The sequence below is a fragment of the Papaver somniferum genome, chromosome 9 (assembly GCF_003573695.1).
Source record: "Papaver somniferum cultivar HN1 chromosome 9, ASM357369v1, whole genome shotgun sequence".
Taxonomy (NCBI): domain Eukaryota; kingdom Viridiplantae; phylum Streptophyta; class Magnoliopsida; order Ranunculales; family Papaveraceae; genus Papaver; species Papaver somniferum.
Genome location: NC_039366.1, coordinates 138,799,339 through 138,871,427, shown reverse-complemented (window position 1 = coordinate 138,871,427; position 72,089 = coordinate 138,799,339). Strand labels below are relative to the sequence as shown.

Below are 72,089 nucleotides of genomic sequence, written 5' to 3'. Positions count from 1 at the left end.
CTTTACATTATACACATTTGATATTATACGAAATATGTGTTGGAAAGATTTTGCGTTAACTACGTTCATCATTATTCTTGACGAAAGTCAAAAGACGATCATATAAAAATCACCTGATAACATCTTACATGATTTGTGTGAGACAGTCATTTGACGTAGACTCGGAATATTTCGTATTGATCATTCGATCAATTGAAAATTTCTTATAATCTAATATTTTGTGTGAAAAAAACTATTGTCGTCTTCTAAGAATGTTTCAATGATTGAAATGGGAGTTTAGAACAATTAACCATTATCGGGATATAGCACAGTATGCATTCTCGTATGCAAACTGTTGTAAGAATGATTCAGGTCCAGGAACCAAGTATGCATACCCGTATGCGAACGGTTTTAACTGTCAAAGTCCGTGAACTAAGTTTGTGTACTTGTTTGCAAACTTATTCACATGATTTCGGTCTGGAACGACAATATGCATACCCGTTTGCGAACTGCCGGAAAGGATCAACTCTGTAACTTAAGTTTGCGTACCCGTTTGCAAACTTATGAGGTTAAGTTCTAAAATCGGCTAAGTATGTTTTCATATCATGAACAAATACATTTATATATTAAGGAATGCAATATTTGCAATCCGTGGATAAAATGTTCATGAACTGATTCTTTTGGATCAATCCGATTTTTGCTTCAATTGTGTCTTGTATACTTCTATGAGAATACATATAATTGAACAACTCTATGAGTAACACAATTAGATTTATTTGAGTATCATTTGATCTAGAAGTGTTAAGCTGAACATGGTTAACACAAAAGTGTTCATGTGGCAACTTCGGTTAACTATTATTGAGCCAACTCAATATACACGTTCAGGTACGGTTACCCATATCTAAATGAAAGTATATTTCATTTGTGTGTAACAAGCTAAGACCATCTAACAATGGAAAGATATTATCTTGAAACTTAAATCAGGTTTCATCCAACGGTGAATGTTGATTGCTTTGTTCCAAAGTTACCAAACCCTGATTTGAAGAATATATAAGGGAGAGCTCTAGCAACTGGGAAACCTAATCCCCACGCCTCATGTGTGATACTAGTTGCGACTAGAGTCAATTCTCCTTTAACCTAGGTTTTTCCTAAAACCATTAATGGTTAACAACTTAAAGACTTCATTGGTATTTTAGAGTCAAACCCAAGGAAAAAATCAAAGTCTGAGAATGTTTGTTTGCAATTTATGAAGAGAAACAAAAAGGTGATCTAACCATGTTGTTCCACCAAAAATAGAAGGTGATTTTGATGTACAGTGAAGCACAGGTGGCAACACTTCCATCTGAACATTGTTATAAAAGAGTACAAATCAGAATGCACGAAATTAATGAAACCCCAAAAAGAAAACCCAAGAAAAACTAAGAGACTTTACAAATTATTCGTTGACATGGATGGTATTCATATTTCCATACATTATCAAATTTTATTGTTATAGTTAAAAATGAGACCATTTGAAAAACTAACATAAATACATAATCAAAGTACAAATTATGAAGAATTAAGAATTAAGAGAAAAAACTACGAACCATCATTTTTATAAATCCTCATCAAGACATACTGACAAATGAGTTAAGCAAAAGCAATTAGTTGGACTAACACTTGCACTGTGCTAGCAATCCGCAATATGATGGGAATCTGAACACAATAAAAGGCACAAAATCAAATAGCTCTGTAAGAGATTAGTAAAACCATCTAAACTTAATGTCACCCTACAATTTGCGTCGTACTTATAATAAAAACAAACTGGCAAACTTCAAACTCAGAGTTCCACTCTTATCCAAATATGCATTTTGAAAATATTCAGACCAGTCAACTTTCATATTAAGCAACACGAATACTAATTAAAACAAATCTGAGGAGTGAAAAAAAAGAGAGAATATAACCTAATTATTTGTCGAACAACTGGATTCCATCTTGGAGCTTAACAATCTTGGATTTTTCTCGGATATGGTGTAGAATCTGTTGTCATAAATTAGAAGTTTGTTGTGGCAAAGAAAGAAAAAAGGCTCATAATATATACAACTTGCAGAGGGGGAAAGCAAAAAATAAAAATAAAAATTAAGTTCGAACAAATTTAATGTACCTCTTGTTTGCACTTTGTTTCCTGCCTTTGTTCCACGGAAACATCACCTTTATTTGCATTGGAGATTCTCAAATGAAGTGTTCATTCAACTGATGTGTTCACAATTAAGTGCTCGTTAAAGGGTTGTTGAGCTTTTCTCCAACTCTCTTTCTCATATTTGTATAAATATGATGTTTAAAAAACAAACGAGTCATTGTCACACACGTACGGTTCAAGTACTCTGGTCTTGTAACCTGTACGTGTATGAACCGTGTTCCAAAACGTGTTGTGACGGTCCATGTACCACCTTGAGATGTATAAAAGAGGAAGAACTCATTCCATTCGTTTCACCTCTTCTTCACTACAGTTCAAGTATGAAAAAGTTTCCAAGAGTTTGCTAACTCTCAAAGCCTTCTTTTTTCTTTGTTGAGAATAGGAAATCCTGTGACAAGAGTATCCTTAATTCTCTCATTCCGGAACTTCACATACTTGGTAAGTTCTTCTTCACTCCTTTTTTTTTTCAATGGCATCTAGGAAAAGATTGAATCGTGGTGAGAGTTCGAGTACCCATTCTAGTTCAAATAGGAGGTTGTTTGACAGTGATGATGAGTTTGTTGATGATGATGTTGGTATAGACGTTCAACAACCTTACTTTGATGCTAGTCGTCGAATTAGCTTTATCAACATCTCTGTCAGGGACAGATATAACAAACTCTCGTGTGGTCACTTTGTAATGGAAAACGTATATGATCGGTCGGTTCAAGAACCAGAATTTCACACGTTCATGGACCAGTTTGTGTAGGGTGATATTCATAAAGGATTGGGGGAATCACATCCTGAGTTGACCTATGAATTTCATGCTAATCTTCATTCACCCAACAACACTGACTTCTCTTTCAAGACTCTGGTCAAAGGAACACCGATTGAGTTTAACCGTGGTGTTATAGCTGAGTTGTTAGACTTACCTTTACATCATTATTTTGTTATTCCTCAACCAGGAGGTCAAAGACCAAATAAGAATCAGTTGTCTGAACCGCTCTTAAGAAAGAATGTTCACTGGTTTGAGAGCAAACTCCCCGTGGATAATATAAACTTTCATTCGAATATTTTTGGCAAACTGGCTGTGTCTAACTTAATACCAAGTACTCTCGACAAAAATCTTTGGAGCATAACTCTGGATGAGTTGGTGTACCATCTTGTTTCTGGTGAAGAGGTTGATTTATGTGGATTAATTGTTCGTTAAATGATTCACATGGTCTCACATAAGAAAAATCTTGGTTTCCCATGCCTCATTAGCCAAATATGCAATCAATTTAAGATTGTTCAGTCTAGAACTTGTGTTGGTACTCCATCTCTTTTGAGTCAGGCAGACATTAACAAAATGAAGAAACCTGCCAATCTTGAAGTCACTCATCTTCGTTAATGGAATGAGTGCTTAGAGACAGTTGACTCATGTTGTGACAGTTCACCCTGACCTAGCTGAATCAATATCTAAGATTGCTGAGGACTTTTATCGTAATCTGGATTAGTGTCTTTCTCTTCATTTTGTTCAAACTCTTTCTTATGATATTTTTGTTGAACTTCTTATGTTAATCTTATTTAAACTGTTATTTTTTAATAGTTGTAATCAATTTAATGGTATTTTAGCCTTGAACTATTTGATCTTTCAATTAAACTGCTAAATGTGTTAAATCCATGAGAAGTTCAGCTAAAATATTTGTTCAAAAGTTAACTATATTATATGTCGGTATGAAAGTATTGATAAAAGATAGAATGAACTTTTGACTACAAAAGTTAAGCCTTTTATGTCATTATGCAAATATTGATGGAAGAAAGGATGAACTTTTGTTTACAAAGATTAAGTCTATTATATGTCATTGTGAAAATAGTGATGAAAAATAGAATGAATCTTTGATTATTCCGCAGTATTGGTCTTTCCCTGATCCACATCTTTGTGTATGTACTGTGTTGCTCCGTAAGATCTCTTATGCTGAGTATGACCAATTGAATTGATCATTTTCCTTGTGGTTAATTCAATTGAGATTTTTGGATACCATGTTTCATGTGATTTGTTAATGTCCAAAGAAATCCTTCTTTTCTTGTAAAAGTAAGGTCGCTCTTGTTGTTCTTTCGGGAATGACATTTTATGGGGGAGACTTCTTGATTGAACTTGTGCTTAATTGACAAATCTTTGTGGGGAGTGCGACTGTGGAATATTGTAGGAGTTATCTTGTATCTTTATAAACTCCTTGATGAATACACTAAGTTTCGACTATGTGAAATCATCGAAACAAGTTGGTATGTTGTTCTCTTTTGGTCATGAAGTATCTCTATGAAAATTTCATGAGGATTCCACTAGTTTTCGTACCTTTGACAATTTATATTGACAAAAAGGGGGAGAATTAATGTGTAGTTCACACTACAAATACATATGGTTTATGGATCATTATGTAAGGGGGAATGATTTTCATTGTGAGATGAAGTATTGACTAAGGGGGAGTGATACATATCACCACAGTATTGTTGTCAAAGTTGTAATACAATTGAACTTTGATGCTCTGTAATAATACTATGACACTGTTGTTTATGGGTGAAAACTATTTCTGCAGGTTTTGGTAATTTGGGGTGTGTGGATGAGAAATGAATCTAAACCCTAAAAAAATGCACTGCACGGGAGTGCTTTTGATTCGAGAAATCAATATGTAAAACTCTGGCCTAAACCAAGAAATGGTCGTTCCAGACTTGCTTCGGTTACAAAGTGAAGGAGATGGGGTTGATCTTAGGGAGGGAAGCGAAGAAGGTGTTGAGATTGTGGAGGTGTTGGTTGTTTATGACTTGTATCAGAATACCGAACTGGCTTGCAATAATGTAAGAAATCATCTCTGAGTGTTTGAATACGTAGTATTAACACTTGGCTTCTGTCTTATGTCGTTCTGTGTTGGAAATAGGCAGGAGAACCTATTTATACAAGTCATTGTGCCCAACCCACGTTTCTCATGGGAAGTGGAGAAAGTGGAGTAATGGAGTAGTGGAGTCGTGGTAATTGTCACACGATCAGGTAAAGCCCACTTCTCCATCATCACTAACCGTCTATGTCTTCCTGACACGTTTTTGTGATGGCACGTTGCACGCTACACGCTGTAAACCTCCAGACCAATACCCCAGTATGTATCCCCCAGTTTGTGACATGATCGATGTTTCGATCGTGTGGATCGTGGGACCCACATGAAGTAGCATGTAATGCTAAGTTATTTGGGAAGTCGATACTTATAAAATATTGTGTGTATTCTATGCATGTAATGCATAGAATATATTCATCACGTATGAAACATCGCTATTTTAAGGCTTAATGGAGTAAGTCGCGGATTAAGCGTCTTAAAATAACATCACGTCAAGCCATCTTCGAGTGATCGTTTGGAGGCTGTACAGGTAAGCCCTGACTTGGCCGATCACTCTGTGTGGAAGAGTGGTGGACGGTGATCGTGGTGATGCCTCACTGGTCGCCTAACTCCTGTCTTCAACTGTCCGTCCAAGCTGGCGAAGTTGGACGGACGAGATGACTTGCGACCCACATCTGCGACCGTAGGATTAGGGTTTAGGAGGTGCTCAAACACCAACCTTTAGCTTGGTCGAATCCAAGCATGAGACACGTTTTTGGCAGGACCGATCGGTCATGCGTGTAGACGGCATGCCGGTGTAGGCTTCCGTACCTCACTCTCCCATGGAGATGCGACCTAAGCCACTCAATTTTTCCGGCAAAGATGAGTGGTCGAGATTAGTTTGCAACAGAAAACCGCGCGACCATGCCTAATTTGGGCGCAGAATCGAGGCACCAAACCGTGAACGGTCTTGGCCGATTGGTCACACATGTAGACGGGACCATGGTGATTGTATTGACATGTTTGGGACCCTTTGAATCTACATATACGCCCTCCATCTATGCCTGCGAAGATGGACGGTTGTGACTGATTTGCGACACATGTGATGTGCCGCAAACCCTAATTAGGGTTTCATGTCCACGCTACTTCAGCTGGATGAATTGGTAAGCCAAACTCCTCTTTAGGGAGGCCGACCATGTGGGGCCCATATTGGGCCGGTGGTGATCATGCCAATACCTGCCTGAGGGTTATGGGTCTGATCTAAGCCATCCAATCATGCCGGTGAAGTTGGATGGTCGTGATAAATTTGAGACCTTTAGTGGAATTTCCTGCGACTCTTTAAACCTCACGCCGACCGAACTTCAGGCAACCGTACGTGATTATGTGGCTAGGTCAGGGGAGGATCGGTTATGCAGGCGTGAATGGGGCCCGTCGGTATGCAGGACTACACTTGTCCAACCGGCCATGGGACGATCCACGCCGGTAAAGTTGGACGGACGTGATGAATTTGAGACTGCCATAGGCGGACTTTGTTCGTACGACTCCTCCAAGCCGCTCCATACCAGTATGGACATCCAACTTCAGGCTGGTGTTCGGTGGTAGTTTGGGAGGCATGATAGGTATTCGACCGACCAGGGCATAAGCGGGCCCGCTGATGGTCATTAAGGTGGTAGCCTGCTCCTGTTGAGGATCGTCTAGGCTGGTTAAATCATGCGTCCAACTTGCGTGGTCGTGATTATTTCTAAGACTGACGTAGACAGTCCAGATGCTCGATCGGACTAGTATAACACACCGAGAGTTGTAGCCTGTACGGGTATTTCGTGCATGCCTCACTATTAATACTTGGAGATTCGTGTTACTCTGATGAGAGTAACACTCAGTCGTCATGTCGTACTAATAATGAGAGTTCAGCGGAATAGGAAATACAAGGCTAGTCATGTATTAATTGATAATGCTATAAATTCACAGGGTATAAGGGATTGTTGCTACATGCTCCAACCTGGATGAATTAGTAAAGTGGAGAAGTATTCATCACTTATTAATGGCTTTATCCTTTGCAGGATGTCAGCATATAAACTTGGTTTTACAATTTTAGCCCTGAACCAAAATCCACCATCTACATTAAGTCCCCTGCCTAGCACATAATGGTTGCATCATTGTGGGGTAGGCATGAGATGTTGTCAGTTTAAAGATAAAACTTATGAGACAAAGTTAGATGTTACCAGGAGAGACGGGTCGTCCTGTCCTTGGAGCATGTCACGTTCAAGAGGCGTCCAGGTGAACGTTCCCCTAGCATGATGTCGGTCTTGCATCGATCTTGATATGTCTGCTTCGGTCGAGAGCATGTGCTTGCTCCGCTCGAATGTAGGTCTTGCCTGACTGTTGCGCATGCTTCGTTCGTGGGGGTACTGCGCCTGCTTGATCGAACGTGGGATTGTTGTGCCTGATCAAGTGGGACCCGCCGCGTGCCTTCTTTGTTTGGGCCGGCTGTGCCTGCTTCGACCAATCTGGGGCTGGCTGTGCCTGATCAAGTGGGACCCGCCGCGTGCCTTTTTGTTTGGGGCCGGTTGTGCCTGCTTCGACCATTCTGGGGCTGGCTGTGCCTGATCAAGTGGGACCCGCCGTGTGCCTTTTTTTTTGGGGCCGGTTGTGCCTGCTTCGACCAGACACCAAACCTCTTGCCTCTCCCAACACCAGACTTTCCCCTTGACCAACATCGGTGTTGCCTTGACTAACACCGGTGATTTAACGAACCCCGAACTTGCTGACGGACATCGCTGCCTCGACCGACACCGGCCTTACTGTCTTGTTTTGTTCGAACACCGGCCTTGTCCGTACACCAGCGTTGTTACTTCTACCAACACCGGCCTTGCTGCTGTGACCAACACCAGTCTTGCTGACTAACACCGGTCTTGCTAGCCAACATCGGTCTTCCCTTTGCTCGAACGTGGGACCCAGGCGTGCTTGCTTTGCCCAAACGTGAACCTTGTATGTTCGAACGTGGTGTAGGTCCCGTTGTGTTCATGTCCTCCTACGGCCAAGGGAGTATGCTTCACTGAGAATAATGCCGATGCCAAGTCAGGAGGTGTTGATAGCTTCAAAGACATGCCAAACATAAATGATGGTTTGTTCACCACGCCCTTTCAACTATCTGAAAACATCTGTCCCACAAGATAACCCTGCTTTCGAGTCCAGAAAATGAATAACCTGCTCCATCATCTTCTTCAGCACTTGTGATGAGATTCTGTCTTCGGAAGAATGAATGTCTGCCTTCTCCTATCGACTTCAAGGTTTGTCATGCTTCGTTGGGCCTTTATGAAGGATGAATGAGACGTATGTTGAACAATGAGTATATCAAAGATAACTTGACCAAGCGCAGATTATTGATGTAGCTTGCGTGTTGAAACGGCTCGAGAGGATGTTAAAGTGTCTTATGGTGCAAACGTTGAGGTGGATCCTGGAGAGAGCGTTGAGAGCATTGAAGCAGACATAGAGGCGGCTCCTGGAAAGAGCATTGAAGCAGCTTCTGAAGCGAACGTGGAGGCGGCTCCTGGAAAGAGCATTGAAGCAGCTCCTGAAGAGATCGTTGAAGCAGCTTCTATTGGGGGGAACGTTGAGGCGTCTCCTGAAGAGATCGTTGAAGAAGCTTCTGCTGGACTGACGGTGAAGGAACTTCATGCTGAGCCTCAGTCCCCAAGCGTGGTTTACATGGTTCTATCTTGTATGATCGGTGGGTTTATCATAATAAAGATATCGCCATCTCGCCTCTGTGGCTCTATTACTTCTCCATGGGAAAATAAAATATGCAGAAGTTCGGATTATTGTTCGTAGTGGTTGTTTCTATGGTGAAGCTCGGGCACTGGTATCAACAAACGAACAACGGTTCTTAGCTGCAGCTGTGATCAGAAGAGGCTGACAGGAAGAGGCGTGACAGCTACGGGCACGAACTTGGCGGTCTCTCGTCTTTAGAGGGAGAAGCATGATGGAACCGACAACTTCTTGATGTTGCCTGACAGTCCCCTGCCAACGAGTATCCACTGAGCCTTCGACTTGATAGATGTTGTCACTCTGGGTTCATGAGGCCGTATTTATAACTGACAGGCTTGTTATTTCTTGCAGGGCAGGTGTTGTCGCAACTGAGCGTTTAACAGCTTCACGGAGTTCAGAGGATGTCTGAAATTCACTGGTTTTTAAACAAAGCACGATTGGCAGGTACCGCCCTATTGATGCACGATTACACCTTCAGGTGTCGGCTCCGGTAGATCTGAAGATGTCCCGGGACCGCTCTCGTACGGGCTGACATAATAGGCGAACTCTTTATGATAATTTGGAGACGAAAATATTCGTTGAATCTTCCGGAACATTTCCTATTGTAGTGCGGTCCAGATGAAACTTGCTCCCTTTTTCAGCAAGGGAGTGAATGAAGCAACAAGCTAAGCTAGACCAGGTATAGAACGTCGAATGTAGTTCACCTTACCCATGAAGCTTTGGATCTCCTTCACGGTTCACGGCAGCGGCATTGTGAGGATAGCTTGAGTCTTGAATTTGATTGCATCATGCTCATACATCCTTATCTGGTTGTATCCGCTACATCGATCCATGGAGGAGAACATGCCGTGTCCGCTGGTGGCGTCTACCAACATGTCGATGTTAGGTAGAGAGAAATCGTCTTTGGAGCAGCATTCGTTCAAGTCTCTGGAATCCATGCAACACCTGATCTCGCTCCTGAATTGCCTCGGAGATTGTTTGACCGGCTTGGATCAGAGATTATATGAATGCTTACACAAGGTCGAGCTGATGGAGATAGGCCTAGGAGATTCCTCATTGTCGAGCTCATCAGTTATGGAGTTGGTGCCATCTCGCAGCTTTCATGGAGCGTCTAACACTTCTTCTTGTGGCTCGTTGTTGTTGTAGCATTGCGTTGGGTGGAGAGACTGGGTAATAGTCCCCCCTGCTAATTGATAGGAGCAGCGTTGATAAATGGTTTTCCCTTTCTGGTCACGGCTTGCCACAAAAGTTCGCCCCCTCTTGGTGTGAAAATGGATTGCGGCTTCACCGGATACAGAAGAATGCCTCGTCAACAAAGATGCGTCGTGGGTCTTAGACCTCAATGATGTAAGTCGGTCCTCCTCCTGGATTAACGCCCACGTGGGGAGTGGGATGCAATGGACTTTGTCTGATCCTTCCCGCGGAGCTTTCCTCCGTTCGAACAGTTCTACTTCGCATATTGGTGCATAAGAAGACAATGATGCAGGAATACGAACGACTTCTTTATTCATCATAGTCTTCAGGTATTTGTGATACATTGAAGGGACGATCCCGTACGTGCTGGTCTGGTTTCCTTCAAAGTCTGTTATCGTGGTAGGTTGTCGTACGATCTTGCCTGGGGAACCTTGGCCGTCCTAAGAGTCTTGAGAGTAATCACGTTCGAAGACGCTCCCATGTCGATGAGGGCCCTCTTGAACTCTGAATCCTTGATGCATGCAGTAACGTGTAGGGCCCGGTTGTGACCTTCCTCCGCCATCATGTCGTCTTCTGTAAATGTGACATCATTCACAGATGTCTCTGATGTGTTGGAGACTTCTGGTCGTGAAGGAGTCATGTGCACGTCTAGGGATATCTGGTTAATTGCAGCAAACGAATCCTCTCGTTGATTCTTCGAGAGGTGTAAAAGTTCACACAAACTTTTTATTAGAAAAACCGCTTCCTGGTCCACTGGCCTCCGGTTCATAGTGAAACTATTTACTTGAGGAGGATCGCTGCGAGGATCAGTCCCCAGTGTAGCAATCTCTGTGACAGGAGAACTGCTCGTATCTGATGTCATATCGATGAGGAGATCGAGTATGTCGTTTATCGCTTCTTTGATCAGGTCCACATTTCTTGCCAAAACTTCTTGCCTCCGTGCTAGTTCAGCCAGCGTTGGGATTTCTCCATTGGTTGAAGCGACAGAGATAACGGGGGTATCGAAATATGAAAATTCGTTATAAACAGAATTGTTCAAAGGAGGGTGAGAAACATTACCATTTGAGGGATTCTGGCTGAGATCCGTCGCGGTAGAATCATCCCTGTGGCCAACCATCCTTTTTGAAAATCTTGAGATTGCAACCGAGAGATTAATCTCCCACTGTGGTCGCCAATTGTTTATGGGTGAAAACTATTTCTGCAAGTTTTGGTAATTTGGGGTGTGTGGATGAGAAATGAATCTAAACCCTAAACAAATGCACTGCACGGGAGTGCTTTTGATTCAAGAAATCAATCTGTACAACTCTGGCCTAAACCAAGAAATGGCCGTTCCATACTTGCTTCGGTCACAAAGTGAAGGAGATGGGGTTGATATTAGGGAGGGAATCGAAGAAGGTGTTGATATTGTGGAGGTGTTGCCTGTTTATGACTTGTATCAGAATACCGAACTGGCTTGAAATAATATAAGCAATCAGCTCTGAGTGTTTGAATACGTAGTATTAACACTTGGCTTTTGTCATGTGTCGTTCTGTGTTGGAAATAGGGAGGAGAACCTATTTATACAAGTCATTGCGCCTAACCCACGTTTCTCATGGGAAGTGGAGAAAGTGGAGTGATGGAGTAGTTGAGCCGTAGTAATTGTCACACGATCAGGTAAAGCCCACTTCTCCATCATCACTAACCGTCCATGTCTTCCTGACACGTTCTTGTGATGGCGCGTTGCACGCTGTAAACCGCCAGACCAACACCCAATATGTATCCCCCAGTTTGTGACATGATTGATGTTTCGATCGTGTGGATCGTGGGACCCACATGAAGTAGCATGTAATGCTAAGTTATTTGGGAAGTCGATACTTATAAAATATTGTGTGTATTCTATGCATGTAATGCATAGAATATATTCATCACGTATGAAACATCGCTATTTTAAGGCTTAATGGAGTAAGTCGCGGATTAAGCGTCTTAAAATAACATCACGTCAAGCCATCTTCGAGTGATCGTTTGGAGGCTGTACAGGTAAGCCCTGACTTGGCCGATCACTCTGTGTGGAAGAGTGGTGGACGGTGATCGTGGTGATACCTCACTGGTCGCCTAACTCCTGTCTTAGGCTGTCCGTCCAAGCTGGCGAAGTTGGACGGACGAGATGACTTGCAACCCACATCTGCGACCGTCGGATTAGGGTTTAAGAGGTGCTCAAACACCAACCTTTAGCTTGGTCGAATCCAAGCATGAGACACGTTTTTGGCAGGACCGATCGGTCATGCGTGTAGACGGCATGCCGGTGTAGGCGTCCGTACCTCACTGTCCCATGGAGATGCGACCTAAGCCACTCAATTTTTCCGGCAAAGATGAGTGGTCGAGATTAGTTTGCAACAGAAAACCGCGCGACCATGCCTAATTTGGGCGCAGAATCGAGGCACCAAACCGTGAACGGTCTTGGCCGATTGGTCACACATGTAGACGGGACCATGGTGATTGTATTGACATGTTTGGGACCCTTTGAATCTACATCTACACCCTCCATATATGCCTTCGAAAATGGACGGTTGTGACTGATTTGCGACACATGTGATGTGCCGCAAACCCTAATTAGGGTTTCATGTCCACGCTACTTCAGCTGGACGAATTGGTAAGCCACACTCCTCTTTGGGGAGGCCGACCATGTGGGGCCCACATTGGGCCGTTGGTGATCATGCCAATAACTTCTTGAGGGTTATGGGTCCGATCTAAGCCATCCAATCATGCCGGTGAAGTTGGATGGTTGTGATAAATTTGAGACCTTTAGTGGAATTTCCTGCGACCCTTTAAACCTCACGCCGGACGAACTTCAGGCAAACGTACGTGATTATGTGGCTAGGTCATGGGAGGATCGGTTATGCAGGCGTGAAGGGGGTCCGCCTGTGTGCAGGACTACGCTTGTCCAACAGGCCATGGACGATCCACGTCGTCCAACCACGCTGGTGAAGTTGGACGAACATGATGAATTTGAGACTGCCATAGGCGGCCTTTGTTCGTACGACCAATGTAGTTAATATCGGATACCGGTTTGTCTCGGCCGAGAACCGGTACACTGGTACAACATTGTATCGGGGAGATTTCGGTTTCAAATATCGGTGCAATATCGGTTCCAAATTTATATCTATAATTTATATTGTTTCACACAAAATTAGACAACATGAAAATGCTTCAATTTTAGAAAAACAAACAAGTCCATTCAGAACCGTCATATGAAGTTCACTATCTAGAATGATAATTAAACAGGGACATTACATTTTTAATCAAAATTATTTGATTCATCGTAAATATCATAATCTTCCGTAGCTCCATCATCTCCACCAAGTAGTTCATGTTGCAAACCAAAAACCACCAAAATTTGTAGTACCAAAACAGGGACTTGCTAAACCACCTCCAAGTGAGCTACCAGCCTACATGATATACTTCTAAAGGATGGAAAAGTTAAATCTTACTCAATATGTTCTAGAAAGTGACTATCAATAACATAAAGCTTTAAAAGGATGTCACGATAATAAACTCTACTAATCCCATCCTGAGTGAAAAGAAAAACTGCTACTGCAGTGTGTGATGCCCAGTGTAAAGGAACACAATCTAAGAAATCTAAGGCAAAAATATATCAAGATTTAACAAATAAATTCATCAATGAATAATTAGATACAAATCACAGCAAAAGAAGAAATTAACAATCAAAATCCTAACCTCTTGTTAACAGAACGGCCATCAATTGAATCACGCCATTAACATTAAGAAGAAAAAAATATTTGGCTGCCAAGAAGGGTTTCTGAAGATTTTTCTACCAAAAATTTCGATGAGATTTAGGGATTTAATCCTTCCTTCAAAATTTCTAAATTGCCCTGACGCTCACAAAAAATTCTGAAACTGTCACATATCGGGAGAACCGCATTGTATCGTTTCGTATATATCGGCCGATATTATCGGCTAAATATCGTACCGCAATATTTGTGTTTTCGTTTCGCTCTAACACTGGTACACGAAATTCCGCCGATATTTCGGCCGTTACGAGCGAAATTGACTACATTGCGTACGACTCCTCCAAGCCGCTCCATACCAGCCTGGAAATCCAACTTCAGGCTGGTGTTCGGTGGTAGTTTGGGAGGCATGGTAGGTATTCGACTGACCAGAACATAAGCGGGCCCGCTGGTGGTCATTAAGGTGGTAGCCTGCTCCTACTGAGGATCGTCTAGGCTGGTTAAATCAAGCGGCCAACTTGCGTGGTCGTGATTATTTCTAAAACTGACATAGACAGTCCAGATGCTCGATCGTATTAGTATAACACACCGACAGTTATAGCCTGTACGGGTATTTCGTGCATGCCTCACTATTAATACTTGGAGATTCGTGTTACTCTCAGCAGAGTAACACTCAGTCGTCATGTCGTACTAATAATGAGAGTTCAGCGGAACAGGAAATACAAGGCTAGTCATGTATTAATTGGTAATGCTATAAATTCACAGGGTATAAGGGATTGTTGCTACATGCTCTAACCTGGATGAATTAGTAAATTGGAGAAGTATTCATCACTTATTAATGGTTTTATCCTTTGCAGGATGTCAGCATATAAACTTGGTTTTATAATTTTAGCCCTGAACTAAAATCCACCATCTACAATTGTATAACAATGATTAAGAGCAATTGTTTTCTCATTGTTATTGCTACTGATCTTCAACACCGATGATGCGTAATTGAACACATTTGGAATCATTGGAGTACTTGGAAGTGACGAAGATTTCAAGTAATATTGAAGAACCAAGGAGATCAAGCATTTGGATGAGAAGCTACAAAGTTTATGTATTTTGTAATCCGTATGTATTGATAGTTCTGTCACTAAAATTAACAAAGGGGGAGATTGTTAGAGCACTGCTCGGTCGAACTCGCAAGCATTGCTATCTCAAGATTGTTAGTCAATGTTCGTGATCAAAACTATAAGTCTTGATTTCTAGTCTACTTATAGCGATGTCTCGGACTAGGATAGATTGTGTAGTTGAGCATTAGACTTCACGGCGTTCATCAATTGAAGACGAAGAACTACTAAGGAGAGCTTGTGGAACTTCATTAACAAAAGGTATGTGGAGACTAAAAACTCATCTATCACTTGAAAAGTCTATTTCTACTATATCTCCTATATTGAGACAAAAGTCGTATTACTATATAGTTGTCGATTATGCACATTTGAGATTTCGAGATGAGATTAACTCCCTTACATATTTCTCGAAATATGTGTTGGTAATCTTTCGCTTCAACCAAGTTCAGTCAAAAGATGATCATGTGAAAATCGCCGAGTAACATCTTACATGGTTTGTGTGATACGATCATTTGGTGTAGACTTAGAATGTTTCATTATAATTATTTCAATAACTTGAAAATTTCTTTGATGCTAATACTGTGTGAAAACGGCTATTGTCATCCTCTAAGAAAGTTTCAATGATTGAAATAGAGTTTAGAACTATTGGATTATGAACATAGTATACATTCTTTCATGTTTGTGATCCATGACCGGAACTATAGTATGCATACCCGTATGCGTACTTGTAATTGTGAAATTCCGTGTACCAAGTACACATACCGGAACGCATACTTGCGTAAGGTATAGGTCCGTGAATTTCTGTTGGGTTTTGGAAGTGTACTAAGGTATGCTTACCCGTTTGCATACTGGCGAACCCAAACTCAGACCGGCTACTTAAGTATGCGTACCCGTTTGCATACTTGAGTGGTTAAAGTTCTAAAATAGGTTTGTTCATGAACTAATACATTTATATATTAAGGAATGCATTCTTTGCAAACCGTGGATATAATGTTCATGAATTGATTCGAGTGAATCAAATCGATTTTGCTTTAATTGTGTTCTTGTATACTTCTATGAGAATATAGAAATTGAACAACTCTTTAACTAGTTTCATTTGAGTCATTTTACCTAGTTATGGTTAAGATGAATAAGGTTGATATGAGAATGTTCATATAGCTAACCTCGATTAACTACTGTTGAGATAACATGGTGTACACGTTTAGGTATGGTTACATAAACCTAAATGAGGGTACATTTCATTTGTGTATAACAAACTAAGTTCGATCTAACGATTGAAAAATATTAGCTTGAATCTAATCAGGTTTTCATCTAACGGTGAATATTAAATGCTTTGTTACCAAGGTAACTTAGATTTGAAAATTATATAAATGATAACTCTAGCAACTGGTAAACGTAATCCCCACACCTCCTGTGTGATACTAGTTGCATAAGTTAGAGTCAATTCTCCTTTAACCTTAAGTTTTTCACAAAACCCTGTAGGTTAACGACTTAAAGACTTCATTGGGATTGTGAAGCCAAACCCAAATATTTTCTCTGTAGTTGCGTGTTCTGATCTTACTTTTACTATCGTGATTGAGTATTATCTTTGCTAAGATTTGCTTGAGATTTATCCCCGATAGGTAAGATTAAAAGTAGTCACAAACATCTTCGTTTCATCGTTTGTGATTCCACAATAACATTCAATGGGATATTGATTAGGGAGTAAAGATGTAACCTTTCTGATCAAAGAAAGAGGTAAGCTTAAGACCCATTAGATCAAGGAATGCAGTGAAGAAAGCAGCAGGGAAACAAAATAATTGAGATCAAAGAAAACAGTACCCTCAATAACAAAGGAAAACGTGTATGAACTTCAATAAGATAATAAGGAATTTTGGCAATAAAAAGAGCACGAGCTACGACAAATATGCCAAGAGAAACTGACCCGCGCAAAATAGGATATCAAATATATCACCTAATATATTCATGATTTCACCGGATATTAATTTGCAGCAATTATAATATAATCCCATAAACACCGTTAGCACCTGCAAACCAAAAACCACCGCTAATAACTGAACATCAGGAATAAAAACCTTCAATTTAGCATCGTCGGCACCTGCAAACCAAAAACCACCATTAATAACTGAACATTAGGTATAAAGATTCAATTTACTATCGAAAATAATAAACCCTAACCGTGTAAAAAAAAATACCGGGAAAACAATGAGATCATACCCTCGCTGCAGCGCTTTATACAGAGAGTACCTAAGGAATTTTTTTCCAATTGAACAGAATCTGGAAATAGTAAAAAAAATCTTCAACTCAGGATAATAACACAATATTGATGAAAGTTAGATATCCTCATATTGTCACAATTAGTGTCTGCAGCTATTTTTGCACACAAAATATCTAAACCATTTTCTATTATAAACATATTTTATTTATGGAAAAAACAAAATTAAGAAAAATAATAGTGTAATTAGGACTATTATTGATTGTTTTGGAGTTTTTTCATGCTCGTTTGTTTTTTTATTAACTTCTTTTAGATCATAATCTTTGCTCTCAATTACTTAACCAAAATACTAACAAAAATTCCAACTGCTATGAAGGACCACTAACAAAGATATGCGCAAAAGGGATTCATAGTCGGTCAAAAGGTTAGTACCCATGACCGGGCTAATCAGTTTTTTTTCTTTTCGATTTATCTATTTTGGAGTTTAATTGATAGTCTGGGGTTGTAAATGTAATCGTAGTTAGAGTTAGTTTTAATACTCCCTCCGTTTCTGGAAAAGTGAAAGTAACATTTTTCCAGAAGCAGAGGTAGTATTAATTAATAGTTTTGAATTGTAATTAGGATTAGCTTAATTATCAAAAATTGTAACTGGACAATGAACATTTTTCTTTTTATAACTTTGTGATTAATTTAATTTTTTGATGAAGTCGTGATCGACAATATTTTTATTGATGTGATTTTAATTTAATTTTGTTTGTAATCTTTTTTTGTTTATTTTGTTTGTGAATTAAACGTAGCCGATTTTTTTAAATATTTTTGGCAATGTATTAGATTTTTTAATATTTAGTTATTTTAGGTAATTTGTTTGTTTTTTGTGATTGGCCGAAAATATATTGTGAACCAAAAATATATAACACTAGATTTTATGTCCGTGCTACGCATCGGACGGGCCCGAAAATCATCCACCATCATTTGTTTTTAACCATATTTTTGGTTTGGTTTAATGTGGCTTCACCTTGCCTTGTCGTACATTTTTGATTTGGTTCCCTGTCGCGATGGATTTTTGATTTGGTGTCCTGTCGCGATGTATTTTTGATTTGGTGTGACTCGGGTTCGCCTCACCCCATCGCTTATGATTTTTGATTTGGTGTGGCGAGGCGAATGGTCGCTTAGGATCATTTTGATTTGTTGTGGCGAGGCGAACCCGATACATGCTTAATATTTTGGATTTGGTACGGCTTCGCCTCGACCCGTCGCTTAGGATCTTTGATTTGGTGGATGCTTCGGATTTCTTATTTGGTGTGGTCGCTTCGGATTTTTTATTTGGTGTGGCGTGGTCGCTTTGGATTTTTAATTTGGTCACTGGTCAAATGAGTCACCGGAAAAAAGCCCAGGTAGCCGGAAAGCTGCCACTGGTCACTGGTCAATGAGTCAAGTCATGTCAACTCAATCAAAGTCACCGAATTAGGTCCGAGTTAGATGAGTCAGGTTTTGGTGTGGTCAAAGTCAGCTAACTGACTCAGCTTGCCAAGGCCTATGCCATCTTGCCAGGCCAAAACAATGTCGCGCCATGACAGCCTAATTTAGTCTACTTATGCAACTACTTCATTTCTTCCATGTTTCAGCTTCAATGCTGCAATGCAACATGCCTGCAAAGCCAACTCAACCCACAACTCCACGACACCATCCTCTGCTTTGTTCACATCATCAACAACGACAAGCTTCATAATCTCCCCTTCAATGCAACCATAGCAACACAAACTGATTCCAGTGCACCAACAAACTAACTTCATTCTGTAGCTCAACTCATTCATCATTTTCTTGCCCATCTGACAAACAACTTTCAACAACACTTCAAACCACTACAGATCCACCATCATTCCTTAATTCAGTTCAGTTACAACTTCAGATTCCATAACTCCTGCAACAAACCACCAACAACATTCTCTGATGTACCATGAACATCAACACCTGATCAACTTGAGATTCAAATCCATACATCTAAGAAGTTTACTCCTCCATTCATACACATCTTCATTTCCTACCATTTCAGCTCACATGAGCCGAAACAAATTTTGCATAAGATTGCTATTTGTTTTTTGCTTTTTGATTTAGTGGTCTGTAATTTTGCAATATTTGTCCTTGTTTAATGTTATGTTTTTTGCCATAACAAATTACACTGGACAAATGTAATCTTCACCGTAATGATATGTAAGCAAATTTCATTTGAGGTGTCCAGACCCTCAAAATTTGTAAAGAAATTAAATAAGATGAAGATAATTGGTAAGGCTAGATTTGAAGTCAGCCACCCAAAGTAGCACCACAACTACCCTCAGTCTTCCTGGGTTTTAGCTTTTAGGATACCTTCCTCAACATGTGATTCGTCATCTGGATCTACCCCCTCGACATATCGTCCATCTGAACCACTGTTGGCTTGCTTGAACTATGAAGACTGGACATGAACGATAAAATAATGTTTGTGCTGGAACTGCAACGGAAATACATAGAACAATTAGGAACACCGAAACACCCATGCGTGAATGTAACAAAGTTGAAAATCAATTAAAACAATATCTTGACATCTCAATATGTGTGTAATACCATATGCATTCTCTACAGTTGATCTTTGGAATGATAGTATCCTAGCACCTAACAAAATTAATCGTATAGTGGTGAGTACATTCGCGCAGGATCAAGAACGGATCAAATACAGAGTTACATGCTAGTGAAATTTAAATACTATAGATAAACCAAAGCCCTACCAAACTTTGAGTGCCAGAGACATAAAATCCCTCCCAAACATGGATAATCATTTATAAAGATTAAACTTTGCACAAATTCGCATCAAGAAGCCAAGAAAGCCTTTGGTCACTAATTTAAATAATCAAGATTTGTACTGAGAAAGTACTAGTTTTTCACCCGTGCGATGCACGGATCTGTTTCTCGATTATGAAATATAAGTTGGTTTAAAATTAAGTTTTTTAAACCAACTTAATTTTCATAAAACATTCGATAAAACATTCTCATAAGTTTTTTTGAAATTATGTTTTTTTAAAATTAGTTTTTCATAAAACATTCGATAAGCGAATCACCTTTAAAATTAATAAAACATCTTAACAAACCCATAAAAAAATCAATGCAATAGAAGAAAAAGCAATTATTAAAATGTCATGGACTTTGTAGTCCAAAATCAACAAATACTATTGTAACTTTATGAATTGCTAAATGTTATGTTGCTCGTATCCTTCTTCAAATTTCTGTATTCATTAAATATTTCCATATAGATCATCGGAGAAGCGTTGTAGAGGTCATGTACATCATATCTTCCAAATAAATCTTGTTTCACCGCTTGTTTAAAATAGATTTCCTCTATCTTGATTATGTCATGAGAGTTTGTTGGCACCTTATTAAGGTAAAATGAACATCGAGCAGTGATTTAATTTCTTCGATAACTTAAAGACTTTCTTGGTTTTCCATCTCTCTACCATGCAATCGTAAAAATAATTTTACATGGAAATTATGAATTATCAAACATATAAAAAATTATATATATATCGAGTGTGTGTAAAGTCATGAATTATAATATCTTGTGTATTTTAAACTCGTAAATTATTGGGTTCATGTCGAGTAATTTACACAATTGTATGTTTGCTTGTAAATTCCAATCCACTGAGAATGTGTGTTTCACTTCGACGCAATACAATATTTTGAATTAAAATAAAGAATTTATTTATAAATTGAGTTATTTGATGTACGTATATGTTTGGGCATGAATGTATGTTTGTATGCATCTATGTATGTACTTATCTTGGAATTACAGGATGAACATCCAAATGTCCATAAGAACCTCGAAACAAAATTATATTGCTTAAATGATTATAGAGAATGTAGAGGTGACACAAAATTATAGGATGAACGCGTGCATTATAAAGTGAATTGTATATTGCTTAAATGATTGTATGCATGGATTCCGTGAAACTCTCCCAATAAATTTCTATATCTCAATTTTATCATTGGATCATGTTGGTATTTTGTTAAGGTAAAATGGATGTCGAATATTGATTTTCTTCAGTAGCTTAGTGGTTTTCTTTTGATGTTCCTTTCCCCTGCACAAACCTAAAAATAATTCTATATGTCAATCATCTAATCAGATCTAGTGTATATAGAATAATTAAAATTTAAATAGCGTAAAGAAATTACAAAGAGGGAACACAATATAGATTTAATTATAAGAAAATACTATTATGCAGTTTATGTTCTATGCAACTCCACGAACTGGTTCATCTGTTAAGGATATCGATATGGTTAGTTCTCCAATAATGTGTGCTTGATCGGTGATGTGCAGTCTCAGATTTCTAAGCGTTATCAACGTATATCTTCTATTAATAATTAAAATCAGAAAGTCTGTCGTGACTATTATTTTTTACTCCTATTCCTCGTGATTTTCATACCAGAGCATGCATCACATTATATTTCATTTTGGTGCAAAAGCGTTGTTATAATCCACATGCATTTCTAAAAAAAAAACACTCCCAATTTCACTCTTTCCCTTATCATCCCGTAAAAATAACACTCCTTGTTGTTAAAGTTTGAAACATTTCTCCCATTACTCCAAAATTGGATCCACTAATCAAGTAATCATCTGCCAAACATCTCTTAAAAAATTATTCCAAGCGTCTCTAGATTCTTAAAAAATTATTCCACGTGTCTCTAGATTCTTTCAAGGCTAGTGCGTATTTTTTCTATAGGATTATCCATTTTAAAAACTTCCATGTCTCCACATTTTTTTTAATACGCATTCATGAGTTAAGAGCTTAGCATATCTGGTAGAATGCAAACTTCTAGCCACCGTAGATAGTTTGCATTCCTATCCTCTTTAACAAAAAGATTAACGTCATGTTTTGACAGTAAATGTGCAGCACCATTGGGCTCTAAATGGAATCAAAGTTCTTTAGTAAATAAAGACAACCTTCTATAATGTTATTATCAAAGTTCTTTAGTAACTATAAAATGAATAAAAAAATGCATGTAAGGATATTGGGGAATCACGAATAGAAATTGTTACCTAAGGTCTATAAAGTATCTCACATCCACACCATTGATAAACACCATATTGAATCATCCATTAGCCAAGTACATTATAGTCTACGTACCACGTCGGCAATCATAACATGAAAATAGCCCCAAGATTGAAGTTAGAGTGACATGAAATCATCTGCGTCCTAATCAAACACGAAAATAGCCTAACCATGAGCCGTATTTTATGTACTGTCATTGATAATAATCTGATTGGATTAATTTTCTAAATGCTTGCGTGAATCCGCAGCTCCTTACTGCCATCAAACTTCAAAAAGTGTATAATCACCGAAAGAAAGAAACCAACTATTCAAATTCAAATGCCAAGAAAATCAAACAAAAGATAAAAACAAAGAAGCAAAGAAAGAGATCCGTAATTTAAATTTTCAAAAATAAAATAAAATAAGTAAAACAATATCCAAATGTCAGAAATGCAAACTTTCCGGAGAATACTGACTGGCATGTTCACTACTATAGATTTCAAAACCAGAAATTTTCTGGTATTCCTTGTAATCGAGAGGCTTCTTCCATATTTTGATAAGAAGTTTATATTAATCGCGAGATGGAGCATGGGGAGTCCAAATGAATTTATACTTTTTAAATAAATCCCTTGCCTTTTGCAAATTCCGCCACTCCGAAAAATAAATAAATTAACATTCAAATATAAGTTGCATTGTGATTCGAAATGTGCTGATAAATAGCAACACGTTAACCTGTCCGCCGGATTTCTTCACGCAAAGAAAATAATCACAATATTAAATGCTCTCTTCTCCGCCAAACTTGTTGTACGCTAAAACATGGAGAAACACAAGCTGCGAGCCCAGGCGAAGGATCAAACCTTCTACATCAGGTAAGTACTTTTTTTCCTATATAATATTATGATCTAAGAGACTTGCTATCCTTCTCAATCAAACAATGACTATGATTCCAAGAAAATCCAAAGAAATAAATAAACAAAAATGGTCAAGTGTAAATAACACAAATAAGCTTTCAAATATTTCTCGGAAGTCCATTTTATACCCAGAGACTATCATGCTGATATAATGATTTTTGATTTTTTTTCCCTTCTAAAAGTAGCTTCCCTTGAATCTCCAAGAAGCAGCTACTTAGTAACCTAAAAGAGTTGTACGACAGAGCGAAAGCGTAACTTTTTGTAGAGATCCCCCGTTGATCCGTCTCGTAAGCAGGCAGAAGATACATGGCGAAAAAAAGAAAAAAAACTGCAGAAGATGGAAAACAATTGAAGAAAAAGAACAATGCAAGAGAGTAAATTGTGGTGCCTAGAAGAAATACAGTACCACCACCAACATCTACTATTGGATCTCAACTATCTCCATGAAATCTCGTATTCATTGCTCACTCCATCAGACGTTTTATCACCATGCTTGCATACGTCCATGAATCTCATAGTGACGACTGGTTACGTTTTCTGAGATAACTGCAATAAAAAAAAAACACAGATTAAACAACCAAACCTTAAACTGCAAGAAACCCTAAATTTCATGTAACCGAGAGAGGAACAAAGAACCTAGAAAAGAAAAGCAACACGCAACAATGAGGGTTGGCGTTTTCCCGTGCTTTATATAGAGTCTCCAAGCGTATAAAAAACTCTATTTGGGAAAGAATATCAATCAAAATCTTAAAACTTACGTAATTTTTCAAGTTTTGGATATCCAATATATTTTTGGCTATCTTTTCTCCAAAAGAAAAAAAATATTCAGCATATCTTGCATGTTAGGGATAGATATTATATTTATTTTTATGATTATACGGAGTGGAAAATTTAGGAGAATAATATTGAAAACTTTTCATTATTGTCAAAAATAATACCCATATCCCCCTAATATATCAAAGACATAACAACATTAGAAATCGGATTTAGTAATTTAGTTTTATTTTAAATTTATGGTATTTTTAATTATGGGTATGAACAATATTAAGAAAATTTGAAAATTAAAATTATCATCAACGTATTATCAAAATATGAGTATTTACGATCATGATTAGTTATGTTACTGCGCAGCCATGGATCCAAATGGACTTTCGCTGTCAAGTGAAAGGAAGGTAGTTGTGAGTCGGAGCGGCTACGATGTGGTCGGGCCACATACTTCAAGTATGTGGCCCCTCTTTATATTTTGATACATATTGTAAAGTAGAAAAAAAAAAGTTTAAAAACTGTTTTATTACACAACTGTTTAACTAAAAAAGAAATTAACTTCCTATTTTTTCTCAAAAAGTGAATGCTTTGCGGGGACTTACAGGGGCAGATTTTTAGGTTATACAGGTGTCAAGAAATAAAGATGGACCACATACTCATTGTATGTGGCCCGACCACATCGTAGACGGAGCGGTTGTGAGTCTTCCCGCTGATAATCAAAATCCATTGTGGTATCATGAAATTAAAAAAATAAATAAATCTAAAGACGCAAAATCGATTGCAATAAGTAGTACCTTGTGAAAGGTGTGGCTAGAACCAAATGCAAGATCAACAAAGGGAAATATATACCAACAAATCAACATAAACCAAGCTAATGTTGAATTTAGCTGGATTGTGGTAGGGGCCTGGATCCGGCTTTCGCGTATCAAAAAGAAAAGAAGCTAATGTTGAATTTCATACCTACAAAAGGAGAAGCAACACCCATGGCCCATGGGAGAAAAAAGAAGCAATCAACTACATTTTTTTTGTTTTAGAATACCTGCAAAACAAACAATAGACAATATCAGAATGCAAAATCCTAAACTGGAAGAAAAAAAAATTAAGCGAGAAATGGGCAAAGCAAATGAGGTTTGGCTTTTGCTCGAACACCTTTTATAGAGAGACATGCAGACTAGTTTAGGTAAATAATCTTGATTAAATCTAAAAACATGTAAAATTTTATTAAATTTGGATAGCGTATCACATTTTGATGTATTATTTTTGACTAATTGGTAAATAGTACTTATTTAGTCATTAGAGTAAAAAGGGAGAAAAAGATCCCCACTAATTCTTTTTGTTTCGATTTTATAAATTACCATAAATTCGTAGGTAATATTTGATAGCTATAGATAGACCTAAAATATATTTAATTTTCGTGATTCTTTTTCTTTTTTTTTTGAAATGATTTATGTTTGGATACCAGATATATTTTAGGATAGGAACATGTACTTTTTTTCTTTAATGCACCATACAATTAGTTGTTGCAATATTACCATCCAAGAAAACATTGAGCATATCCTATGTATCCAACCGAGTAAAAGAAATATCCTACGTATCCAGCAATATATAGAAACTTTATTTATTTTTCATTTTTCTTATGAAATTAACAGTATTAAGAAAAATAATAGTGAAACTCATTCATTTTTGTGTATTGCATTTTTCTATTAACGTTTTTTAATTTGTTATCTCATTTTCAAATTTTTGCTTCATGTCATGTATTGTCATCACGATTTTCTATTGACAAACTCGTATTTCGGTTAATAGACAGGAGTAACAATCGATTCTTTTGTAGAAGAGGAAGCACGACTCAATCTACGGCTAAGTATCCAAAATTTTCTATGTATTCTGATTTTAAGTTTCAATCACCGATCTAGATTTGATCAAGGTGTCGTTTATCTCGTTGGAATTGTTATTGTATGTAAAATTAGTTTATCAGTGTTGGAGAAAATGAGTTTTAATTAAAAAGATTTTATGGTCTTGGTATGGTTTGATCTAATGACCTAAGGGTCTAAGGATACTCACTCATTTTTGGGTGAATGAAGTGGAACCTTTAGTCCCACATTGTGGAAAACTAAAGAGGAGCTCCACTATATAATCATACACTTATGTATGAATTGTAAAACGTGGGTGGAGCGGGTGGGAAAAAAATACATATTTTGACCCATGCGATATACACGTATACCATGCACCAAGTCCCTTTCCTACACGGATTTATTTTTGGGAGAATTTTTTCTTTAGGAATTTAATTCCAAAATTATTTTTGGGTGACTGAAGTGGAACCTTTAGTCCCACATTGTGGAAAACTAAAGAGGAGCTCCACTATATAATCATACACTTATGTATGAATTGTAAAACGTGGGTGAAGTGGGTGGGAAAAAATACATATTTTGACCCATGCGATATACGCGTATACCATGCACCAAGTCCCTTTCCTACACGGATTTATTTTTGGGAGAATTTTTTCTTTAGGAATTTAATTCCAAAATTATTTTTTAAGAGTTTTATTTGTGGGAAATTCCTTTTACGAGTTTTACTTGTTTTTGAAGAAAACAAAAAACCTAACTTGATTTGCAAGTATCTCATCCTATAAATATGACTCGAAATTCTGTTTTAAAAACACACAAGCAGCGACTATCTCTAGGTCTATTTTTTTTCTTCTTCTTCTTATATTTTGTGCGGCGTTTTGCTTCCATCCCTGTGCTGAGTTCAAGAGTGGGTAACTTGCGTTGTGCTAACTCAAGTTATATCGGGCAGTCTTATCCTGGACACATCTTCGCACGTTGGGGTTTAGCATTACTTCAGAATATACATATTTTGACCCATGCGATATACGCGTATACCATGCACCAAGTCCCTTTCCTACACGAATTTATTTTTGGGAGAATTTTTTCTTTAGGAATTTAATTCCAAAATTATTTTTTAAGAGTTTTATTTGTGGGAAATTCCTTTTACGAGTTTTACTTGTTTTTGAAGAAAACAAAAAACCTAACTTGATTTGCAAGTATCTCATCCTATAAATATGACTCGAAATTCTGTTTTAAAAACACACAAGCAGCGACTATCTCTAGGTCTATTTTTCTTCTTCTTCTTCTTATATTTTGTGCGGCGTTTTGCTTCCATCCCTGTGCTGAGTTCAAGAGTGGGTAACTTGCGTTGTGCTAACTCAAGTTATATCGGGCAGTCTTATCCTGGACACATCTTCGCACGTTGGGGTTTAGCATTACTTCAGAATATACATATTTTGACCCATGCGATATACGCGTATACCATGCACCAAGTCCCTTTCCTACACGGATTTATTTTTGGGAGAATTTTTTCTTTAGGAATTTAATTCCAAAATTATTTTTTAAGAGTTTTATTTGTGGGAAATTCCTTTTACGAGTTTTACTTGTTTTTGAAGAAAACAAAAAACCTAACTTGATTTGCAAGTATCTCATCCTATAAATATGACTCGAAATTCTGTTTTAAAAACACACAAGCAACGACTATCTCTAGGTCTATTTTTCTTCTTCTTCTTATATTTTGTGCGGCGTTTTGCTTCCATCCCTGTGCTGAGTTCAAGAGTGGGTAACTTGCGTTGTGCTAACTCAAGTTATATCGGGCAGTCTTATCCTGGACACATCTTCGCACGTTGGGGTTTAGCATTACTTCAGAATATACCCGCGAACTAATGTGTTAAGGACAGCTTGTTGAACCTGTGATTCTGCCCTCATCAATTTGTTCGTGGTAGAGTTGTTTGATACTGTTCTTTATATTTATTGTTTGATACATCTGACGTTTCTTCAATTGTTGCAAGATTCCAACAATCAGTAGATTGGAACTGTAATTAGGATTATTTTAGTTACAAAAATTTAATGGGATATTGGACATTGGACTTATTTTTTGAATTTTTTTAATGATTGATTTAATCTTATGATGAAATCACGATGAACAGTGTCTATTTTGATGTGATTTAGTTTTAATTTATTTTCAAATTTAAAATTGTATTCTAATTAAGATGTAATATTTTTTAAAGGATTTTATTTACTTATTTGGGATTTAAATTAGGCTTAAATATATTCATAACGATTTTTTGATATATTTTTGGTAATACTGTAAGATTGTTTAGTATTTAGTTGTTTTAGGTAATTTCTTTATTCCTGGCCGAAAATTATCATATTTCCAAATAAATATATATGGTGGGGTCAAAATCAACCAGAAGCGAGAATCAATCAGAAGTGAGAATCAACCAACTTCTCACCGTTCAATGTAAACACCACTGCCACAAACTCCAGATGGAAATTTGCAGAGCAACTTCAGATTGAGTAGAAGCTCAGTTCCATTGTTTACGAGCTCACTGACTTTCCATTCCGTTCTTTCCTGCACCAGTAGCAACAGTTCAACCACCGAATGGATAGCTCTCCATCTCCATCTCGGCTCCATCTAACATCTGCCAACAAAACTCCATCCCAGTCGAGAACTACGAACTGCTAGTTGAACTCGGTTCCTAACTATTGCCAACTGCGGACTCCGAGCAACACCTCCATCAATACCACATCCTTCAATTAACGCCTCCTCAGTTCATGCAAAGAACTTGTCAGAAACCCATATGAAATGTTGATGATAATAAGACACGCGGTAATGGAGTAAGCCACGTCCCACTTTAGTTTTCATTTTAGTCTGTGAACAAAGTTCACAGCACCACTTCGAGTCTTCACCATCTTCTTGTTTACCCACTAGTGGATTACACGAACTTGCTTGGCAAAGACAATTTTTGCACCATATGATCTGCTGGCGTGACATGACTTTGGTGTTGTGGCAAATGAACATTAAAGTGGCTGTCTCTTTCTGGTGCCGCGAGTGATTTTGCTCAATTTGCTGGCAAAAGCCGTTTATCTCCAGCTTTAACCGTTTATTTTCCGGATGATCAAGATTTACTCGTATTTTCTACAAAAGCACTAAAATAGTATTATTAGTCAAAATATTGAGTCCAACCTAATATAAATATGGTATAAAATATAGCACTTACGTGCTTATCAACACCACCACACTTATATTTTGCTAGTCCTCGAGCAAACAGAAAAAGACCCGCTACACAGCTGGTCATATCATTTTTTTAGACCCGCTAAACAGCTGGTCATAACTTGTAAGAAAAAAGAAAAAGACCCACTACACAGCTGGTCATAGAAAGTACACTACAAAAGACCCGCTACACAGCTGGTCATAACCCTAAAGATCATAATGATAATTTTTTTAAGACCCACTACACAGTTGATCATCTTTTTCTTAAAAAAAAAAAATTAGACCCGCTACACAGCTGGCCATATTTTTTTATTTTAGACCCGCTACACAGCTGGTCATAATATACCTGCAAACCTACAATAGACCTGCTCAACAGCTGGTCATAAATTGCAAGAAAATTCCTGAAAAAGAAAAGTAAAAAGTTAACCACCTCCCCCACACTTAAACATTACATTGTCCTCAATGTAATTGAGTCATCCAACATAAAATTAAGATGGGAAATTCATAATATGCGAAAATAAACCAATAAGAATAAAACAAGAAAATAGAATTACCTATTGGAATATACATATAAGACTCACCATATATCAACAACCTAAATATTTGGGGATCAACCCAGAGCACAATATATACAGTTAATGACAACCTCACACTCTCGCTGTAACAACGTATGTATATATAGATTATCAAAAGGAAAGAGCTACCCCCAAACCTGGTTTTTGCAAAGGATATATCGTCAGTAAAAAGAATTATCGACTCAAGTGGTTCACTGGGGATGGGAACTGAAACGATCTGGGAGTTATGCACATGCAAAGAGAAGTCACGAGATGCAAAATAATCTAGTAAAACTGGAGAAGCACGCAGTTCTAATCCAAAATTAGGAATCTTCTGAAAAGTTGTGCTAACAATTCTAGGTATATTAACTTCTCCACTGGGTTTGTGACCCTGTATTAAATCATCATCATAATCATCATCAACCAAGGAATCAATAGGAATATCACAATAAAGATGATTAAAAGAAACCTTATAGATAAAGTGTAATGTCTCTAAGTCGTTAGACTTAACTACAGCTTCCTCTGAATTAACACATTCTTCATAAGCATCATTGTTATAGCACTGATATGTCACACCGTCTAAAAGAATGGTGTCCTCAATCCTAAACTCATCCTTTTGAATAGGCGAGTGATCATTAACACGATCAGGAGTTGGACTAAATACACCACCTTCATTTGGTATGACAATGTCTCTATTCCTATGATCACAACTATCAATTTCATCGTCATTCTCCATACACATTGATTCATTAGTTAAAGCGGTTTCATCATAAATATCAAGAGTATTAGAAAAATTAGAACTTGTCTCCTCGGTAAGACCAAAATCTTTTACCGACTGCGTTAGTTGAGCAATCGATAAATCAGTTTGTTCAGAAAGTTGAGCAATATAAGCATGGTTTTCACTCAGCTCAGCAAAAAATAGCTCATTAGCTTTGGTCTGTTCAGCAATTCCAATATTGAGGCGTTCTAGCAAAGATAGTTGTGATGCCGATGGGTCACAGTAAGATTGATCATCCCTGTCATATTGTGACGGAGAAATGTGTGAATAATAATTGGGATCAACAAATTGTGGCTCATAACCAGGGTAAGTTTGGTACTGATCATAACCTTCACAAGGTCCGGAATGATCATACCTATGAGAATAATTCCAATCATTATTTACACACTCGGCAGGTTCTTGATAATGAGAAGGTGCATATACATACTCCTCAGGTGAAATATCAAATGACTCCTCTGTCTCAGCTCTTTTGGTAAGATTCCAAAAAGCTATAAAAGAAGTCAACTCACTAGAAACCATTATACAAAGTAAAATTTTCCCAATAACTCACCTTGCAAAAGCTTTGTGAGAATATCAAGTACTTACTTTAGGCCTGTTGTTGACTCCAATCACCGCTCTTCAGACTAAGGTACCTAAGTAAAAAATCAAATAAGCTACGTAAAAAGAACTAAAAGAAAATATAAAAATAAAAGAAAAATAAGCTATGTACAGAAAAAATAATAAAAAAATAATATGTATAAAATACCAATTAAAATATTCCTCAACCGCTCCCCGGCAACGGCGCCAAAAATTGATAGGATCCGGAGATACCTATATATAATAACCGCAATCGCACGGTGTCCAACTAGTAGACAGAGGCAAGTACGGGTCGAACCCACAAGGAGCGGTGGAACTCTAATCAATATCTCTAATGAACTAACCAGAAATGATTTTTTGGATTTTTAGAATGAGAAATGTGAAACGAAATAATAAAATGGGAATTTTAACAAACTGCCACACTTGCAAATCCCGATTCAAGAAACTGCCACCGTTTTTTTCAGAGTTTATTTAATGCCACAACCGTTAGCACTAACGTCTTGGACCCACATGATTGGTCAAACTTTTTTGACTTTGTCCAGATTACTTACACGTGTCTTATGTGGACGGCTCAAGATGTCGAGCATGAGATTATTACACGTAGCACAGGCTAAATGACTATTTTATCCTTCGTGGGATTGAAAACAGTTTGCAACTTTGTATCGTTTCATTTTTTTCTAGGGTTTGCTCGTTCTCTCTGTCCGCTCTGTTCTCTAGTGGAAGAAATTAGGGTTTGGGTCAGTTTTCAGCGGGATTTTGCTTAGGTTTAGTGTCTGAGTAAAGGGTTGGGGAGCGATCGAGATTCAGAAAAAGAAGGGGAAGGACAAGCAGCAGATATGGTATGATTGCAAACCCTAATTTCGTTTTTCTGAGTTGAATTAGGGGTTTTCTCTTAGGTTTTTGTTTCTCTTTCTTGTACTTTTTTTCTCTTGCTCTATGTCCGCTCTGTTCTCTAGTGGAAGAAATTAGGGTTTGGGTCAGTTTTCAGCGGGATTTTGCTTAGGTTTAGTGTCTGAGTAAAGGGTTGGGGAGCTGAAGATGAAGAAGAATAAGGGGAAGCACAAGCAGCGGATATGGTACGATTTCAAACCCTAATTTCGTGTGTTTGATGAGTTTTATTTTAGGAGTTTTCTGTGTGAAGTGTGGAATTTTTGAAACCCTAATTTCGTGTGTTTGATGAATTGATGAATTTTATTTTAGGGCTTTTCTGTGTGAAGTGTGGAATTTGATGAATTTTATTTTGTTTGTTCATTTACAGTGACCATACATATTATCCATATAGAGATATCAGTGTGTTTGTTGTGAATAGTAAACTTAATTTGCTATTCCCTCACATGGATAGAGATAGAATTGACCTTAAGGAATTTGAGAAGATGTTGCGTGTTAAGTTGCATCTTGATGAAACAGAAATTCCAAATTTATATTGGACCATAGACCCATGTCTGCCTGAGTATTTGGTTACAAATGAAGACTTGTTTAAGTTTTGGGAGCATGCTGTACCTGATGATAAAGGGTTCATATGTTTACAAATGAGTGTAATGAATTCAGAATTTAGGAATGACAATGACTTCATTAAGGATGCAATGGAACAACCAGTAGTAACAATTGATGAGACTCCTAAGAAGGCACCTAAGAGGATTGCTAAGAAGCCAGTTTCAAAGGAAAAGTCAGTAAAGATATCACCTACAAGGAGATCACCAAGGTTGCATGCTCAATCAAAGAATGAAAACTCAAATGGAGGAGCATCTAGGAAGTTGTTGTTCATGGATCTGTTAAATGAAGTGGAATCTCAGGGGTTTTCTTGCCTAAGTCAAGCCACTGTTGTTGGTTCTAGCAGTACACCAGTTGATAGCTTTAATCATGATTACTGGGTTGATGAAGTAAACAACACTGCTGCAGGGGATAACACTGATGCAGGGGATAAGACTGATGCAGGGGATAAGGCTAATGCAGGGGATAAGACTGATACAGGGGATAAGACTGATGCAGGGGATAAGGCTAATGCAGGGGATAAGACTGATACAGGGGATAAGACTGATGCAGGGGACAATAGTGATGGTGATGATGAGGACAATGTGGTGCTAGAGAACACTACTGTAGATGAATGTCACCCCATTGAAGACCCAAATGCTCCACCAATCTTTGACAGTGATGAAGAAAATGATATTGATTATGAAGATATTGTCAAGACATACAAAGTTGGAGATGAAAGCAGTGATTCAAGCAGTAGTGAAGAAGACAATGAAGAAGGTATGGACCCTTTAGTGTTTATAATTTTTTGTTTATTTTTTACATGTACTAACACTTTGATGTTGATTGCAGTTTCTAATGATGACAAGAATAATGATAAGGATAATGATGGTCCTGAAGTAAATGATGATAAATATTCCAAGCCAAAGCTTGATTACCAGAAGTGGAAAGAAATGTTCAATATGCACAGTGATGAAGAAGAAGAACCATTATTCCCTGTAGAAGAAGAGGTGACTCCTGTTGATCCTACTAAGATGGAGGTAAAGTATGCTTTTAATAACAAGAGTGCTTATAAGAAACATCTTAGGGGTTACTGTGTAAAACATAATTATCAGTATACGGTCTATAAGAGTGACAAAACAAGATTAAGAGTGAGATGTAGGTTTAGGGAAGAGTATGGCTGTAACTGGTTTGTAAATGCTAGCATAAAAAGGCATGAGCCTACTTTTATTGTTAGGAAGGTTAATCTAGAACACACTTGTGTTGCGGATCCAAAGAGTTTTAACAGATCCACGGATCCTGAGTTCGTAAAAGATGTGGTACATGAGAAGTTAAAGCAGACAGCTGGGGCCTTAATTCCAAAGCCTAAACACATTGCAAGAGACTTTTTTGTAACTCATAACATCAATATACCTTATATTTGTGCATGGAAGGCTAGAAATCTTCTTTTAGAAGATCTGTTTGGTAATTATGAAGACAGCTACAAGGATGTACCCATCTTTTGTGCAATGGTGGCTCATACTAATCCAGGGTCTGTTGCTAAATACACTTATGGGAAAAGAGGTATACATTATGTTAAGACATTCATGATTGATTCATTTATTTGTAAGTGGTGCTCAGTTATTTAATGGTTGGTTACTAAATGTGCAGATAAGACATTCATGAGCATGACTATTTCATTTGCTGCACCAATGAGAGGATTTCAGAAAGCTTGCAGGGGAGTCATAGGTTTAGATGCATGCCATCTAACTGGAAAGCGTGGTGGTGTTCTAATGGCTGCAACAGCAATTGATGGTCAGAATTCTCTGGTGCCTTTAGGCATTAAGGTGGCTAAGAGTGAAACCAAGGAGAGCTGGACTGGGTTCCTCAAGGATTTGGCTCCAGCAATCAATGCACATCATGCTGGCAGAATTACCTTTATTTCTGATAGGCAAAAAGGGTTGTTGGAATCTGTTCCAAAGGTTTTCCCTGGTGCAAGAGTTAGATATTGCTTCAGGCACTTGTACAAGAACTTCAAGAAGTACCACAAGGCACCAACCTTGCACAACTTATTGTGGAATGCATGCAAAGCTTACAAAGTGAGGCATTTTCAGGTTTGTGCCTCTCTTTTTTAAATATCCCTATGTTTTTTGATTCATAGTTAGTAGGTTATATAATAACTCAGGTTACTATAATGTAGGAGCACTTTGACAACATATGCAAAGAAAGTCCGGCTGCTGGTGAATATCTTAGGAAAGAAGATCCAAGTACTTGGTCTAGGGCTTATTTTGATCCCATTAGCTGTTGTGAGCATATGAATAACAATTTCTCAGAATCATTTAATTCTATGAGTTCTAATATGAGAGATAAACCAATAATCCAACTAGGCATGATGTATGGTCAGTTAGTAATGGGTTTGTTATTTAAGAGAAGGGAAGAATCTGCTAAGTGGAATCAAAATGATTTGGTCCCTGCTGCTGTTAAGTTGATAAATAAGATGCTTGACTTGGTTGGGAAGTTTGATACAGAAGGAAGTGTGGTTGGACAGGTTTATTTGGTAACTAATGTGTCTACCAAGAAAATTTTCACAGTGAACATTGTAGACAAACAATGCACTTGTTTGCAATGGCAGCTAAGGGGATTCCCTTGTCAACATGCTGTATGTGCATTGAAACTGCTCAGGCCAAACTGGAAAGAGTAAGAAATTTTGTAATATGCTATTACTTTTGGGTTGTAATATGCTATTACTTTTGTTTCTGTAAACTGACACATTTGTTTGATTGGTTGAACAGTTATTGTGCTCCTTACTACTCTGTGGAATATTATAGGACCATATATGCAGATGCTGTAAATCCACTAGAAGACATAAGTGAATGGAACTGGGAAGATAAGGTACTTTTTTCAGCATTAAATATATTATTGAATGTGATACATTCACATTTTCTCTACTTTATTATATCCTTATTTTTCTCTACTTTTTTCTCTACTTTATTATATCCTTATTTCTCATTTCTTTTAGGGTTAGGGTTTCATTTCTTTACTTTAACTTTCTCATTCCTTTTCTCTTCTTCTTATCTTAATTGGCAGGCATCCATGGACATCAACTTAAAGCCTCCTCCTTATCAAAGAAAAACTGGAAGACCAGCAAAGAAGAGGAAGAGGAGCTATGATGAACCTGAAACTGTGGTGAAGAAAAGGAAATGTGGAAAGTGTGGATCTACTGCTGGTCATAATAAGAGAACCTGTGCTGGTGGTGATGTTGGTAAAAACCCAACTGGATTCATGCCAAGCACCGAGTATGATGCTGCAAACTGCACCTTCACTAGTAGAGATCATCCTGAAAGTAGCAGTGCAAGGGGTAAAGCAAAGGTGAACAAATCCAGAGGTACATCTTCATTTGTTGGTGAGTCAACAGGACCTAAAAACTTTGGAAGAGCACCAACAGAACCTAGCACCCATGGATCTACACAAGATGTTCTGAATTTCAGTCAGAACTTTACTGGTATTGGATCTGTTAGTCAACATATTCCTGTCACAAAGGGAAAGCAAAGCAAGGAAGAAGTAGAAGTGTGTGTGCTTCTTGTTGTGTTAGATCTTTTTTTTTTGCTTTAGACACTGATATCATAGTGTTAGATCTGTTTTTTTTTATGTACCTGAATTCAGTTTTATTTTGATGGATAATCTTACTTTATGAATGGAAATGATATTAGTTAAGAACTAATTACATGTTAATAGTCTTTTGAAGTTCCTTACATATGGCATTGAGATTGAAACTTGAATGGATAACCCTATTTTTTGCTGCAATGAAAAGGTGGTCTGATACCCATCTAAATGCTTCACAATCTGTGCAGATCAGGTAAGCAATGTTTCTATTGTGTTCATTTTTGCATCTTCTCAGCTGCATTATTGACTTGCATTGCTCTTTGTAGCATTCTTGCTTATGCAGTGGGCATTCTTTGTAACAGTGGGTCTCTTCTCCACAAGCACAACAACAATTCTCTTTGGGTAGCTTGATATTCTTGGATTTGAGTGGATGACTGGCAGAATCAAACCATTCAAAGTAGGTGCAGGTAGGATTTGAACACTTCAAGAACATTTCTCCATCTGTTTCTCTTGTGCTGGATCTTAGTAGTTGTCTTATACCATTACAAGGTATATGTTTGCATCTAGAGTACATCCAGGGACAAACCTTAGACTCATGACTTCCTTGTTCACATGTTGGACATAGATCTGGGGTAGTTTGCTGTCTAAATTTGCTGCTGCTGCTGCTCTTGCTACTACTACTGCAACTGTTACTACCTGGAGAGTTTATAACCTTTTGGCTCATTTTTATGTGTTGAACTTCTGAAGAAATTGACTAATGAAGAGTTTGGGATCTTCATTAGTATATATAGAGCTTCAAGATGATGAATAAGACCGTTATAAATCCAGGTAAAATATGGATCGTCGATTTTTCTCTTAGATTGATCCCACGTGTATTCCGACCGTTAGCAAATCTTGCACGTTTTTCTCACGTGCACGGAGTCGCGAGTTAACTCACTACTCTATAGCCGGTTAACTCAATCCCAGTGAACTGATTAACTCAATCCCTGTTAACTGATTCAGGGGCTTCTATGTAATTTTGGACGGGTTATTTAATGCCACGTATGTACTAACAAAGACTAACAGCCGTTAACCGTTATCTCAAAAAAACGGGATGATAAAAGTCAAGAGTATGGCATTTAATAAACTCTCAAAAAAACGGTGGCATTTTCAGAAACTGCATATTGGAAGTGTGGCACTTTATTAAAATCCCCTAATAAAATTAAACTAAACTAATAAAAGAAATTCAATAGGAGAGTCAGTAACCAGGGTTTATAGTATCCACCATTATTTTTATTCAATTACTGAAATGAAACATAATTCATGAATATTTTATTTATTGTTTGTTCTATCGACATCACCTATTATATGTATTAGACTCGCAAATATCGTTGGGACACCCTAAGCATAGCACATCAAAAGATTAAACCAAAGCATGCACCATCAAATTGCGTTAGCGAGAAAATTATACGAAACTAAATATAAGTTCACAAATAATACCTGGCTATTCTAAGCATACCCCATCAAAGAATTTAACCCAAACATGAAATATCAAATAAATATACAAATATATTTGTGTTCCGATTAATTATGCGCATAGGTTATACAAAACCGGTGAAGCATCAACACATATCATCATTAAATAAATAAACAAAAATCAAGAGTTAATCAATTCAATTCATAATAGTTTTTTGCTCAATCTTATTCAATTCAAAATAGCCTATAACCCCATGTGGTTTCAACATAGACCCTAGTTACAAAAAGTTTAGCAAGACATGGCTTTCCCAAAAGCCATAAACATATTAAGAAGAATCAATCTCCAATCAAAACGAAAAAAAGAGAAAATAATCTTTCAAACCCTCATGAAAAACATCTCAGTCACATCCAAAGCATTTGTTTGCTGCCATCTTCTTACCGTTCATTATCGAGACATCATTGTTCCTATATATTGAGCCATCACCGGAATAACAAGACTCATCCCCAACTCCATCTTGCTTTTGTTGTCATCGGGCACTAGAAACACCATCACCACTGTACTTCGACGATTGCAGCCATCACTCAGCTGCGGTGCCTCCCTATCGAATGCATACAGCTCCCGTATCCTTCGAAACAACCTTCAACACCAGTTATTTCCTTAGCTCGCATTATCCCTGGTCTTTTAATCTCTGCACCCAACTACCGCCAAAACCAACACCAGTCCGAGAAGAAACACCACTGCCTGACTATTGAGAGAGTTTGTCGATTATACAGCAGCACCTCTCATTGAACCAAAATCTGACCACCAACAAACTTCTATTCCATGTCCATTCTCAACACCAACGCTCACAAACCATCTCAGCCAACTACTATTCCATGAACTAAGCACCTACCTGCACTGTCGACCACCAGTTTGATTCATTTCTTATGTTTCTTCAATGTCCTCCCATTTGGGAGATAAAATCCACTACTACCACAGATCCCATTTGTTAACTGGTAAGTGTTTCGAAATCGAACAGTAGAGACCATCACCATTCGTCCTCGCTGGTTGCACGGCTCAGCCAACTTCTCACCGTTCAATGTAAACACCACTGCCACAAACTCCAGATGGAAATTTGCAGAGCAACTTCAGATTGAGTAGAAGCTCAGTTCCATTGTTCACGAGCTCACTGACTTTCCATTCTGTTCTTTCCTGCACCAGTAGCAACTATTCAACCACCGAATGCATAGCTCTCCATCTACATCTCGGCTCTATCTAACATCTGCCAACAAAACTCCATCCTAGTCGAGAACTACGAACTGCTAGTTGAACTCGGTTCCTAACTATTGCCAACTGCGGACTCCGAGCAACACCTCCATCAATACCACATCCTTCAATTAACGCCTCCTCAGTTCATGCAAAGAACTTGTCAGAAACCCATATGAAATGTTGATGATAATAAGACACGCGGTAATGGAGTAAGCCACGTCCCACTTTAGTTTTCATTTTAGTCTGTGAACAAAGTTCACAGCACCACTTCGAGTCTTCACCATCTTCTTGTTTACCCACTAGTGGATTACACGAACTTGCTTGGCAAAGACAATTTTTGCACCATATGATCTGCTGGCGTGACATGACTTTGGTGTTGTGGCAAATGAACATTAAAGTGGCTGTCTCTTTCTGGTGCCGCCAGTGATTTTGCTCAATTTGCTGGTAAAAGCCGTTTATCTCCAGCTTTAACCGTTTATTTTTCGGATGATCAAGATTCACTCGTACTTTCTACAAAAACACTAAAATAGTATTATTAGTCAAAATATCGAGTCCTATCTAATATAAATATGGTATAAAATATAGCACCTACGTGTGCTTATCACGTGACTTGGTGTAGGCAGAGATGAATTTTGAATGTACTTTTGTCCTCCGCAATTCTCAGCAATCAAAAATAATAAAACATATATCATTTACAACCATTCATTCTAATCCTTCACTGAAACATTTACAATGCAAAATCCAAATCAAACCATACATATGAACCCTATGTTCTTCTCGATTCAAACCCTATATCAAACCCTAACACCAATTGCAGCAGAAAAACATCTTCTTTCTAAGCAACAACTTCCTGTAACTCAAGTAAAACCCGTCGCGAATCTCTAATTTCTTCGTTAATCTTCATCAACAGTTCATCATCATCTTTCAAATCTGCCACGACCCCAAATTTCCATCTCAGATCGAACCCAGTAAAACCCAGATCCAACAATCACTGCATATTTTCGATTTCAAATTCGTTGTTGTTAACTGCTATCTTCTTCACAACCACTTTTCATTGAAGAAGAAAACCAAAACTGAGAAGCTTTAAAAAAACCTATAGGCGTACGCGAATAAGAATATGAAAATGGTATCTCAGTTAGGGTTAAATTTGGACGGAAGTATTGTCTACCTAACTGACGTTAGTAACGTCCAGTTAAGTATTTGGCGTAAACCAAGTGTAACTAATTAGTTAGGTATAAATTCATACATAAGTGTTGTATACCCACATTTTCGTTAATGGTGTTACTAACCGCCAGTTAAATACATGGTGTAAACGGAGTGTTATCGCAGTTTTAATGCTCCGACCCATAGAGTCCTGCCACTTGTCCTCTACAGAATTACTCTAGTTCAAAGCTTTTATCTCATTTAATTTGAGAGGGGTGTCACATTCACCGTGCGATGTGGGAGCTCATATGACTTAGTGTTTTAAAGGAGGGGAGATTACCAAAAATAAAAGATATTATGGTGGGGCCAAAATCAACCAGAAATTCTGGTTAATGAGAACGCTCAAAAAAACTCTGTTTTTATATAGAGAGTCTGAGATCAATACTAAATGTAGCAGTCCAATTTTATGTAATTGTATTGGTTCGGGCAGAACATTATTATAGACAACGCATCCTAAGAGACGATCCATACATTTCATTTCGTGCTCAACAAGAAAATATGTACAAAATGGTTTGGCGTAGTGATAAAAAGTGCAACAATAACAACATACTGGATGACCGCACGCGGTGGGAGCCGACGACGAAGGACTGCCTCACCAGTGGGAAATGAAAGTGGATACGGACGGCAAGGGGTTTTGGCTAATTCATGAATAACCATATTACCCCACGGGCTGTTCTCTGCCTAAATATGATATGCTATGAGATACAACTATTTGATTTTGTCTCCACGAGTCTCAGAGATGAGCCACTTTGATTTTGTCTCCACGAGTCTCAGAAAGTGGATGCATGAGACACGGGTGTAAATTTTCCATGACATAGCCAAGGGTGAGCATGGTAATTCGCATAATTTTTGTATAAGAAAAAAATGAAACAGACCTAAACCTTAATACTTTCTCGGCCGCCTTTCTCTTCTTCGTCTCGCTGTTGACATTCTTCAGATTTATATGATTAATTGACCAAGGTTAAATAAAGATTAACTGTTAGTGTTGTTCTGTGAAAGCTCAGGACGTCACCAAGTCTTCAAAACATCTTTTCTAATTTGGAGGAAATTGCGATTGAAAGTGATGATCAAATTTTATTGTAATTGATTTTTATTTTATTTTTTGGAAAACAGAGGAGTTATAAGTTGAGATTGATTATTTTTCGTTCCATTTGATGGTAAATTTTCAGATTGGGTGTGGGAAGAGTCACTGGTGCAGGTCAGAAATTGATGTTAATTGAAAAAAACATAAAAACTAATTTTAATTTCCTGGGACATTTGTTGTGTCTGACAGAGTGCATTGTTTTGATCCTGCAGAAGGCCTCCTTAACAGTCGGCCAATAAAGGAATCATATTACCAGGAATCAAACACGCCATAAGAGTTCAGAGTGACAATGGCACGTATTGGTTTCAGTTTCAGAACCAGCAAACATCTGTTAATTCGATCATCATCACTTTCTTCATCTTCTCAATCTCATCAGTTTCTCCGCCAGGTTTGATTTTCCATCGCATTAATTTCTCTCTCGCAAACACACAAACACAACTATTAGTAGTAAGATCAAGGTGTCTGTTATCTTATAATAACTTCCCTATCTCATACTTATGTTATTATTTAGGGTTTTTCGGAATAATTTTTTCTGTTCATATTTAATGAATCTTTTTGTTCTGTAAGTGAATGTTATCAAGAGAAAACATGTTTTGATTTTGTGAAACTATCTCTATTTTATTAATGTTTTAACCGGAAACATAGTTTTTTTTTTGACCTAGAAAAGAATGTTGGTTATTTGTTACACAAAATGGGAGTTGCTGATAACCTTCAATCTCTAATAAATATTCCACAATGTTTACTCTTTCTCTGTGGGATTTTAATGGCCAGATGAGCATGGCCACACAAAGCGCTGTCTCTACGCTTAGCGATCTTGGTCTCTTAAGAAGCCAAGGACTTATAGGAGGGAAATGGGTTCAAGCATATGATGGAAAGACCATACAGGTTTAACATCTACTTTTTCTATCCAATTTATCTTGTTTTTTTTTTCCTCTTTTGTTTGACCAGTTTTAGCTGCTACCTTTAGTAATTTTAAGTTCTAAAATTTATAATTGCAGACAATAGTAGTCCTATCCTGTTTTTTTTTTTTTTTTTTTTTTTTTGCCTTTCCAGTATGATACATATTACGTCTTTTAAACCCTTTTAAAATTGAGATACCACAAAGATTAGAAGTTATACTTTTTTTTTATTTGTAGTTTTTACTTTTTTCTTTTAGAGAAGGAATTTTTTTATGGAAATGTAGATCCAATGACTTAGTACCAACTACAAGTATCTGCTTCAAAGAAAACAAACCAACAAACCAAGTTTCATGCAATAACTATTTTAGTTAGAAGGTAACGCTGTTTGAACCTATATACTGATTGGACTATGTGTACACAATTAATGGTCCATATTGTTTAGGACAATGATTAACTCGACCTGCCAATGACACAGTTGACACTGTATGATCTCTACATTACCTTCATCATTTCCCCTCAAAAGAAAGAACCTCCTATGGACAGTTTCACATTCTTTATAGTTTCTTGAATAGTTGAATTCTGTTGCTGGATGTTGCTTAGAAATTGAAGAGGTTTCCTGTGATGACAGGTAAACAACCCCGCCACAGGAGAGGTGATAACAAATGTCCCATGCATGGGTAGGAAGGAGACAACCGATGCAATATCGTCAGCCTCTGAAGCTTTTAAAAGTATGTAGTTTTGTATCCTGCAACCTAACTTGTCATAGTGTTGGTGATATAATTTCTTGTTGTTGGTCTGAAGAGAATCTCGTTGAAAGTTATTTTTTAGTTCTTTTTAGGAATTTCTAAATACTTTCATCTTAGGACCTAAAGGTGACAGTGGTTTTTCTTTTTTGTTGTGTTGTTGCACATATGAAACCGACTTATATGTGTTGGCCCATTGTCCCCTTAAATTTGAAAGGTAAAGAAACTGAACCTGCCAATGAAGTTTTGCTAAATCTGGTGGTACAATAAGCGTGTCAGTTGCATATAGTAAATTTGCTTAAGATACCACATGGACCCTTGGTAATTTTAGCTTAAATAACCTGCCATAAAAATCAATTAGATTGTTAAGGTTGAAGGGCATTTGATTGGAGGATTTATGTTACCACATGAAAGATAAATGCTACACTATGCTCGTCTTCGTGAAATTCATGTAATTGTTTTTGGTTCTGTGATCATTTGCATAACAATGTCTATAGCAGCTAAAGATTGAACAAATAATTCTTGGAAAAGAACTTTCTGAGTTCCCGATGGAAAGAGATTTTGGCACTTAGCTAAAGAAACTATTGTTACAGACAATATAGAAAAACCAACATATTAAATATATATATTGCATAACCATATCATATATTTTCTCTTACAGCTTGGAGCAAACTTACTGCAAACGAACGGAGCAAATGCCTGCGCAAATGGTACATCATACCTGTGATCTTGAAGAAGTCTTTCTGTATTGCTCTGCTTATAAATTGTGTTTCATCTTACAGTATTTGGAATATTATTAGGTAGACACTTAAAGTTCACTTCCCAATGCAAGATATAGTTACCAATAAAAGGAAGCTTTAGGTGTATGCAAAGAAGAGATATTATGTGGGGTCTCTAGCCATTATTAGATGTGGAGTTCTTTTAAGTTTTATGTATACTAGCGGTAGGCCCACTCAGCACCATGATCGGACATATTTGTAGTTCGACACTTAGTTAGTATGTTAATTCCGACAAGGCTCGTGAACCATATCTTGGAGAGGCCTCGCCTCGCTGCGGCTACATATCCATTTCCACGTCGTACATCTCGTACCAAACAACATAGAGTAAAAAGATTCCCTTATTATTTACTTGGGACTACTTGATATTGCTAGAATTATCTAGCAGATGTAAATAGGCCATGAGGGTCAGTTATGCCTGGCCTATAAATGACTTGATTGTCATTTATATCGCAATCAATTGAGAGAAGAATTAGCTAGTGTCTTCTTCGCTGTTCAGTATACATCATCAAAACAGTTGTCATTACAAATATTGATGCTTTCCTTTCTAATTTCTAATTCAACAAACTAACACATTAGAAGCTTCAGTGTTTTGCTTACTAAGGAAATCCAGTGTATTCCTGAGAGTCTGGGCTTTTAAAATATGCCTGATTTTAGCAAGTAGCACCCTATGTAGTTGGAGCTACTTGTCATTTCTAAATCTTGTAATACTTCTGTTAAGTACTACTTTATTTCCCGATTACAAACGTTAGAGTGGCCAATATTTTATGATTGCCAACTTAGATGATAGCTTAGTTATATATGTTGCCAATTGTCATATTTCCAAGTTAATGTGGCCCATGCACCATTATGTAATATGAAAATACACTTTTCAGTGATGCCTTTATTTGACTGTCTCTTACGCATGGCACGTGTGTTTCACACACATTTGAAGGTACGATTTGCTGATTGCTCACAAAGAAGATCTTGGGAAACTCATAACATTGGAGCAAGGAAAACCTTTAAAGGAAGCTATTGGAGAGGTATCCAAATCTATCCATTGCTTTAAGTAGTGCTAGAAATAAGTTTAAACTTATGTAATTCTTTGGTTCTTTTACAGGTAACCTATGGGGCTAATTTCATTGAGTTCTATGCTGAGGAAGCAAAACGTATATATGGGGATATAATACCAGCCACTCTAACTGATCGTAGATTATTTGTTCTAAAACAGGTAAGCATAATATGCTATCTCCCGTTCTCTAGTATGTAAAGACATGCACTCATGTGCGAGTGCAATGATGTAACGTGGATCCGCAATTGTGCATATGTAATAGAAGTGATGTTAATGCGTAAATATATATCCACATATAGTCTTAGAATTGATTAAAGCAAAATCTGTTTTTCTTGGTATCCTCTAGGACCTGTCTAATAGTTAAAGGCCACCTAAAGTTTTGGGATCTCCAATCTTTAGGCTGCATTCCTTCCAGTTGACTACGGCGGATATGTTTGTCTTGCGATCAAGAGTAGTGTAGTGGTAAAATACATGAAGCAGTCTGTTTCTCAATATTCATGTTGTTTGTTTTCATATATCACTTTTGTTGTTCTTTTATGGGTCCATCTAAAGTCTCACCATCTCTTACATCTAATATTTATTATTGTCGTTCAGCTGAATTTTGGGCACTGATATCAATGAGTTTTCATTACATACCCATTGAAACATTAATTAACACTAATTTCTTAACGATAAAGCTCATACATTAAAAAAGAAAGAAAAAGGTGTTTTCAGAAATTTTCTCCATATACAGTTTGTTAGCTGGTTTTGATGTTAGCTTTTAGACTCTAGTCTGGCAGAGGTGCAGTTCGTAAGGAATTAGTATTTCCGACTTACTCATCTCTCTCCCTCTTTCTCTTTTGTGATTCTTGCAGCCCGTAGGTGTTGTTGGAGCAATTACACCCTGGAATTTTCCTTTGGCCATGATCACTCGAAAGGTATGTCTGTTTAATCACTAAGGAACCTTGCTGCTATCTGCTCCTCACATGCTTGTGTTGAAGGCCACAGTTCTATCTTTATCCTTGGCAGGTTGGCCCAGCTCTTGCATGTGGTTGTACAGTTGTTATTAAGCCCTCTGAACTGACACCATTGACAGCATTAGCAGCAGCTGAGCTCTCCATTCAAGCTGGAATACCGCCGGTACCTTTTACAAACCCTTATCAGTCCCGTGGAAATAACTTCGAATATGTGATTTTTATATCGTGGACATATAAGACTAAGATGATATTCAAATGTTGAAGAACATAAGATAGAAGAAAGAGAGAATGATGAGAAGAAGCCTCAATAAATTTCCTTACTGGCTTAAGTTTTTATTGTCGGAGTAAAGTAGAGTATTGTTGGTCAATGTGATGCTGAAAATTATTTATCTGTCATATATCAAACAAATATGGCGTTAGTCACACTAACGAACTTCCTGGTAATATCAGGTAATTTTCCGCGAAGGCCAACGTTGTCTTAACATGAGCAAGAAATTATCATGATAGTTTACTCCTTTGACTGCTCGTTTTCGAAGTCACGTTATATCTGCTAGTATAGCACTCAATTCGTCTTTTATGCGATGTAAAAAAGTGTTTCCAGTATTTTTGTTAACTATGCACCGGTTTACTAGGATGCAAGGGAACATTTGACCATGTCTTAATAAAGTCGGATAAATAGTTGGTTTTCCTTATGTATATAATCTAACTTAGTTTGTTACCATTGGATTGATTATGGGTTTCTGATTCAACTGATTTTTTCTGGAATTCTTTGTTTTGCTATTTCAGGGTGCTGTTAATGTGGTTATGGGGAATGCTTCGGAAATCGGAGACACTCTCTTAGAAAGTTCACAGGTTTGATACACTTAGCAAACTAAATTATTCACTATATTTAAACATTGTGTTGCAGCAAATGTTAAAACACTAGAAACTGAGATGGTCAGTAATCTGCACCGTAGGTAAGGAAGATCACGTTCACGGGATCAACGGCTGTTGGGAAAAAATTGATGGCAGGTGCTGCACAAACTGTGAAAAAGGTATGTGACAAATGTTGAAAGTTCCACCTGGTTGCGTGAAAAGTCATCATACATCAAGGTTTCACATGTTAGCTTCTGTTCTACGCTTGATTAAAACTATATCCTGTGGCCAAATCGTACTTACTTATTCAAAGTATTAATTGATAAAATGCTAGTGGCAGATACCAGGAATAAGAGAGAACTATTTAAGAAGTACATTTCACAGTATATAGGCTATTTTTAAGAACTAGTTTAGTACATTTCACAGTCCTGTGTACGTTCCAGTCTCTCTTGAAATTCTCTACTTGGTGTTCTAGTGTGTAAGAGTTTCATTGTTTTCTCTCTTAGCACTCATGCTATGTTCTTTTTGGTGCTATTGGATGCTCTATGTCCCAGTTTCTCCTTTTTGCATTTAATAAGAGTCCCATGCTTCCAGTTTTTTTCGAACTATCCAGAATGTAACTAATGGACTTCTATTAGCTTTCATTTATTCTGTTCTGCTAGCAAGTTATGGGCTGCTAAAGGATGATGTTCCATTTCGAAAATATTGTTCAAGTTTCCATGTTAATGTAAAGATTTTTTTTCATTTGTGGATATTGTTCACATTTTTTTTATCAAAATTGCTCCTGATTGAATTAGATAGAATACCACGATATCTGGTTTGCGACTGAAATGTTTGGAATTGTGGAGTTCTTCCCTTTTCTTTAGGATTCAAATCTGGGTAACAACTGGCAGTTATGCTGTGACTTGTGAGTGAAACATTTTTTGGGTATAGATCATTTGCAATACATTTTAACTCTATTTGTGATTGCTAATATGAGTTCCACTTTACAAATTTATCAAGTTTTCTGGTTTTAATGCTCCTCTTGAGGTATGCCTTTACCCACTAAAAATCGAAGAGTAAGATGCGTTGGTTGCATGAAAATGATATCAGGGTGATCATTGATTTGTGTCATATTCAACCGACATATGTTATATGAAGGATGCCATCAACTATTAAGAAATGTTACATTTAAGAGTGAGATGTCCTTGATTTGGACAATACAGTACAGCTGTTTTGGGTCTTAACTGAATCACTGTGAATGATAATAGCTGAATTTTCAATCAAAAGAAAAAAAAATCTCCGCTCTCGAAAATTCTAACTTATGTGTGGATCTTGTGTTTATAGGTGTCCTTGGAACTTGGTGGAAATGCACCCTGTATAGTCTTCGATGATGCGGACATAGATGTGGCCGTAAAAGGAAGTGTAAGTTTAATAATTTTTGGGAATTCATACTCAGTGAGGGGAAGCTGGATTGAAAGCATATTTCAGCATTTATGCTCAATTATATGAAGAATAATTTTATTTTCTTCTTTAATCTTAATCATGAAGAATATTTAGAACACTCTAGTTGTGAAGGGTAGTTCAAATCTTTGCTTTGTAACATCCTCACAAATTTCAGTTAGTCCTAACGTGGTCATAACATTCTGCTTAAATATGCCATCGCATTTACAGCTTGCAGCGAAGTTCCGTAACAGTGGACAAACTTGTGTCTGTGCAAATAGGATTATCGTGCAAGAAGGTAACTACGATGGAGTAAACATTCAGCAGTATGATTACTGTGTTTGTGTTTTTTCTCCTAGTGTTGCGTAGCTACTCGTTTAAGATGCAAAAGGTCTAAGGTTAAAAAAAGAAGAGAACGGGTTCAAGATGCAATCACTCAATGTTGTGTAGCTACTTCGATCTCTCTCTCTCTCTCACTCTAGACTTTTGTATCTGTTACATCCTATTTGCTATTTATATATGCCTCTCGGATATGATACAGGTATTTATGAAAAATTCGCTAATGCTTTCGTCAGTGCTGTGAAAAAACTTGAAGTTGGGTATGGTTTCACAGAAAGCGTTTCACAGGTATCGATTTACTTATTTTTTGGCCTCCAATTTGTTGAAAAATTCTTTTTGTATCCATTATGCTAAATTAATGCTAAACACTCCCTATGCAAAATCACCTAACCTCCATTCAAGTTCGAGTCCAAGCCTCTGTTCAGAAAAGGATTATCGTGGTTGTGTATTAGAGATCCACAAAAACTTTAGTAACCAGAAGGTAAATCATAGTAGACGGAAGTAAATTCACACTGCGGAAAGAATGAGGCTTCATTAGATTTGGGTAAGTTCAGTAATGTGTGAAGGTCAGTTTCAGATGGCTGCAGATTAGGATGTGGATCGAGTAAACCCAATAATTGTTGATTAGGTCAAATATATTTTGGCATGCTAGGAAGTCTCCTGATCACATGTTAGTGTTATGGTGGTTTTCTTCTATCCTTAATTATTGTGTAGAAGGTCAGTTTCAGATGGCTGCAGATTAGGATGTGGAAAGAGTAAACCCAATAATTGTTGATTAGGTCAAATATATTTTGGCAGCTAGGAAGTCTCCTGAGTCACATGTTAGTGTTATGGTGGTGTTCTTTTATCCTTACTTATGTAACAACCGAAGGAGCATGATTTGCCCAGCTTGTCTGTTTGTTTCTGATTTTTAAGAGCACTAAAAACTATTAGTGTCATGCTTCAAAAAAAAAACTATTAGTGTCCTTTGCTACGAGGGGAATCTGGATGGTAGCACTAACTTCTGTGGGTCATTTCTGCAAAGTTTAAGCGTTCCGTGTTTTGCATAAAATGCTATATCTCAGACAAATCACCACTGAAAAAATTACCAAAATGTCAGTATCTTAACAGTTTACGGCCGAGTCCGTGTTTTTTATTTTGCCAGAGCTGTGTCACACACCTTCACCTTGGACCGATATGAAGATCTGATGTGGTATCTTTGTCATGGGACACAGCTCATGTTAACTTTTACTTGCATATACCACCCATGAACCTTATGTATTCAGTTAACACCTGGATTTATTATTAGTAGATAGAGGTTTGTTACCTATAAACCCTGGATACATAATCGTTAGAGGTTAGTTTTTGTGTAATTATGAATTATGGTTTTTCCCTTTGAAATAGCCAATTTAGGATTGTGGGTGATGTATAATTGTTGTTTACCTTGTACAGGGTCCACTAATCAATGATGCTGCCGTGCAAAAGGTTAGCTGTTGTTCAACTCTGAACTGTTTATTGACTATCTTTTCGGGAGAACCATATTGATTGACTGCGGTTTTCTGAATCACACAGGTTGAATCTTTTCTTCAAGATGCTACCTCAAAGGTATGGTTTATCGTTCGTCTTCCTATTCGCGTTTATTATTGTTTTTAGCAATTTCATATGCTTATTGTATTTATTTTAACAATTATTCGGATTGGAAACTTGTGCTGGGGTATGGCTTACTTTAAATCTTCCATTTTTTTTATGTATTTTAGGGAGCAAAAGTACTCCTGGGTGGTAAAAGACATAGCCTTGGGATGACATTTTATGAGCCTACTGTACTCGGTGAAGTCAACAACGAGATGCTCATAGCAAGGTAAATTAATAAGAAAAGCATATACATTAATTTTTATAAGGTTTCATTCGCGGCTAGCCTGCTAATAGGTATTGCAAAAGAAGAAGAAGAAGCCTGTCACTAGGAGATATCAATATCTTCAGCCTAATTGATAAAAAGTATACATCTGACATCTAAGGTTAGGTGTAGCATCCGAAACATTAAGAGATAGTCATCGATTAACATGAATCCTAAGTTGCTCTCTCGTGTGTCATATATAAGAAAAGCTATTTGTATGATGATAATGAAAATGACTTAGTTTCAAATATATCATGTTTATGACCACCCCGTGTACATCATACTTTTTCTGCCACCATCAAGAGTGCTGTCACAACATCACTGCAACTATTAAGAATGTTCGTTTCTTATCTGATCTTTGGGGAACACTGTATTAACAACTTTAACTCCTGCCATTATGACATAATTCTTACCATTTGAAATACACAACACATGATAACCTATCCACCCTACAATCTGCATATTTGTTTCTATATTGGTGAGATGCAGTGGTGGTGTACTGAGCCTATGCTGCAAAATAATAGGAGTAATGCTTTCACTTCGCTGTAGTCCTATTTTCAGAAAACAGAATAAACTTCAAACCTTGATAATGTTTCTAAATAACCCTCATTTGGGCAGCTGGTGAGCTTTTGTGCATCAGAATGAATTTTAGTCCACATTTGAAACCTACCAATCATTAACTAGAGCTGGTGCTTCACAGTTTATTTTAGTTCACCTTAGGAACCACCAATCATTGATTGGTGTTACTTGACCAAATGTGATCAAAATGGATGCTACTTGACCAAATTTGTCCCCAAATTGGAAGACAAAACCATCAGTCCTAGTAGCAGCTTGATGAGTGACTATATATGATATTAGGACCAGCACAGAAAAGTTTGCTTTATGGGTGTTGATTAGGAAGAATTTTTAATTGCTATAATACGTGATATTAGGTAAAACATATTTTAAAGTTTGTTATATTTGGATTTTAGAAGTTAGTCGAGTTAATGAAAGAACTAAACACATACAAATTGACTAGCGGTTGTGGTGCAGACACAATTCTGAATTGCTCGCATTTCAAATTGGTTATGCGATATATCCAATCAAAGAAATGCCGTCTAATATGTACTTTATAATACCTTAAATATTCTATACTATTCTCTCCTACAGCCAAGAAGTATTTGGCCCTGTTGCGCCTCTTTTGCGTTTCAAAACTGAAGAAGAGGCAATTCACATTGCTAATGACACAAATGCAGGTAAATTTCCATATAATCGTTGCCTTCTGTCATACTTCCTAAAAGTTCAACGTTGCAAGGAGTTCTCTTTTATAATTTTTCTGCAGTGATTTAGTGAAGCTAGCTGCTGTAATTAGAAATAATAAATGCCCATGGTGTTTACTTAATTTTCATGGAAGTGCACGTTAATAATTTAGTATCCATAGAAGTATTCCATGTGCAAGACTTATTCAATAGAAAGTAATTCTGTTCTGTGTTTTTATGTGTGTATATTTAGGACTTGCTGCTTATGTTTTCACAACAAATGTCCAACGTTCTTGGCGTGTATCTGAAGCACTCGAGTATGGAATAGTTGGGGTCAATGAAGGAATAATATCAACAGAGGTGAGTCATTTCTGGGAAATTTATTCCCATTCCAAAGGTCGTTAGTTAAAGCCATGATCTGCAATTTTATGGGTTTATCTTGATGTTCTTACCCGTACATAGGTGGCACCATTTGGAGGAGTTAAACAATCTGGTCTTGGACGAGAGGGTTCCAAGTATGGGATGGATGAATACCTGGAGGTAAGCAGTAGATGATGTTCATCTACCAGTGCGGTCAGCATATGTTTTGAACCAGTTATCATTTCTTTGTTGTTTGTTATTGTCAGTCTAATTTTAACCATAATTTTTCTCTTTGTTGTTTATTATTGTCAATATATTTTAACGGTTTCTTTGTTATTGCCCACTTGATGCAGGTTAAGTACGTGTGTATGGGGAACATGGGTGGTAATGCATAATTTTGGCCAGCCTTTTTTTCCATGTATCAAGAGAGCTGAGTATATATTCAGGCATAGTTATGGAGAAACATAATTTTATATTTGTCCCTTTGTTCTCACTAAGGCTTCTTAACAGTTTCTTCTAAGAGTCGTCATGTACTCACTTTCTTCATCATTTCTCCCTTCTAGAGGAACCACGACTGTAGAGGCGAAAGAAACATTTTAGGATTTGAGTCTCTTATAAGCGGACGACCGATGACAGTTGCAGCGGGTCTCAAAATTTTCAAGACGTTTTCATTTGAATAAGCTGCATAGATTAATAGTTCGTTGCAGTTTTAGGTTGTTTTTCATGTACAGTGTTTGTTAGGACTTGATTTTTGTGGGTTGTCTTTTTGGGTGGCTTTGCCTGTTTTACTTCTCTTGTGCTGTTTTATGTGCTGCAAAAAATGTAGGAATTAGAAAGGGTCTTCTTCTATATACCCACAAAAACACTAGTGGTACCCTTTTATCTTTCTACCCCCAAAGTTTATCTATCTACCCATCAAACCTATTAAGTTGGTATACCCCCGACCCCGAGTACAGAAAAACAAAACACATGTACAAAGAATAATGTCTTCTTCTTCTCTTCTTCTCTTCACGGATGATTCTCCAACTTAAAAAGCCTAATTGTTCTTAAATCTCCTCAACCTTATCCACAAACTGTAGTTTTTATCTTGATTACCCATAAATCTTATTCTTCTAGCGAAGAAAAATCCTATAACCTAACCCTAAATAGACCCGTCGTTTCTCTCCTTCTCACTCTCTTCTTCCGTTTGTTTCATATAGGATAGGATAATGGACTTGGATCACAAAACAAATAAAATTAACAATACTCCTAGTCTTCTTCTTCTGGCTAACAAAACCACAAACATCTAACCTTATACATAGATCAAATCAACCAAACTAAACAAAACCTAATCAACTTATAAGAATTGGCCAGAATTCGAATCAAAATAATCTAATTCAATAGCTTTTAATCAACATGAGGTCAATATTTCGTTTATTTTTTCTTGAACAACTTGTAAGTTTATTACACAAAACTTTTGGTTGGCAACCTAGCAACAAGCTGGGCACCAACTCCCCTTCGATTAGCAATGCCTAGTGTATGGAAAATAAAACCACCGAAACCACTACTAGCGTCGTTACTAATTAAACAATTCTTCAGACGCTTGAAAAAACAAATAGTATCTTCACCAAGTTCCCCTAAGGTAGAGAAAGCTAGTCTTCACCAAGCTAAGACTACCGAAACAAATAGTTTTTTTTTTTTTTTTACTTTTTGATTGAATTAGAGATAAATGGGGTTTTAATCGGAGGTGTGGAACTTTAATGTCTTGTTTTGGAATTTCATCTTAACATAATTATAACTAACATAACTAGCTAATGGGGTACCATTAGTGTTTTTGTGGAGTATATAAAGGAATGCCCATTAGAAAAACCCTAGAGTTACTCCAGATGACAAAATAAAATGAAACGAATAAATAAATATAAAATAAACAAATATGTTGGATGAATATTGTGGGAATGTTAAATATGAGGGGCAACTTTATCCATACAGAGCTTGAAATGGTGACATCTTCAGACTAGAGTGGTAGTTTGTGTTGAACCACCATTCAACAAGAGCTAACCAGTGTGTCAATTGCTTGGGGTTAGAGCTAGTCATACGCCTGAGGTACTGCTCTGCACAGGCATTAGTTCTCTCAATTTGCCCATATGTTTGTGGATGGTAAGCAGTGGAAAGCTTGAGGGTTGTGCCTAAGGGCTTGAATAAAGCCTGCCAAAAATGACTTACAAAGATTTTGTCTCTGTCACTGACTATTGAGCTGGGTAAGCCATGAAGCTTGAATATGTTATTAAGAAATTCTTTGGCAACTGACACAGCTGTGAAGGGGTGGCTCAATGGAATGAAGTGGCTATATTTGGTTAGTCTATCCACAATAACTAAGATGTCACTCTTCTTGTTGGATATAGGAAGTCCTTCAATAAAATCCATGGAAATATCCTGCCATGCGTTTTCTGGAATTGGTAAAGGTTGTAAAAGACCACTAGGAAAAGAAGTAGTGCCTTTGTTGCATTGACACACTTCACAAGTGGAGACAAATTGCATAATATCATGTTTCATCTTTGGCCAGAAGAAATGAGATTTGGCTCTATGATAAGTACCTAGCATGCCTGAATGTCCCCCAATGGCAGGGGAGTGTAAATATTGTAAAATGGAGTTTCTGATATCATTACCTGAGCCAATATATAGTCTGTCCTTGAATCTCAGTATGCCTTGTGAATAAGAAAATTTTGGCTGATCTGGAGAAATAAGCAATGATGCAATGTGTTGTTGAACCATAGAGTCACCTTCATAACTGGAGATGATGCCTTGTGTCCATTGAGGGATGCTCAAGGATTGGGCATTGCAGTCTGCAGAGATGGCCGGAAGCCTGGATAGTGCATCAACAACTACATTGTCCTGACCCTTTTTATATTTGATAATATAATCAAAGCCCAATAACTTATCCAACCATTTTTGTTGTAATGAAGTGGAGAGCCTTTGGTTCATGAGATGTTGTAAGCTTTGGTAATCAGTATTGATGATGAATTTACTATGAAAAGGTAGTACTTACATTTTTGCACTGCCATGATAATGGCTAAAAATTCCTTTTCATAGGTGGACAATGCTAAAGCTTTAGGTCCCAAAGCTTTACTGCAAAAAGAGATAGGTCTTCCTTCTTGCATAAGTACTACTCCCACTCCTATGTCACATGCATCTGTTTCTAGTATAAACTGCTTTGTAAAATCAGGTAATGCCAATACTGGGGCCCTTGTCATTGCAGTTTTGAGAGTCTTGAAGGCTTCATGTGCTGAGGGAGACCAGTGAAATGCATCTTTCTTAAGCATATCAGTAAGAGGTTTAGAGATGGTACCATAACTTTTGATAAATCTTCTATAATAACCTGTGAGGCCCAAAAATCCCCTAAGTTTTCTCAAGTTTGTAGGTAGTGACCAAGATTGCATGGAAGAAATTTTGTCAGGATCAACAGCTACTCCATTTGCAGAAATGAGATGCCCCAAATATTCTAGCTGAGGTTGAGCAAAGACACATTTAGATAGTTTAGCATATAAGGAATGTTGTATGAGAAGTGTAAAGATCTGTTGTAGGTGCTTAACATGCTCTTCCAAAGAAGAACTGTATACCAAGATATCATCAAAAAAGACCAAAACAAATTTCCTAAGGAATGGTTGAAAGATGTCATTCATTAAGGCCTGAAATGTAGCAGGAGCATTTGTAAGGTCAAATGGCATGATTCTGAACTCATAATGGCCATGGTGGGTTCAAAATGCTGTTTTGAATCTATCAGGACCAAATACCCTTATTTGGTGATAGCCAGATCTTAAGTCAATTTTGGTGAAGATAACAACTCCTTTGAGTTCATCCAACAACTTATCAATCAAAGTAATGCGAAATTTATCCTTAACAGTCAACTCATGAGCTTCCTGTAATCAACACAGAACCTCCATGTACCATCTTTCTTCTTCACAAGTAGAATAGGAGAAGCAAAAGGAATGTTACTATGATGAATAAGGCCTGAAGACAACATTTCTTGAACCATTTGCTCTACTATAGATTTATGGATATAAGGGCATCTATAGGGTCTTTGGGAAGTTGGTAATGAATCTGGTTTGAGTGAAATTTTATGATCCAATGTTCTATGTGGAAGGAGTGTAGTAGGTTCTGCAAATATATCAGAGAAAGAGTCCAAAACCTCTTTTACTGGAGTAGGTATGGAAGTAGGGGTTTTAGTAGAAATTGCAAAGAACTGACCAATTAATTTTGGGGTGTTATTTTTGATAAACTTCCTCAAGGAAGAGCCAGAAATAATGTTAAGGGAAGGTTTAGAGGGACTGCCCTGAAGTATGATGTAGCTACCATGATGCATAAAAGAAATCTTCAGCTGAGCAAAGTTGAAAGTGATGTCTCCCTATTGTTGTAGCCAATATGCTACCAATACCATATCAAAACCCCCTAATGGTAAGACTCTTAAATTAGAACAAAAGTTATAGCCCTACAAATCCCAATGTAGGTTTTGACATATGCCTTTGCTCAAGAGACTATCCTCATTTTCCACAGTAACTAACATTGGGCCTGTTGGAGAAGCATGAATGCCAAGTTTGTCCACAAGTGATGAATCAATGAAGTTGTGTGTACTTCCAGTGTCAACTAGAACCATGATGGGGTGCCTGTGTAAGTGGCCTGTAATTCTGATGGTGTCATGAACAACATTCCCTATTAAAGCACGCATAGATATCTCAATAGGAGAATCAGGGAGGAATGAGAAGCAACAGTGAAATTATCAGTACTCGGTTGTTCTTGTTCCTCTGCTTCTTCATCTGAAATTAACATAAAAAGTTGTTGAGTTTTGCACCTATGGCCCTGCCTATAGAACTCATCACAATTATAACATAAGCCCTTATCTTTCCTCACCTGCATTTGGGAATGAGTAAGCCTTTTGATTGGAGGAAATGGATTGTCAAGTGGAGTTTTTGTTGGTGTGGTAGGGTGTGTCACAATGGGAGTAGTGTATGAGTTCTGTGTTCGAGAAGAGAAAAATGGTTTAATAGAGGAAGGTGGGTGAGAAACAGAAAGTGGTGTGTGTGAAAAGGGTCTGGAGAAGGATTTGAGGGGCTTTGGTTGATGGTGCAATGAAGCTTGTTGCATCCTTGCTAAGAAAAAGGCCTCAGAAGTAGTTGCAGGTTTGAACATCTTCATTGTATTACGTATGTCATCTTTCAAACCACTAATAAAACTGAGGGTATAAAAACTTTCTGGTAAGGAAGGATTGTTAGCAACCATAAAACCCTTGTAATGTTCCCATTGATCAAAGTACTCTTATACAATTGTAGTTTGAGTTAATTTATTGAAACTACCCACATAATTGTCTTGAGCAATATCTTCAAATCGAATGCATAAATCACGAATAAAATCACTCCATTGGATAGATTCTTTACCTTGTTGGTAATTTACCCACCAGGAATTGACCTGAGAGTCGAAGTGAATTGCGGCCATGTCAAATCTATCTTCAGTAGGAAATTTGTGAAACGCAAAATAGCGTTCACATTTAAGAGCCCAACTGCGAGGATTAGAACCATTAAATAGTAGAAAATCAATCTTCGGTGTACGAGAGAACTTACTGGGTGTAGTAGATAAGATTTTGATAATCTGTCGAAATCCATCGACAGAACGATTTGAAGTTTCTGTATCATTATCATTATGTGGATCTGGTGGTAGATCGGATTATGATTGGTGATTATCTTTTAGAAGATTAAGAATGATAGCTAGTTGTGATTCAATATTAGCATTCGATGTTTTCAAAGCAACGATGTCTGATTCGATAGTGGAGATGGATTGAGTGTGTTGATTCACTGTAGCAGTAAGATCTGCAATTTGTTGTTTGGTGGCCATGGATACAGATGCCAGGAAGGAAGTTTGATACCAATTGTAGTATACTGATGTACAACTATAAGTAATTGATCAACTAGAACCAGCAGCAAGCTGCTTTCTCTCTGCAAGCAGAGCCTAACCTTCAAAATTGAAAGAAAATTGGTTTTTCATTAATGAATTAGGGTCTTACAATGATTGGGTATTTAACTCACCAATCTAAGAAGAAGGCATCGACGTCCCTGATTACATCAATGAAGAAAAAGAGAAAGAAAATGATACTCGAGGAAATAAAATTATTACACAGCTGAAACTCGCGTCAACTCTAGCTAGCTCGGTGAGTCATAATGTTTGGCTCAGTCAAGTGACTCGGTTCACAGTCATGGGAACATGACATTTTGTTTTAACATTTTGTTCTGAATAATGTAATGTACAAATTGTTCGTTGTGTTCATACCGTGAACTTGACAGGGTTGTATCTTTTGAATCAATCGTTTTTTTTAGTCTATGATTATCATTTTGAAACACAATGAAATTGATAACAATTAATCATAATGACCATGGTATTAGTCATATAAAAATAAATTTTTATATATCAAAACCTTTCAGTCAATTAGTAGTTTCAGGTCATATTGTTTCTGAATATCAAAACCATTCAGAAACTGAATATTAGGTCATATTGTTAGTTTTTGATATGTATTGTTGGTGGTACAATGTAGTTGTTGACCTGTTACATATACAACAATGTAATTTTTGATGTGTATACTTCATGTTTTTCCACCGATTGCCCTGAATATACTTCTCACGAGGGGCGCATCCCCGAGTGATTTGCATCATGACCAGATTTTAAGCTACATGACATGCTGAATCACATATTGAATCTCATGACATGTTGTAGGTTACATTTTGTGATCCAACAATGTAGTAGTTCAACCTGATTACATTATGTTAGTGAATACAAGCAATGTAGCTTGTAAATATGTTTATATTGAATGTCGTTGTTACTGAAAACACATATTGAATCTCAGGACAACTTGTCCAAGTTGCTTCCAATTCTTAAAACAACTTGTGGTAGTTGCTTCTAGTTGTGGAAACAACTTTGGTTGGTTGCTTTCAATATTTTCTCCAAACAACATGTGGTATTTGCTTCTAGTTGTGGAAACAACTTTGGTTGGTTGCTTTCAATACTTTCTCCAAAAAACCTGTGGTGGTTTCTTCCATTGTATGGAGGAAACTTGTATCTGATTATCTTTTGCAATTTACTGAGTTTCTTTTTGTGTCGGGTAAATATGGTTGTCGCAGAGATTAACTTTTGCAACTTAAGCATCTCTCATGTTATTTCGGAATCAACTACCTTCAAGGAGATGCAAAGTGTTGTGTTACATTCTTGGAGTATCCTTTCTCAAGTCCCTTTTGTGATTCTTTCTGATGTTAATGGTATATTTCAAACCGTTCGGTCTGGTTTAGATTTGATTTTTCTTGTTATATACTTCCAATCTAAGAAAATAGAAGTTTTGAAGTTCAATGTTCAATTCGAAACTCCTTCTCCTTCTTCTTCTTCATGTGCTTCTTCTTCTTTTTATGGTGCTTCTTCTTCAGCTTCTTCAAGTTGTGTTTCAACTGAAAATTTGGCTTTTGTTGAAGACATGACTGATAATGTTTCAATGAATCAATTATCCATAAGAGAACCAAGGAAGTGTGATGCTTGGGATGTAATTCTTACCGGTGTTGTTCAGATGTTTGAGGGAGGGAAAGACAAAGTCTGTGATGTCATGGTGAAGTATCAAGTGGAGAGTGGGTACAAAGTTAAACCTGTGAAGAGTGATCGGAAGCGTTACACCGTTTGTTGACTTTTCAAAGAAAAAGGATGTAACTGGAGGTTCCACTCATCTTTGGTAGACCCAAAAGGCCATGCTTTTAAGTGCAAGTATTTTATATCGGAGCATTCTTGTGGGTTGGCATGCTTTGATCCTTCAAAAGTTCAAATGACGAAGACTTTTATCAAGACCATCATAATAGACAAGTAAGCAGAAATCAGTTGCTGACATTCAAGATTTGTTTTTCAGAAAGTATCAAGTTGACCTCACATACCATCAAGCATATCGTGGACTGAAATTTTGCAAAGAATGTATTTGGGGAGATGATATCAAGTCGTATTATGACTTCTTGTGGTATGAAGAAGCTGTGAAGCGTCATAATCCTGGAAGTGTCATCAACTTTGAGTTTAATGCTGAAAACCGGCAATTTGAGAGGTTTTTTTTATTTATTTTGAACCTTGCATCACAGGGTTCAACAAGTATTGTCGTCCTATGTCGATAATAGATGCTAGGTTTCTTACTGGAAAGTTCTGGGGTGGCCTTATGGTAGCTTGTGGTAAAACTGGAAACCAAGGATTTATGCATTTTCTTTCCTTTTCTCTTTTTATGATGTGTTTCTTTATTTTTTGTGTTTCTATCTGTGGTTTTACATTTTTTTGTTTCAAATTATAGAGAAAAACCTTTGGTAGAAAATTTATAGCCGACGTATGTGTTGTTTTAAGTTTCTTGTCTAGCATGATGTTCTTGTAGGTTCAAATTTTTGTGAAATTTTTGTGTTTCTATCTGTGGTTTTACATTTTTTTTGTTTCAAATTATGGAGAAAAACCTTTGGTAGAAAATTTGTAGCCGACGTATGTGTTGTTTTTAAGTTTCTTGTCTAGCATGATGTTCTTGTAGGTTCAAATTTTTGTGAAACAACTTTCAGATTTTTGAAACCAACTTGACCAAGTTGTTTCCATTTTTGGATACAACTTGTACTAGTTGGTTCCTTTTTTCTGTAGACAACTTGTCATGGTTTCTTCCACTGTGTAATTCGAAACATGCTACCCATTTTTTGTATTAAATTTTTTTGTTTCTTTTTCTTTGCAGATATATTTCCGCTTGTGTTTGGGCTTGTTTCTGGCGAAAATGGTGGTAATTGGCGTTGGTTTCTGGAAAATTTGAAGGGAATTGTCGATGTTGATCGTCCTTTGACCATCATATCTGATCGTGGAACTTGACTTTTGAACAATGTTCCTGATATCTTTCTGAATGTTTTTCACTCATATTGCTTGTACCATATAAAAGGCAATATTCCAGTTAGCAAGGGCAAGAGTAGACAAACTGCAGTGAAATTGTTTGAGCAATGCTACAGTGCTGTCACCAAGGAGCAATTTTTGAAGGCAGTATCAAGCATGCACAATCTGAAATTGTTCTCTGTTATTTATTGGATGAAGAAGATCCCACTGAAGAATTGGGCTGCTCATGAGTTTCTTGGGGAAAGGTTTGGAGAGCTTACATTCAATATAGCTGAAAGCTTTAACAACTTGATTAGGCACGAAAAGCAACTGCAAGCTATTGATTTGATTGAATGTATTCGTGTTAGGACAATGGAGACAATGTGGAAGAGGAAGCTCGCAGCTAGCAAGTGGACTACAAGACTTACCCCTAAGATGCAAACAAGGTTAGACAAGAGGATAACTGACTGTCGTAGATACAAGGTGCGTCGAGCCAGTGAAAAAGTATTTGAAATCATAACTAATACCGGGAAGCATATTGTTGACTTGGACTCCCAGACTTGCACTTGTCAATGGTGGCAAAAACACAGCTTCCCCTGCAGTCATTCCGTGAATGTTATGGTGCAGATTGGTGAGGACGAGGTATACAAGCACATCACACCTTACTACACTGTCGAATACTACAGAGGTCTGTATTCAAAACCTATATATCCCATGGAAACAAGCCGGATGATATTTCACGGACCAAATATGTCATGCCTCCCCCTGTTGGACCACAAGTTGGAAGACCAAACTCTGTTCGTAAACGCAGTTACCATGAGAAATTTCGTAAGAAGAGAAAGTGTGGTCGTTGTGGAATGCGTGTATACCATAAACGTAGAATATGACGCAGTGCTCTATTGGCCCCTCGCCCACCAATTTTCAAGGATCAGACAAGGATTAGAAGGTTTTACAGAATGATGTTCCTACGATCTTATGAATCTCTCAACTGCATTAGGCTTATCAACTTTTTCAGTTTGTTTTATCTTTTTCTGAACGATTCTTTTATGTTTTTCTGAAGTTCGGATTTATGTTTATGTGAATTTGGTTTGTCTTTAATTGATAATGGTACAATTTTTTTGTTCAACTTGTTATGCTGCAGTTGTTATGAAATCATTTTTTTTCTTCAGTTTGTTGTAGGGTATGTATTTTTTTTCATGGAAATTATGTTGGTTATGGATACAGATTTGAAGGCAAGTTGTTCTAGTTGGAGGCAACTTTTACTAGTTGCTTATGTTTTATGGAGATAACTTTTGCTAGTTACTTCCATGTTGGGAACAACTTCTGCAAGTTGCTTCCATTTATGGAGACATCTTTTGCTAGTTGCTTCCATTTTAGAACCAACTTCCTCAAAAAGAGTTGGATTGCAACTCAATAGTTCCTGTATGATTTTTTTGGTGACAACTTTTATTAGTTGCTTCCATTTTCGAACAAACTTGAAGCAAGTTTCTTCCATAGATGGAGAAAAATTGAGCAAGTTGTTTTCATTTAAGTACACAACTTGAGCAAGGGTCTATCTGTATTTTTTATCCATCTCCCTTTTTACCTATGCATACTTGCAACCATATAGAAATATTGCAACACTTAATATAATCAAGGGAAATAATCAAACCCTTCAAACTTTAACTAGACAATATTAAGAAGTGTACTTTAATTAGATAATACCAACATAATGTTTACAACCAATAGTAATCTGTAGTTCAATCAGAATAATACTAATAAGTGTACTAGATAATACTAACAAATGTAGTTCAATTAGATAATTCTAGATAATACTAACAAGTTAACTATGTCATTCAATACTGCTGGGAATATACTACAATCTGACTCGAATTTGTGTCTTTCTGTTTCTTCCATTCATCACTTGCATTCAATATATGGAACGCCATCTTGACCCTTTTTTTATTAAACTTCTCAATATAATATTTTTGTATTCCTCCTTTCAGAATTTCGAATTCTTGGTATTTCACCAACATCTTCATAAAAACACACACATAAATTGCGCACTCAGGGTGATCTTGTTGTTGAAGTACCTTAGGAACCTTCAATGTATAAACGATTTGTCCACCATCTTTGTCTCGATGTCCAATCTCATTTAGAACTTTGCTTACTGGCTTTGTAAGTGTATGCAATTGACCTGACAAGTGTGAACTCTGCTTCATTGAGTTGCATATCTTCCATACTCCTTCATGTAATACCAGCAACACCCAGTGGGAGTTCATGCACAGTGGAAACATCAGCATTCTGTTCTTGGCATCCAACTAGTAATTAGCCCTCACATAATCTGTTGCTAAACTTGTTTCTATTGCATTCTCGTCTCCGCTGGCCATGGCTAATTGTACGTAGCTCTGCATCATTGTAAAAGTTTTTAAAAATCCAAAATATAAAGACATTTATTTCTGCAAAAAGTTTTTACAAGTCAAAATAACATGCAATCTGGTAATACTAACTAGCGTGTAAGTTATCAGATGAAAAAGTTACTTATCAAAAGATTGGTATTTAGTATTACATGCTTGTTGTATACATTATCAGGAGCATTTTCCATCTTCCATTTCAGAATACTGGTGTAGAAGTCTACGATGTCACTATCGATATAAAGATCATCCAATATATTTTGGGTGAACTTTTTCTGAATGTGAAATTCATTATTCGGCCCAGAATAAGCCATTTCCCTGCATAATCCAACAACACATCAAACATCATTATTCAGTCTAGAAAGTAATGAAGTCAACTTAAGCAGGTTCCTTCATACAGAAAATAAAAGTAGTAATGAAGTCAACTTAATGCATTAGCTGAAAATAAAAGTCTTAGTGTTTTTTACCCTTCTGTGGCATCCTCGCAGAATTCTTGGAGTATTTTTTGTTCAGCTTCGCTGCGCTTTCCCCAAATCTTAAGACTTTCTGCACGCTTGAGTGGTTTTGGTTGAGAAGGTGTTGGATCGATGTACTTTATTGCTTCCAAATCAATAACTTCACCGCCCTGTTGTTTCTTGTTCTTCTTTGGGTGTAAACCTATTCCAGAGAATCCATCTTCCAATCCCCTCCTCTTCCTCTCCCTTGGATTCTTCTTCACTCTTCTAATAATATAATCAACAACAAATTTCCTTTCTCTTCAACTTCTTGCTCTTCAGTTTCTGATAATTCACTTTCCTCGTCTTCGTCTGCTTTTGGTTGTTCAATTATTTGAGAAGTTGGGATTGGTGCTGCCGGAGATTCAAAATGCAAACCAAAAGATGGACCTTCAAATGATTGGTTTTGTACACATGCTTTGTTCTTGCTTATTGGAGTGTATTGAACAACAACCATATCAATTGATTTTTTCTTTCCATCCTCATTATCTTGTGTAGAATATGCTACTTCCCTGCAATTTCAACAAAGCACGGAGGGAGGAAAAAATTCATTAAAAACACAGCACACTCAAAACAAGTTGAGGAAACACTTTGAGGAAGTTGCTTCCACATATGGAGACGACTTGATCAAGTTGCTTCCAACTTGAATAAGTTGATTCCTAAACATATGGAGACAACTTGAGCAAGTTGCTTCCACATATGGAGACAACTTGAAGCAAGTTGCTTCCATCCAAGAATTATTTACTGCTAAGTTTAGCAATCTACTCTTAAAAATGAATGAAATTACCTTTCTGTTGCATCTTCTTGATCAACTGGAGTTGTCTTTTCTTTCTCGTCTCTAACTGGTTCTTCATCCATTGCAACTGCACTTGTTCTTTCAACTTCACTACACCAAATTTAGTGATTAGCAACGGTAACTGGCAGTTGCAAAGTGGGTCGCAACAGTTTAGCTCTGTTACGAAAGTCGATGTTGTAAATTTTCGCAATGGCTCATAAGCGGTTGCGAATTTTCGGTCCCAACAGTTTCAAACTGTTGCAACGTAAATATGTCGCAACAGTTTCAAACAGTTGTGAAATTAAATGGTCGCAGCAGTTTGTAATAGTTGCGAAATTGTAATTTCGTGGTTTTTGCAGTAGCGAATTTTTTGCAACATCAAAAAAATAGTGGTTTTGAGTTATGACCGGTCAAAACCAGGTTTAAAAGTAGAATTCCCTGTACCAAAATGAAGTTAACCTTGTTCATTTATAATCAAATTAATCCAACAAAATCAAGTTACCCCTGTATTAGAAATAAAAATACCTAATTAATGAACTTAACAACAAACTCGAAAGAAAAAAAACAAAGCTTTCAACTGCTTGTACACCCTTCCACAGTGTGTTCCTTCTCAAATGCATAGGCATAAGTAATAATCAATACCTCTCCTGCACCAGAACGTGAAATGTTCTCAATCCCATCAAGATCAACATGGTTAAGCATTCTGCAATTGATTAACAACCCAGCAAAGCCTATCAAATTTATATATTGGTGATCCTCCAACCTGAACCTGCACCAACAAAGATGATAATGATAAAGTTAGGATATGGCTGAGGTTAGGGGAAAATAGTTCAAAAATGACAAGCAGCCATATATCTCAACAGACAAACAAACCAGCAAACAAGTTTCCCTGCAAAGTGTAACAGAAATTACAAGCAAGTGGAAATCAAACTAAAGAAAAGCACACTTATGAATCTAAATCCAATATGCATATAAACTGAACTTACCACATATCTTCTCCATCTTGCTTCATAATCATCAGGGTCAAGTTGAAAGGCCTCTCTTCAGCTTTGTCATCATCTCCCACTTGCCTCTTCTTGAAGTACAAATGCAATTGGTTTTCAGGCACCACGATGGTTTTCATCATACAATAGCTGCACAGGGGTAGATAAACTAAATTATGTTTAAGCCTTTCATCACCCAAAATAGTACTTTATTTTCAACAATACAACACTCTCCATCACGCAAAAAAGAAGGGGGGAAATGGCAGGAGAAAAAAGTAGGCAATCAATGAAATTCCCCTGATGGATGAAAAGACAACAAATACCTGCTAAAAGAAATTCCCCTGATGGATGAAAAGATAAAGATCTCACATTGTAAGTATCCTGCATCGAAAACCAAATATCTACATAAGAACTCAGTAATAAGCCCCAACTAGGAGAGTGCAGTACTTAACATAAAGAACAAATAACTCAATAAGCTCTCTTCGCCACTGTTTTTGAGAAATTGAAGAACCTGAATTGAAGCAGACGGAAATAAATTATAAGCTAGGAAATTTCTTAAGGAAAGGTTTATTTCTGAGCTCCCAAGCTACTAAATCTTACTTTATAGTGTGATCTTTGGCCCCCGATCTTTGAGCAACATAAGAATAATAGATACTGAAAACCGGAAAAAGCTTAAGCAACATAAATAAATATCAGATCCTAAGAATTGGTACGACCTAATTGAAGCATAGATAAATCAGATTATAAGGCGATGAAAAGCATATTGATGCATATGCCACAAAATCTTGTTCAGTCAGTTCTCTGCAAAAACAAAGTTTGAGTTTTATCTCATTATGATTCCATTGGGTTTTCCATAAAAGTCTAAGACGCGGAGACTTAACTGTAATGATCATAAAATGTCCTTATTACAGGTCACACCAGACCATTTATTGCATCTGGCAACATCATTTGCTTGATTTTGGAAATATACAAGTCGCCTTCTTCATGCGCACATAATGCGTTTTAAATGGATTAATGAACGTAATGGCAAAAGAGAAATCTACCACTACCAGAATGTGCAAATACTTTCCACAAGCGGACACGTATCATTAATAGATGGACATACACGTTTAATAACAACAAATCAAAAAGAAACTGTCATAAAGAATAGCCAAAACAATGTGAAATTCAATTGTTAAATATAGCTACCTTTGGGTTACACAGTATATAAAAAGGCTTCGCAGATAGGACAAACTTCTGATCCTAATCCCGATATTTGTAATTCCTCTTCCAATTTTTTCAAGTAAGTCAGCCCTTGCTCATGTGGTGATAGTTTTTCTCGAATGCCATCCTTGAACTGAAAAGTTTCATATTAGTCAGCATTTTTTTCTTTAAAATCAGTGGCAAGTTAATATACAACTTGAGCAAGTTGGATCCTGAATAGAGAAAATAGTTGGGTCTGGCTTCACAATCCCAATGAAGTCTTTAAGTCGTTAACCTACAGGGTCTCGAGAGAAACCTAAGGTTAAAGGAGTATCAACTCTGGCTTATACAACTAGTATCAAACAAGAGGTGTGGGGATTAGGTTTCCCAGTTGTTAGAGTTCTCCTTTATATAGTCTCCAAATCAGGGTTTGCAATCTAAGTTATCTTGGTAACAAAGCATTCAATATTCACCGTTAGATGAAAACCTGATTAGATTCAAGCTAATATCTTTCAACCGTTAGATCGAACTTAACTTGTTATACACAAATGAAATGTAACTTCATTTAGGTTTGAGTAACCGTACCTAAACGTGTACGCTTAGTTGGTTCAACAATAGTAACCAATGGTTAGCCATATGAGCACTTTCATATCAACCTTATTCATCTTCACCATAACTAGTTCAAATGACTCAAATGAACTAGTTCGAGAGTTGTTCAATTGCATAGATCTTATAGAAGTATACAAGACACAATCGAAGCAAAATCGGTTTTGATTCACTCGAATCGATTCATGAACATTATAGCCACGGTTTGCAAAGATTACATTCCTTATTATATAAATGTTTTAGTTCATGAACAAACCGATTTTAGAAAGCAACCTACTTAAGTATGCATACGGGTACGCGTACTTAAGTAACCGGATTGAGTTTGTTTTCACTTTCAAACTCCAGCAGAAATTCATGGACGTGAACTTTCCGCCAGTACGCGTACGAGTACGCATACTCTCCCGGATTTCCAACAACCGCCAGTACGCGTACTGGTACGCATACTTTGGGTTCCGTTTTGGACTTTTACACAAATGTGAAAACACGCCATGTTTACATCCAAAGATGGTTACATGTTCTAAACTCTCATTTGAATCATTGAAACTTTCTTAAAGGATGTTATATAGTTGTTATTCACAAACTATTTTTCATCAAAGAGATTTTCAAGTTATTGAAATAATCAACATGACTTTCGTCACGAGTAAAGATGAACTTGGCCAAACCGAAAGCTTACCAACACATATTTCGAGAAATAGATAAGCGAGATAAACTCGGCTCGAAATAGCAAATGTGTATAATCGAAGTCTATATAGCAATACGACTTTTGTCTCAAGATAGAAGATAGAATAGATAAACTTTTGTGTGATAGATAAGTTCAAGTCTCCACATACCTTTTTGTCGATGAAGTTCCACCAGTTCCTTGAGTAGTTCTTCGTCTTTGCATGATGAACGTCGTGGAGTCTAGAGCTCAACTACACTTACTATCCTAGTCCGAGACTTAACTATAATTAGACTAGGAATCAAGACTTATAGTTTTGGCAACTATACTTGACAAACAAGCTTGAGATAGCAACGTTGCGAGTTCGACCGAGAAGTGCTCTAACAGCAACTCTGCTAGAGTTAAACTTAATATGCCCATTAAAATCATCTCGGATAGTAAACTTCAGTTCATCCAATAACTAACCCGCTCTGCCGGCATCTTCGGAACCCTATGTGCCCTATGTCGCTTGCAGTTGCAGTTTTTCACTTAACTAGAAGCCACATGTTCGGATACACTTGTATAAACTAGGTAGCACAATTTACTTCAAGTTTCTCTATAACAGCCAGCGTTTGCTTTGAACACTGGAATTACATTGCTGTCGGATATACTTGTGTAAACTAGGTAGCACAATTTACTTCAATCTTGTCTGCATTGAACACTCGAATTACATTGCTAATTTGTTCTATTATGTGGAGATGATGCACTGACTGTAGTGAAGTGACCTCCATATTACTTCTACATTCACCTCTTACAGGCACTCCAGTTGCGCACCAATTCCATGCATGGTTGACCAAGCCGAGGGACTTTTTTCTGTAATTTTTTAAGTAGGAAAGAATGTTTGATCCCATATATGTTGGGATTTGGATGCTTTATTCCTACCCTCTTAAGACTAGTATTGGTTAATCCTAATTTACGAAAGGAAAAAATACGGTTTAGTCCAAAAACGCGTCAAAAAGTACGAATCAGTCCATCCCAAGTTAACTAGGTACAAATTAGTCCAAAAGATATTTAAAATATGCAAAATATACAAATAACCTTCATGATTTACAATTTAGTCCAAATATTTACCGTTTAGTCCAAAGTGACTCACGATGATGCCAGCAGTTCTAAATAACACAAAAATAATGAAAAACCAATTTATCTTTCGAACCGCTCGTCCAAAATCCGCAAGCTTTATATATTCAAAAAGCCCTTTTCGAGATATGCAAAAAGAGTACCCATATGACTATATAATTTTGATGTTTTAAATTTATTAATTTATACTTGGTGTACATGTACACATCAGCAAAAGTCCAGAAAATCCAGCATCCATGCTCATAAAACATACAATATATCCATGGGACGAGACAATGGTGTACAACCATATACTGCAGCTTTCCTAGCTAGTTCAACTAATTGCGATATGGAAGTCATGAGTTATGAATTAGTAAATCTAAACAAAAATTTTGGTTGTTTTCCACAACATGCATTCTCATATTTGAAACTTGGAAATTGGCAAGACTAACATCTATCTCAATGCATGGTTGTCATGGATGGTAGTGGACGACATGGACCTTTAGGTGCGCGTGTAAAATAAATTCAAAAACAAACACAAATCAGCTAAATCATCATGTAAATAATGAATTCAATACCTCATTAATAGCCAAAACATGTCCATTGCTCTTCTTCACTTTTTTAAGGTATAATTATCTTGAGCCTATTTTGTGCTGAAAGATGTACTTCAATTGCATTTGCTGGTAAGGCGGTTGACGAATTGACGAAAGCGGCAATCTTTTGGATCCGTCATTTGTTAATCAATGGGTTGGAGTCGCACTTGTTAGACCTGTATTGTATCCAAACTTCTGGCATCCCATGCACCTCTTCCATAGGAAATTGGAAATATAGAAACACCGAATATGACTTTGTCGATGTGGCTTGCCGAGGCACGACTTTACTCTGATTTTTCATTGATAACAACGTTTATGAATGGCTGAACCAAATACTGCTTGTTGGTCAGGCGCCTTCCAGACAGGGAGGTGATGATATCCTTACGCTACATCTTTCAAGAGTGGTAAACTTGTCACGGTTATGACTTATTGGTTGACCGTCTCTTCTGAGCTGAAGATGTCCTTGACAGTGAAGGGATTCCGTGTTGAGCCTCAGTCCCCAAGTGTGGTTTACGTGGCTCTATCTTGTATGCTCGGTGGGTTGACCATGATAAAGATATCACCATATTTCCTACGTACTGGTGACTATATTACTTCCTCCAGGGGAAACTAAAATATGCAGAAGTTCGGATTACCTTTGCCTGTAGTGGTTGTTGATATGGTGAAGCTCTGGCTGGTATCAACAAACGAGCAACAACGGTTCTTGGCAGCAGCTGTGATCAGAAGAGACTGCATTTTCATGGAAACAAAACAGGTTGGCTGGAGCTTGGATGTCTATGGTCACGATCCTTGACATGGAGGAGTGGTGGCTACGGGCACGGACCCGAAAAGGAGAGGCATGGTGACTATGAGCGCGGACCTGGTAGGGAGAGGCGTGGTAATGGTGGTCATGGGATTTGGTAACCACGACCAAGAATCTTGGATGAGCAGGAGAGGCATAAGTAACGGTAGCTACGTCCACGAGCTTTAGGCGAGCATAGGCAGTGATACTAGCCACGACGACGAACATTAAAAGGCTTTGATCGGTCGTTATGTCCCAAAGCATGAGTTTCTTCCTTTCATATAACTCACATATGTGAGTTTATTTCTCCTTCTATTCTTTTCTCTCTTTTATTCTCGGTGAAGCATCTCCCCCTGATTCCCTGCGTGCGGAGGCTCGCCTATGTTGCTTGCCTGATCGTAAGTGCGACCTTGGTGTATTGACTTACTGAAAATTTAATATTTGTGTCTTCTTTCCAAAACGACCGAAAAATCTTCACCTGATGTCGGAATGAAGTGGTTAACCTCTCATTTTTTATCTAAGAGGGAGATCTAACTTCTTTAAAAATAATTTCTTGATCACGAGTCCGTTTGGTGGGTGAAAATGACCTGATACCGAGAATTAAGAATTTCCCAGGAAGAATTATGTAGGTTTTAAGCAGTCACGTAGTTGAGAGTTTCGGCTGCCATTTATAGATCATTCATCGGATTAACGTGCCCTTTTAGTATGTTGTAGAAGACTTCCATACGAATCGTTTGGTATATGTCCCAAAACATGGGTGACGTTTCTGATGAGGTGTCTCTCTTGGTGAGTTATCTCTTCATGTGTTAGCACCAGAAATAGACTTGGAAGTCGAGGGCTTCGATTCTGAATCTTTTGACGTAGTCATCGAGATGCATGTTATTTTGCTGGAACATCCTGTCCAGGTATTGAGGGTGATAGGATCGTGAATGAAGAGATATTTATGGTAGGGCGCATCACCATCTGGAACCGATCGGAAGTGTTGTTCAGCGCGTTGTTGTTGTACCCGGCGTAGGCTCTTCTGGTAGGCGATTTGGAGAACTCTTCGAGTCATAACATACGGTTAAACTCGTATTCCTCCTAAATATTCCAAAGGTGGGATATGTGTACTTCAGCATTACCCGTTTCCTAGGCAAAGGAAATATGGGAGACGTGGATCCTTTTGGTGCAGCAACTTCTCGGATCTCCTTTGCGTGAGGTTATCTCAGCTGCGGATTCTTTCTTGACATGATGATGCGGGCATCGTTATCTTCTTGAGGATGCTCTCTTGATGTGTCGGCTCCAGTAGATCTGAAGATGTCCCGGGCTTGATCTTGCTTGGATGTTTTCTCCATCTCATTCCAAAGTTTAAGGATTAGTTTTTCGAGATTTCAAAATCACAGACTCTTTAAGATGATCTAGAATTAATACTAGTTTCCTTTGCTCTTTGCTCTGATCATAGGATGTTTTCTCCATCTCATTCTTTTTAAATCTTCATTTTTTTCGCAGTTATCTCTTCGCTCCTGATATTATTTCTAAGAGATTTTACTTCTCATCAATGGGGGATAGTTATAGTTTATATAAACACCTGAGCGGTCTGTATGTAGCTCAAAGTTATGCTAACTACACTAATCTAGGTCTTTTACCAACTCCTCCTGCATTAATGAGGGATTATGGTATAAAAGAAAATAGTATCCTTGCTCGTATTTCTCTACTGAGCTTTATACACCAGGGAATATAAGAGGAGTGTTAAGTCATTTTCTGGGTATTAGAATTGGTTTCCAAATTCTAGAGGTTGATCCAAACTTATTTATAATCACTTTTCGCTCAGCTAAAGACTTGAAATGGATAGCTTTGAATGGGCCTTGGTATCCATATGGAAATTCTCTCAGCTACTACAGCCTTCCCAGGAATGTGTATCTCTACTGATGTTGTAAAAGAGATTCCTCTGTGGGCTAGCATCTCTAATGCTAAGCATGAACACAAAACTGAAGAAAGATTAGGAATAATAGCAAGTAGGGTAGGAACAATAAGTAGAGTTTGCAAAGGAAGTGTGAAAAGGCGAGGGTACCCAAATATCCCTCAAGCAAAAACTTTCCTACCTATAAGTCCTTTCTCCGAAACTGATTGTCTATGGACTGAGTCGAGACAATGCAACTAATCGGTTCACACTTCGTGTGATCGTCTATGTATACGAGATCGAGACAATACAACAACGAATTATGTTTACTTGGAAAAAAAAAGGTCGGACTTAACTAAACACAATAGGATTTCTTATCAAGTAAATAGGAATTAACGTTTGTGTAATTTACTTTAATTATAATAAAACAATTATAATGCAGAAATATAAAGTAAATGACACAACAAGATTTTGTTAATGAGGAAACCGCAAATGCAGAAAAACCCCGGGACCTTGTCCATAATTGAATAGTCTCAGGATTAAGCCGCT

General features: G+C 37.3%; 2 protein-coding genes across 4 annotated transcripts; both read left to right on the top strand.

Annotated features, from left to right (window-relative positions):
* The first annotated feature begins 33,098 nt into the window (after nt 1–33,098).
* On the top strand, nt 33,099–36,472 carry LOC113312629. Its single transcript, XM_026561366.1, has 8 exons — nt 33,099–33,708; nt 33,796–34,238; nt 34,325–34,821; nt 34,917–35,016; nt 35,212–35,693; nt 35,870–35,980; nt 36,054–36,129; nt 36,353–36,472. The coding sequence occupies exons 1-8, from the start codon at nt 33,099–33,101 to the stop codon at nt 36,470–36,472; spliced, it is 2,439 nt and encodes an 812-aa protein (XP_026417151.1).
* A 4,046-nt stretch (nt 36,473–40,518) lies between these two features.
* On the top strand, nt 40,519–52,020 carry LOC113310391 (succinate-semialdehyde dehydrogenase, mitochondrial-like). Of its 3 annotated transcripts, none has more exons than XR_003341118.1 (22): nt 40,519–40,832; nt 40,931–41,106; nt 41,490–41,603; nt 42,246–42,345; nt 43,022–43,070; nt 44,071–44,158; nt 44,236–44,346; nt 45,042–45,104; nt 45,196–45,306; nt 45,930–45,995; nt 46,100–46,177; nt 47,325–47,402; nt 47,652–47,718; nt 47,962–48,047; nt 49,191–49,223; nt 49,311–49,343; nt 49,496–49,596; nt 50,782–50,867; nt 51,124–51,230; nt 51,333–51,410; nt 51,584–51,676; nt 51,794–52,020. XR_003341118.1 is itself a non-coding variant. In XM_026559055.1 (22 exons), exons 3-22 carry the CDS (start codon nt 41,008–41,010, stop codon nt 51,623–51,625), a joined length of 1,590 nt encoding a protein of 529 aa, XP_026414840.1. In that variant the 5' UTR covers nt 40,519–40,694; nt 40,804–40,832; nt 40,931–41,007; the 3' UTR covers nt 51,626–52,009. The 3 variants fall into 3 exon arrangements, 2 of the variants coding, with proteins under 2 accessions (XP_026414840.1, XP_026414841.1); XM_026559055.1 differs by having other exon boundaries at nt 40,519–40,694; nt 40,804–40,832; nt 51,584–52,009; XM_026559056.1 differs by having other exon boundaries at nt 40,519–40,713; nt 40,804–40,832; nt 51,584–52,009.
* Nucleotides 52,021–72,089: the final 20,069 nt, after the last annotated feature.

What these genes read in the sequence shown, in the direction of transcription:
- LOC113312629 (XM_026561366.1), top strand. Translation starts at nt 33,099, where the DNA reads ATGTTCAATATGCACAGTGATGAAGAAGAAGAACCATTATTCCCTGTA. An exon ending in ACAAAGTGAGGCATTTTCAG is followed by an intron (nt 34,239 to 34,324) that starts GTTTGTGCCTCT and finishes ACTATAATGTAG; the next exon opens with GAGCACTTTGACAACATATG. An exon ending in ACAACAACAATTCTCTTTGG is followed by an intron (nt 36,130 to 36,352) that starts GTAGCTTGATAT and finishes TGTTGGACATAG; the next exon opens with ATCTGGGGTAGTTTGCTGTC.
- LOC113310391 (XM_026559055.1), top strand. Translation starts at nt 41,008, where the DNA reads ATGGCACGTATTGGTTTCAGTTTCAGAACCAGCAAACATCTGTTAATT. An exon ending in TTCAAGCTGGAATACCGCCG is followed by an intron (nt 45,307 to 45,929) that starts GTACCTTTTACA and finishes TTGCTATTTCAG; the next exon opens with GGTGCTGTTAATGTGGTTAT. An exon ending in CTCTCTTAGAAAGTTCACAG is followed by an intron (nt 45,996 to 46,099) that starts GTTTGATACACT and finishes TCTGCACCGTAG; the next exon opens with GTAAGGAAGATCACGTTCAC.